General features: G+C 44.9%; 2 protein-coding genes across 2 annotated transcripts in view; both read left to right on the top strand.

Moving 5' to 3' along the window:
- Nucleotides 1–2,814, top strand: part of LOC132826873 (C-type lectin-like) — an 8,931-nt gene extending 6,117 nt beyond the window's left edge. Inside the window, exons 2-4 of the mRNA XM_060843136.1 lie at nt 1,277–1,417; nt 1,500–1,608; nt 2,624–2,814. Coding sequence (XP_060699119.1) covers nt 1,277–1,417; nt 1,500–1,608; nt 2,624–2,712 — 339 coding nt within the window. The 3' untranslated portion in view covers nt 2,713–2,814. The remainder of the gene's footprint in view (nt 1–1,276; nt 1,418–1,499; nt 1,609–2,623) is intronic.
- A 13,235-nt stretch (nt 2,815–16,049) lies between these two features.
- LOC132826585 (C-type lectin Cal-like) lies at nt 16,050–35,621 on the top strand. The gene is made up of 6 exons (XM_060842543.1): nt 16,050–16,058; nt 18,585–18,651; nt 20,411–20,526; nt 31,542–31,670; nt 31,754–31,859; nt 35,488–35,621. The coding sequence occupies exons 1-6, from the start codon at nt 16,050–16,052 to the stop codon at nt 35,619–35,621; spliced, it is 561 nt and encodes a 186-aa protein (XP_060698526.1).
- Nucleotides 35,622–72,089: the final 36,468 nt, after the last annotated feature.

The following is a 72,089-nucleotide window of genomic DNA, read 5'->3' on the forward strand; positions in this document are numbered from 1 at the left end:
CTGAGGATGGCTGGTGGGATGCTCAATCTCCAGCTCCTGAGCATCCTGACTCTGACTGCCCTGAGCAGCTAATTGGCCATGTCCCAGGCCCTGGGCTGGTATTGGAGGCTGCCCTTGCCTTACCGTGCTGGGACCCCCTGAGTGAAGGCTGTCTCCTTTGACTTGACTGAGAACTGATCACAACCAGGACAAGCTTCCCAGCTTTGAGTCTGTATTAAACAGCACGGCCATACTGTGGGACTGTGAGCCTGGGGTACCTGCCTGAGGGACAAGGCAGGAATGCTGTGCACATTGAGAGAACTGTTCTTAAGGCGAAGGGAATCAAAGGGAAAGTGTGAGAATGTAGGAACAGGTATTGAGTTTGATGATAAGCCATGATTATATTGAAGGGCAATGTAGACTCAAAGGGTCGAATGGCCTATTCCTGCCTCTACCATCTAGGTTTCTATGTTTCCATTCCAGTGAGTGAGCACTCAGACAGAGAGCCAACAGGTTGAAGATGTAGCTGGTGCAGTCCAGCAGTTGGTGTGTGTCCCTGAGCACACAATCTCTTTGCTGCAGCATTACAATGGTAGATGCTAGTGTGTTGCTTAGGTGCAGCATTGAAAGGCAGAAGCACAATGTCATGGGATTGGAGATGTACCATGACACTGGCACATGTGAAATGTGTGTACCTGTGGACATGGGCACACGTGGTGGTACCCATGGAGTGTACCAAGAGATATTTGAGCCTGGTGTCCAACATGAAGTTCTTAATGGAGCAAGTGTTGGGTTGAAATTATCAGGTACTCACTCTCCATGTTCTGAACTTTCAGCATCTTGTTTGATCCTGGCAGGTAGTAGGATGGGAAGCTGTATATTAATGATGCAAAATGTGCAGTTAACAAAGCTTATTCCTCCTTAATAAGCAACTTACCCCAACTCAGGGCGAATCTCCCCTTATTGCCAAGACCACAGTTTAAAGCTGCAGAGAGTTCTTCCTGATATTGAGATAGGCCTTGCTGGACCTCCCACATGTTTCTGCCACATTTCTCCACATTCTTAAGAAGGCACAATGAGATTGGTCCCAAATCCTCAGCCTCAGTGCGGCACCACTGACTGAAGTTTGGAGTCAGTCCATATCAGGTCCTTGTGGACATGTAACAGGCGGTTCTAGTTTCATTGTCTATATTCTCCAAAGTAAGAGCTTCTACTTTGAACCTGGTCAATTGTTTTGTTCCAATATTCATGTAACACTGCAACAAGTAACAAATTGTCTTTGTAATTTACTCTCAAGCTGCATTGCCAACACCTATCTCCAGGCGGCCATCTTGCTTCCCTGCACGGGATGGAGCAGAATAATGTTCTTGCAGAAATGATACGTAACTCCCAAAATAAATGTGCTCCAATTTGGATCGGTTTGAATGACGTTCACAAGGTAATGTTGCTTGTCTTATTGCATCACATTATTAGGGTGAGAAAGTTATATATTGTTAAATGATATGATTTTACTTCCACAGGAGGGGACTTTCCAATGGAGTGATGGATCTGCATCAGATTTTATGTATTGGATGAAAGGTGAACCCAATAATCTTGATGGAACAGAGCACTGTGGGCAGATTTTGTTCGGTAAGTCAATGCATTCCAGTGTGATAGAAATGGTGGCCTTTAGGAAAATATTTCCTGGCAATTAGTTGATTGGATTAGATTTGGACTCCATTTCCTGCTCCATTGGCAGGAACCAGGCGGGTAAAACTGTTCAAAGGAGGAGAGTAATGGATCCTGAGGTGTGGAGAGTAGAGCACCCTCTGGGAGTAATATTAAAGTTTTCTCCTTCTGGTCAATTGTCTGGAACCCACAGTGACATGGTTATACTAACACCAGCCTTGGAACTGGTGCACATTGAATGAGTTGATCCTGACACATACCAGGCTGCAGCCGTGCTCCCAGTGAGCAGGACACAACATTCTGAGGAACAGTGTCAACCATCCCAGATCCATGCCTCACTTTACTAATGTTCCACAAACCCCTCCCCCTCTCCACAGGATTTGACTCCCTGATTTAAAATATATAATCCAGATCGATTATTCTAAACTGAAATCCCACGGACTGTACCAATTATTTGAATTCTGTGCCATGGGGAAGGAGATTGTTTAACCCTGTGGAGAGTCTGTGCTGTCCACATACAAAACAGATTCTAATTCCAGTCCAGAGTAAACTCATGAAACCAGACAGGTTATTTCCAAACCACGCAGCTTGTTGGATTTTATTCCTACTTATCCAGGTCTGTCTGGTTTACTCTGGATATTAACAACGTGATGGACCCAATTATCCTTCCTTGAAGCAAGGGAGCACAAAACATTGCAGCAAAACTAGGATTACTTCAAGAGCTTATTGTTGCACTGACCTGGATACAAGTGACTCGGAGAACGTGGACCTGTCCAAGGATCAGACTGTAACATGTGATCAGCCTGCTCCATCTCAGCCCGATCCTGAGAGAGCTCGCTGTCGCCCTGGGGCTCATTCCCTTATATCTCATTTCCTTGTCAGCAGCCAGTGTGATCATTGATGGTCTCACAACAGAGAATGAACCTATCACATAGATATTTGTCTGGTTTACCAAACTTGTCTTCCTTCCATCCAGAGAATTCAGTTCAGTGGAACGATGCACGTTGCTCTTCGCCCCTCTGTTTCCTTTGCTCCTACAAACTGCCGTCTCCCTGCTGCGAGTGAAAGAATCTCTCAATGCTCCATGGATCCTGTCTGGGAGTGGATGCAGTGCCTCCGTCTGCTTGTAGTTGCAGTCACAGCCAATGATGACTGTACTGACTGAGTTTCACAGCCAAGAATAAAAATTGCATCATGAGTTGTGTGTTTGTTACTGTGAGTCTGGATTAGTGGTGCTGGAAGAGCACAGCAGTTCAGGCAGCATCCCACAAGCAGATTTTCCAGCATCTGCAGTCATTGTTTTACCTGTTTGTTACTGTGAGTCTAATTTATTGCAGCCTTCCTGTCCCACTGATGCTTTCCACCCATCTGTTTTTTCAATCCTATACTGGGGAGGAGACAGCAGAACGGGGACATGGATAGTTTTATAATCCATTTCCACAATGTATTACTGCAAGGTCCAACTCTATTCCTCTTTGGGAAGGTGCAGGCTGTGAACTTCCTTCTTGAATTAGTGCAGTGTGACTGGAACAGGTACACCCCGTCTTCACAGGGAGGGTGTTCTAGGATTTAGATACAGTGACAGTGAAGGAATAACATTCGTTCCAGGTCAGGATGGAGTGTGCCTTGGAGGGGGAACTGCAGTTTGTGGTGTTCTAATGCCCTTACAGGTCTGGTTCATACAGCTCACTGATTAGGAAAGTGTAGTCAAAGGAGCTGTGGCCAGGAGCTGAAGGCCATCTTGTAGATGGTACACACTGTTACCAGGGGGTGCTGTTGGTGGAGACAGTGCCAAGCAAGATGCATGTCTTGTCCTGGGTGGTGTTGAGATGATTGCCTTCACTAACCACAACCATTTCCCTTGGTGTCAGGGAGAGCAGTGGAGAGCATTCCCATTGACTTCAGTGCAGCTGCAGCAATATGGACCCAGACTGAATCTTGTATCCCTACAGTACGAAAGCAGGCCTTTCAGCCTATCGAGTCCACACTGACCCTCTGATTAACAGACCACTACCCTGCCCCATTATAACCCTCTATTCTTCAAGGCTGATCCCATAGCCTGCACATCCCTGGAAACTATGAGACAATTTAACATGTCCAATCCACCTAACCTGCACATCTTTCAACTGTGGGGGGGAAACTGGAGCACCCAGAGGAAACCAATGTAGACCCGGCAGAATATACAAACTCCACACAGAGAGTCACCTGAGACTGGAATGGAACCCGGGTCGCTGGCGCTGTGAGGTAGCTGTGCTAATCACTGAGCCACTGTGCCATCCCTTGTTAAAGTGCTGCCTTGTGGTCAGGGGCAGTTGCTGTCACCTCATTCCTGGAATTCAGCCTTTTTATCCAGGTTTGGAACACGGCTGGAATGAGGGGCTGGTGCTTCTGCCATTATCAGGTGGAAATATAGTTGGTATTATTTTTAATGATTTAAAAGAACATCACTTTAACATCAAGCATATGATGCATGTTGCTTATCTAATATACTAGGAGAATGTGAGGTCTGCAGATGCTGGAGATCAGAGCTGAAAGTGTGTTGCTGGAAAAGCGCAGCAGGTCAGGCAGCATCCAAGGAACAGGTGATTCGATGTTTCGGGCATAAGCCCTTCTTCAGGAATGATGAAAGTGTGTCCAGCAGGCTAAGATAAAAGGTAGGGAGGATGGACTTGGGGGAGGGGCGATGGAAATGCGATAGGTGGAAGGAGGTTAAGGTGAGGGTGACAGGCAGGAGTGGGGTGGGGGCGGAGAGGTCAGGAAGAAGATTGCAGGTTAGGAAGGCGGTGCTGAGTTCAAGGGATTTGACTGAGACAAGGTGGGGGTAGGGGAAATAAGGAAACTGGAGAAATCTGAGTTCGTCCCTTGTGGTTGGAGGGTTCCCAGGCGGAAGATAAGACCATAAGACCATAAGACATTGGAGTGGAAGTAAGGCCATTCGGCCCGAGTCCACTCCGCCATTCAATCATGGCTGATGGGCATTTCAACTCCACTTACCAGCGTTCTCCCCGTAGCCCTTAATTCCTCGAGACAACAAGAATCTATCAATCTCGGCCATGAAGACATTTAGCGTCCCAGCCTCCACTGCACTCCGTGGCAATGAATTCCACAGGCCCACCACTCTCTGACTGAAGAAATGTCTCCGCATTTCTGTTCTGAATTGACTCCCTCTAATTCTAAGGCTGTGTCCACTGGTCCTCGTCTCCTCGCCTAACGGAAACAATTTTCTAGCGTCCACCCTTTCCAAGCCATGTATTATCTTGTACGTCTCTACTAAGACTCCCCTCAGTCTTCTAAACTTCAATGAATACAATCCCAGGATCCTCAGCCGTTCCTCATATGTTAGACCTGCCATTCCAGGGATCATCCGTGTGAATCTCCGCTGGACACGTTCCAGTGCCAGTATGTCCTTCCTGAGGTGTGGGGACCAAAACTGGACACAGTACTCCAAATGGGGCCTAACCAGAGCTTTATAAAGTCTCAGTAGCACATCTCTGCTTTTATATTCCAACCCTCTTGAGATAAGAGACAACATTGCATTCGCTTTCTTAATCACGGACTCAACCTGCATGTTTACCTTTAGAGAATCCTCAACTAGCACTCCCAGATCCCTTTGTACTTTGGCTTTACTAATTTTCTCACCATTTAGAAAGTAGTCTATGCTTTTATTCTTTTTGCCAAAGTGCAAGACCTCGCACTTGCTCACGTTAAATTCCATCAGCCATTTCCTGGACCACTCTCCCAACCTGTCTAGATCCTTCTGTAGCCTCCCCACTTCCTCAGTACTACCTGCCTGTCCACCTAACTTCGTATCATCGGCAAACTTCGCTAGAATGCCCCCAGTCCCCTCATCCAAATCATTAATATATAAATGCGAATAGCTGTGGCCCCAACACTGAACCCTGCGGAACACCGCTCGTCACCGGCTGCCATTCTGAAAAAGAACCTTTTATCCCAACTCTCTGCCTTCTGTTAGACAGCCAATCCTCAATCCATCCCAGCAGCTCACCTCGAAGACCATGGGCCCTCACCTTGCTCAGCAGCCTCCCATGTGGCACCTTATCAAAGGTCTTTTGAAAGTCTAGATAGACCACATCCACTGGGTTTCCCTGGTCTAACCTACTTGTTACCTCTTCAAAAAATTCCAACAGGTTTGTCAGGCATGACCTCCCCTAACTAAATCTTATGTTGACTTGTTCTAATCAGACCCTGCTGTTCCAAGAATTTAGAAACCTTATCCTTAATGATGGATTCTAGAATTTTACCAACAACCGAGGTTAAGCTGATTGGCCTATAATTTTCCATCTTTTGTCTTGATCTTTTCTTGAACAAGGGGATTACAACAGCCATCTTCCAATCATCCGGGACCTTTCCTGACTCCAGTGACTCTTGAAAGATCTCAACCAATGCCTCTGCTATTTCCTCAGCCACCTCTCTCAGAACTCTAGGGTGTATCCCATCGGGGCCAGGAGATTTATCAATTTTAAGACTTTTTAACTTTTCTAGCACTATCTCTTTCGTAATGACAACCATACTCAACTCAGCCCCATGACTCCCTTTAATTGTTGGGATATTACTCATGTCTTCCACTGTGAAAACTGACGCAAAGTACTTGTTAAGTTCTCCTGCTATTTCCTTATCTCCCATCACAAGGCTTCCTGCATCAGTTTGAAGTGGCCCAATGTCTACTTTTGCCTGTCGTTTGTTTCTTATGTACTGAAAGAAACTTTTACTATCATTTCTAATATTACTGGCTAGCCTACCTTCATATTTGATCCTCTCATTTCTTATTACACTCTGTTATCCTCTGTTTGTTTTTGTATCCTTCCCAATCTTCTGATTTCCCACTGTTCTTAGCCACTTTATAGGATCTCTCTTTTTCTTTAATACATTTCCTGACTTCCTTTGTCAGCCATGGTTGTCTAATCCCTCCCCGGATAATCTTTCTTTTCTTGGGGATGAACCTCTGTACAGTGTCCTCAATTATACCCACAAACCCCTGCCATTTTTGCTCTACTGTCTTCCCGGTTAGCCTCTGCTTCCAGTCTATTTTTGTCAGTTCCTCTCTCATGCCCTCATAATTACCTTTATTTAACTGTAACACCATTACATCCGATTTTGCCTTCTCTCTTTCAAACTCCAGACTGAACTCTACCATATTATGATCGCTACTTCGTAAGGGTTCCTTTACTTTAAGATCTTTTATAGAGTCTGGTTCATTGCAAAGCACTAGGTCCAGAATAGCCTGCTCCTTTGTGGGCTCCATGACAAGCTGTTCCAAAAAGCCATCCTGTAAGCATTCCATGAATTCCCTTTCTTTGGATCCACTAGCAACATTATTTACCCAGTCCACCTGCATATTGAAGTCTCCCATGATCAATGTGACCTTGCCTTTCTGACATGCCTTCTCTATTTCCCGGTACATGTTGCGTCCCTTGTCCTGACCACTGTTAAGAGGTCTATACACAACTTCAATTATGGTTTTTTTGCCTTTGTGGTTCCTCAATTCCACCCACACAGACTCCACATCATCCGACGCTATGTCAGTCAATACCATTGATTTAATTTTGTTCTTAACTAACAAGGCAACCCCACCCACTCTGCCCACCTCTCTGTCTTTTCGATAAGTTGAAAAACCATGGAGGTTTAACTGCCAGTCCTGATCCCCCTGTAACCAAGTCTCTGTGATGCCTACCACATCATAATCATTCACTATTATCTGTGCTATTAGTTCATCGGCTTTGATATGAATGCTACTAGCATTCAGGTAAAGTGCCTTAATGCTAACTTCCTTATCATTAGAGATGTTGGAAGTCATATGATGTCCTAAGTTATCCTTGCTTTTTTCTGCGTTCTCAGTCTGCCTCAATTTTAAATCCACCTGAACACATGCTATCCTGCTGCTTATCTTTCCATTTAATGCCATACTCCCTGTCGCTTTCACTTTCCCTTCCCCCCAACTCAGAAGTTTAAAGTCCTACTGACCACCCTATTTATCCTCTTCGCTAGAACATTGGTACCTGATTGGTTCAGGTGGAGACCGTCCCAATGGTACAGATCCCCCCTGTTCCAAAACTGATGCCAATGCCCCATGAAGTGGAATCCCTCTTTCCCACACCAATCCCTTAGCCACGTGTTTACTTGCCTAATTTTCTTGTCCCTATGCCAATTGGCACGTGGCTCAGGCAGTAATCAGGAGATTATGACCCTTGAGGACCTGTGCTTCAATTTCCTGCCTAGTGTTTCGTAATGCCCAAACAGGTCCTCCACCCTAGTCTTGCCTATGTTGTTAGTACCAACGTGGACCACAACAACTGGATCCTCCCCCTCCCGCTCCTATATCCTTTCAAGCCGGTCGGAGATGTCCCACACCCTGGCACCGGGCAGGCAACACACCATGCGAGACTCCCGATCCGGCTTGCAAAGGATACTATCTGTCCCCCTAATTATAGAATCCCCTATAACCACTACTTGTCTATTAGCTCCCCCCTCTTGAATGGCCTTCTGCACCATGGTGCCTTGGTCAGTTGGCTCATCCTGTCCAGAGCCCTTTTCCTCATCCGAACAGGGAGCAAGAATCTCGTACCTGTTGGACAAGGTCAAAGGCTGAGGCTCCTCCACTCCTGAACTCAGGTTCCCCCTACCTGTCTCACTTACAGTCACACTCTGTTGTGCCTGATCACTAGCTGAATGTGAATTACTTAATCTCCCAGGTGTGACTGCCTCCTGAAACAAAGCGTCCAGGTAAGTCTCCCCCTCCCAGATGTACCGCAGTGTTTGAAGCTCAGATTCCAGATCATCAACTCTGATCCGGAGTTCTTCCAGCAACCAACACTTGCTGCAGATGTGGTCACTGCCGTTCACAATGGGATCAGCCAGCTCCCACATCATACAGCTACAGCACATCACCTGCCCAGCCATCTCTGCTTAGTTAGTTAATTACTTAGTTACTTTGTACAAGTTTGAGTTAGAATACTTTCTGATACCTCTCTGCTATAGTTTTTTCCCTAAAAAAGGAATTAATGTGTATATATATATATATATATATACACACACGCAAAAAAAGAAGTAAATTTTTAACTAGTCACTGGTAAAGAAATAAAAAATTCTTACCTTAAAAGGAAAAAACTAGAGTAGTTAAGAAGGTTAGAGGAGGAGGGTGGGTGGGAGATACTACAGGTGTAGAATCTCAGGTTTAGCCACCTTCCTGAATTATATACTCACTGTTTTCCTTCCCGGCTGCCCCTCTGCTCGCTGTCACTTCCTCTGCTGCTCCCGCTCTTTCTGTGAAGAGAGAGAAAAAAAAACACCGCTGCCCGCTACGGCAAGTAATTTTAAAACAAACTATCTTACCTTAGCTGTAGTCTCCCGGGTTCGCTTTTACTCAGTCGCTGCTCCCACTCAAAAAGATGAGGCGCTCTTCCTCCAACCGTTGTGTTGTTACGGTCTGGCGATGGAGGATTCCAAGGACCTGCATGTTCTTGATGGAGTGGGAGGGGGAGTTAAAGTGTTGAGCCACGGGGTGGTTGGGTTGGTTGGTTGAGCCACGGGGTGGTTGGGTTGGTTGATTGAGCCACAGGTTGGTTGATCCTTCCATATCCGCCACAAATTCACCTGCACCTTCACACACATCATCTATTGCATCCGCTGCACCCGATGTGGCCTCCTCTATATTGGGGAGACAGGCTGTCTACTTGCGGAACGTTTCAGAGAACACCTCTGGGACACCCGGACCAACCAACAACAATTAGAATGGGCACCATCATCTCTCCAGGTCTGGCATTAACCCTGACACTGAGTGTGAGTCAGTGGGCTTTAAGAATTCCAGAATTAAACACTCAGGTCTGATCACGGTTAGACTTTAACATTGTGAGTTTTAATGGGATTTTATGTCATTACGAGTTCAATTTGTTAAGCTTGAGAAATTGTTTCAAATTAATCTCTTCAAACAACACAACTGAAATATTTTAAATTTTTTAGCAAGACAGACATTGAGGAAATGATTAAAATCAGATTTTGTTAAACATCGTTAAATAAGACACACATCCAAAAGACAAAAACAATTTCAGTCACCACTCCAAGACCCAGACGTCATAATTGTATGAAACTCAAGATCAGCTTCAAATTGGGCCCAGACCCGGGCTCATGGACAGCTTTCTTCCTCAAACTGAAATGTCTCTGTGTAGGGTCAGGGTCAGAGATCACAGGGAACGGTGCTGACCCAACACCCCCACACCCTGTCCCACCCCCACAACCTGCTCCACCCCCACACCCTGCCCTGACCCCACACCCTACCTCGACTCCACACACTGCCCCACCCCCACACCCTGCCCCAACCTCCACACCCTGCTCCCTTACTCCCACACCCTGCCCTGACCCCCACACCCTACTCCCTGACCCCCCTGCATCATTTCCCCTGCACCCTGTCCCCCACCCTCACATCCTTCCCCAACACCCACACTCTGTCCTGACACGCGCACCCTGCTCCCTGACCCCTGCACCCTGCTCCCTGAGCCCCACACCCTGACCCTGACCCCCACATATTGCCCCTACTCCAACATCCTGCTCCCTGACTCCCACACCCTGCTCCCTGACCCCCACACGCTGCTGCAGCCCCCAGATCCCCAGACTCTAACCTTCACAGACTGCCCCAGCCCCCAGACCTTTCTCTGCTCCCTGCTCTGTGCCTTGCCAGCAGAATACCTGATCCAATCTCCAGCAGCATTGACTTGGCCATGTTCCTGCCTTGACCATAACTACCACAACCTGACCTGAGGAAAATGACTCCCCCCCTCAACTGTAGCCCCACACCCGAGCTGTGCACAATTGCCCCACAGGAACACAGGCCCCAACTACTGGGCTCGGACATAACCCCTGACCTGGGCGCTACCTCAGACAGACAACCCTGATGAAGTGGCTTGACCTTTACATTGACCTTATCTCTGGCTTTGTGCCTTCAATAACCTGGAGCACCTCTATGGAAGAGCAGCAATCAGGACGCCCTAAACCCTTATTATTCCTTTGGGATCTCACCCATCTCATTAACCATTTTCATTACAATCCAATTTGCTTATCGAGTGGTCATCTGTATTGAGTGGTTCCTTGTATATATACATGATTTCTCCCTTTAAGACAATGGAATGTCTCCTAATGTTCACCGAATGTTAAAATATACAGATTCCCATTCATTCCTTTAGCCCCTTGCAAGAACAGTCCTGGCTGATGTGATTTAATTGGAGACATCTTCCCTGTTACATTCCAGAGGCAGGTTATTGTAGTGTTAACAAAACTGCAGGTATCGGGATTATTAACAAATAATAACAATGATAGAACACACAGCCTTATTCATTCCTGATTATGACTCACTGTTTTACAATTGGTGTAATTAAGGTGTTTCTCCGACTGTTACTGGCTCTTACTCATAATCGGAATTGTCAGTGTTCTGGCAGTAAGTACGATTCCATCTGAGCTCAGTGATCCCTTATTCTGGAACTAGGTCCCCTGCTTCAAGGTATAGTGCTCCCAGTAAAAACACCGGAGACTTCCAAGTCAAACTATACTGGGCTTTGGTAGACTGGTAAAGTACATCTGTTTGTAGATAGTCACTAAAAACATCAGATTACACAAATATTCAACTTAAATTTAAATTTAAAATCCAAAATGTTTACAAAATGTATTCATGGACAATATCACGGCCTGGTTGCAGGCTGTAAATATTTAAAAACCAATGCAAATATGTTATCTTAACCAAGAGAACTACATGACAAGATTTCACTTGTTTTCACCAGACAAATATAATTCTATTTAAGTAAATTAAATTGTGAAAATGCTAAAGAAATAGAAACAGGAGTAGGCCATTCAGCCTCTCAAGACTTTCCCACCATTCAGCAACATCATGACTGATCTGCCCCAGGCCCTAACTCCTCACTTGTGACAGCTCATAAGACCATCAGACCATAAGACCGAGGAGTGGAAGCAAGGCCATTCAGCCTATCGAGTCCACTCCACCATTTAACTATGGCTGATGGGTGTTCCAATTCCACTTATCTGCTCTCTCCCCGTAGCCCTTAATTCCTTGTGAGATTAGAAACTTATCAATCTCTGCCTTGAAGACACACAACGTCCGGCCTCCACTGCGCTCCATGGCAATGAATTCCACAGGCCCACCACTCCCTGGCTGAAGAAATGTCTCCTCATTTCCATTCTAAATTGACCCCCTCTAATTTTAAGACTATACCCATAGGTCGTAGTGTCCCTACCAAATGGAAACAACTTCCCAGTTTCCACCCTTTCTAAGGCATGCATTATCTTGTAGATCCAGCTCTTGATTGTCCTCAACTCCCAGTCACTGCAAACATCTATCTCCCTCGTCTTGGAAAGCTTTCAGTGATGTCGCTTCTAAATGTCTTGGGTAGAGATCCCCAGACACTCACTGCCTCCTGGGAGAAGACATTCCTTTACATTTCAGTTATAAATGAAAGTCCCTTTTGTAACTGAGTTCCAATTGCTGATACCAGCACAGTCTCTGTACGTACCACTTCACATCACACACTGTGCATTTCATACATTTCAGAGAACATGTGGAACTGCTGGGAGATGGTGCTGGGGGAGGCATCGGGGTGGGAGAGATAAAAATAATGGTGGTGGAGACAGAGAAGGAGGGAAGGGAAAACGAGGGGAGGAATGGGGGACAGGATGGGGTCAGGGATAGAGAGTGAGGGTGGAGAGAGCTGGAGAGCACAGGAGGAGGGACAGAGAGAGTGAGGGAAGGCCAACCAACTGTCAGGCCTTCCTTGCCCAGTTACATTTAATTTGTAATAATTTCATCGCCCATCTCCCTGCAGTGAAGGTGTTTAGGGTCAGATAATGGTCACAGCCGACTTGCACAATGCCACTGGTCCTTGCAAGTTGAACTTGGACATTTCAATGATTCTGAACTCAGCAGCAATGATTTTACAAAAGGCCAGCACTGGCTAAAGGTGAAGCATTGTTTGTTCAATGTGTGAGGATAATGTGAGAGCCACACACCATCACTTCATCATCTCTCATGGAAGGTTGATGGTAGTCTGTCCTGAATGCACTGGGAAGTTATAGACAATAGACAATAGGTGCAGGAGTAGGCCATTGTGCCCTTCGCGCCAGCACCGCCATTCATTCTGATCATGGCTGATGAAGGGTTTATGCCCGAAACGTCGAATTTCCTGTTCCTTGGATGCTCCTGACCTGCTGCGCTTTTCCAGAAACCCATTTTTAGCTCTGATCTCCAGCATGTGCAGACCTCACTTTCTCCTCCATCCACAATCAGTATCCTGTTCCTGCCTTATCCCCATAACCCTTGATTCCACTCTCCATAGGTGCTCTATCCAATTCTTTCTTGAAAGTATCCAGAGACTTGGCCTCCACAGCTTTCTGGGACAGAGCGCTGCAAACGCTCACCACTCTCTGGGTGAAGAAGTTTCTCGCTGAAAATGTGTTGCTGGTTAAAGCACAGCACGTCAGGCAGCATCCAACGAACAGGAAATTCGACGTTTCGGGCCGGAGCCCTTCATCAGGAAGAAGTTTCTCCTCAACTCAACCTCTGTCCTCAGTGGCCTACCCCTTATTTTTAAACTGTGTCCTCTGGTTCAGGACTCACCCATCAGCGGAATCATGCTTCCTGCCTCCAGAGTGTCCAATCCTTTAATAATCTTATACAACTCAAGAGTATACAAGCCCAGTCGCTCCAATCTTTCAGTGGAAAATAGCCCCGCCATTCCGGGAATTGAGTTTGTGAACCTACGCTGCAATCCCTCAATAGCCAGAATGTCTTTCCTCAAATTTCCACAACCATCTTCCTATGGAGCAGGTATGACTCATAGAATCACTACAGTATGAAGCAGGCCATTCAGCCCATTGAGTCCACACCGTCCCTGCAAAAGGGCATTCATCCCAGATGTTCTCTGTCCCTGTAATTTTGCATGGCTGATCCCACATTCCTTACGTCCATGTTCCTGCCTTTCTCCATAATCCTTGGTTCCCCAACTGATCAAGAATCTCCCTCAGCCTTATATATACACAAGGCCTCCTCCTCCACAGCTCTTTGGGGCAGGGAGTTCGAAGAATCACAACCCTTAGAGGAAGAAATACATCCTCATCTCAGGCTTACAGTGGGGACTTTTATCCTGAGACTATGCCGTTTGTTCTTAGAGTCTCTCATGAGGAGAAACATTGTCTCAACAGTTACCCTGTCATGCCCCTGAACAATCCTTTATGCTTCAATGAGATCATCACTCATTCTTCTAAGCACCATTGAGTAGAATCCCAAACAGTTTCGGTTTTGATCATAAGACAATCCCTCCAGGGATCATCCGCATGAACTTTTCTCTGACCTGCCTTCACCAAAATGACATCTCTCCTTAAATAAGGCGACCAAACTGCTCACAGAACTCCAAATAGGATCTGACTAGTTGCAGTAAGGCGTCTCTACTCTTATTCTTTCAGCCCCTTGAAATAAAGGACAATATTCCATTAATATTCCTGATTATCTGCTGACACTGTGGGTGAGCTTTCTGTGTTTCATGCACAAGTATCCCCAAGACCCTTTGTGTTACAGCTTTCTGCAGTTTGTCTCCATTTAAATATTCTGTTCTTTTGTTCTCCCTTCTAAAATGAACAACTTCACATTTTCTCACGTTACTCACCATTCGACAACCTCTTACACAGTTACATAACCTATCAATGTCCGTCTGTAAAGCGTTTGTATCCCTCTCACATCCTGCCTTCCCACCTAATTGTAGGAGCGAGTTGATGGCGATAATTCATTTTCAGGAGACAGCAGAGTTCAAGGCATGTGGTCATTTCATCATGCAGTGACCAGGACAACGCAGGGAGAGGCCAAAGGCTACACTGAATCTGGCCTTAGCGTGAGGCCCAGTTGGCCTTTGAATTGTCAGCTCAGATCAGAAGAAAAGTCAATGTCGCTCTAATTTTAAATTGTCTCTTGAACACTTTTCTTGTCACATTAACTTGGCAGCACGTTCTCCCTCCCCCTGTATACTATTAATTAATGGGTGCTTCCTTCTCCAACTTTAATTGGATTTTTAGTATATCACTCTATGTTAATAATTACTCATTGCTGTGACCTGATCAGGCCATTTTAGTTTGTGAGAAATTGAACTCCTTATAGTTCTCTCAACTATGATGTTTATGTCTGCTCTGTTGGACAAGGCTGTAACAGGGTCTTCTTTGAGATTTCCCACAATTCAAATGCTCTTACCTATTGTCCTTATATGGGAGAAAATACAGGCCCTGGTCTCCCCTTGACATGGCCACAAAATGAGACAACACAAAATGTCTGCACTTAGCCACTAAGCCTACCCACAATGCCTCAAATTGGCCATACCAGCCGTCCCAGACATCACACATACCTCAGGACATGACTCATCCAGCCCCAGACCAAGAGAATATACTTTTTCAGATTAACTCATAATGAGCCTCCCATTCCACAATAGCCCAGCACCTCTGATGCCCTTAGGGCACAGCTGCCCTCACTAGGACTCAAGCCTTCATGATGGGTACCCAGACAAGGAGGCACCAAAGGTACTTCACTTGCCCCCTCAACAATACAAACACATTGATACCAGGATGAAACCCACTCACACCTACTCCAGCCAAGGATCGGAATCTCCTGAGTAAATTAAGAAACTCATTGTCAGGACACCAGACCCTTGAATCTCTTCAATGAATGAACTCTTTTTCTCTTTGTTGCACAACGCACCCCATTGCCTCATAACTCACTCTTCATTGTTGTAAGGGTATAAAACCCCACTGTATTCTCTGTTTGGGGAAGAAGCTGTGGTTCCTCCTGAGCAGCTGTCAGTGACTGTTTCAGTGGAGTCAAGTCTCTTCCATGATCTTGCTGTTTGTTAAATAAATCCTTGTCAGCTCTCAGTCCGATCTGTGTGTTTGTGATCTCTGATTAATTGGGCTGAATTCTCCGACACCTTATAAGGGTTAGAGGGAACTCTCTCCAATACTCACAATTAGCATTTAAAACTTTCTTTGTAATGCTTTCTTTCATGATTTTTTGTATGCATATGCATTTTATATATAATATATTTGGAAACTATATCTATGATTATCTTGAAGAATCTTAATCAAAACCTACTTGTATTATGATCAACAGAAACAAATCTTCAGAGAAATAACTAATTAGTTTGAAATGTTCTTATCTTTAGGATAGCAAGGAATGTTGCATATCCAGTCTGACAGATAAAACAAGCAGTCATTGTACTCTGTACTGAGACCACATGAAACAAATGTTTCCCACACGACACAATATCTGTTACTGCAAAGCTTATTGGGGTTTTCAGCCATTGTATGCTGTTCTGTCATGGGCAGCACTAACATTAATGTTAACTGTCAATATGGCTACAGTACGTTCACTTCCTTCCCCCAAGTCATTAATATATATTATAAACAGTTGTGTTCCCAGCACTGGTCCCTGTGGGACCTCACTGGTCACGGGTTGTTAACCTCAAAAATATCCCTGATCCTCACTTGCTGCTCTGTTGCGAGTGAGCCTTGCACTAGAGCATCCACATACAAGGCACTGTTCTTCGATAACAAGAAGGTTATTAAATGATAACAACAGTTTCATTTGGTCAGTGTTAGTTACTGGGACCTGAGGGAGATGTTACAGATATAGTTGCTCACTCCATAAGCTGGAGCAGAACTCCTTGTCTCCATCCACAGACAGTGTGTGACGTCATTAGAATGGGTGGAGCCAATCTAACATGAGTATTAACCCTTTCAGAACCATCACCTTTACAATGCATAAAACACATACAGAAAATGGATAAATACTGGAACATGATGTTGACTGATGGAATGACCATCAGCAGCGTGTATAACACTGTTGTGTCATGATGTAATGATGACACCAGTGTCACGTGATCACAGAGAGAGAGAACTGGAAAGGAACAGGCATCAATCAGGGTCTTGGGGAAATGTCTGGTCAGATCAAGCTGGAAGGAAAGAGTTCTTCCAGAAAATTCCACTGACACTGGGAGGTTACTAAGATCACACATTCATAGGTTCCATTATCTCTCTCATCCAATCTACTGTATTCACTGACACCAAACCTCCTTTACCGGGACATATCTAGTGGTTAGTCAGAGAGAATGACATCACCAGATAGGATTTTGAGTGAATGTCTGTACAGAAATAGTTGTAAATAAAGATTTCTTCTTGAAAGTTCTATTGACACTGAGAGGTAAATATGATGCAACATTCACAAGTTTCATTATCTCCCTGAACCTCAATGTCACTCCTGAACAAACCTCGATTGTGTTCCTTTCTGAAAGAGCCAGTGATTGTGTATGGACCCTGTTCTTTATAAACAGATTTAATCTCATTGCTGCTATTGCATGAAGAAAGCTTCCCAATGGGGAGAGAAATGGGGGACAGATGGAGTTCAGAGCTGGTATAACAATCTTATTCAAATGGTAAAATATTACTCACTTACTTTGGGGGTGTTTAATGCAGGAGAAAGTGAGGACTGCAGATGCTGGAGATCAGATTTGAAGCGCGTGATGCTGGAATAGTACAGCCGGTCAGGCAGCATCCGAGGAACAGGAGAGTTGATATTACCAGCCTAAGCTCTTCATCAGGAATGAGAGGATAGCGCAAGGGAGCTGAGAGATAAATGGGAGGGGGCATTGGGCTGAGGAGAAAGTAGTTGGGAATGCAATAGGTAGTTGGAAGTGAGAATGATTGTGACAAGTCAGAGATGAGGGTGGAGCAGAGAGGTGGGAAGGAAGATGGACAGGTAGGACTGTTCAAGACGGCAGTGCCGAGTTGGAACGTTGGATCTGGGATAAGGTGGGGGGGAGCAGAAATGAGGAAACTGGTGAAATCCACATTGCTCCTATATAGTTGGAGGTTCTCAAGACAGAAAATGAGGCTTTCTTTCTGCAGGCATCGGTGATGGAGGAGGCCCAGGACTTGCATGCCCTTGGTGGAGTGGGAGGGAGAATTAAAGTGTTCAGTCTTAGGGTTATGGGGTTACTTAGTTTGTGCGTCCCAGAGATGTTCCTTGAAATATTCTGCAAATTGGCATCCTGTCTCCCTAATGTAGAAGAGACCAGATTGAGAGCAACAGACGCAGTGGATGACGTGTGTGCAAGTACAGGTAAATCTCTGTCAGATGTGGAAGATCCTTTGGGGTCTTAGAAGGAGGTGAGGGGGAGGTGTGGGTGCGGGATTTACAACTCTTGCAGTGGCAAGGGCAGGTGCCGGGAATGGAGGGCGGGTTGGTGGAGGAAGTCACGGTGGGAATGGACTTTCTGGAATGCAGACAGGGATGGGGAGGGAAATATATTCCTGGTGGAGGAATCAGTTTGTAGGTGTCAGAAGTGGTGGAGGATGATATGATGTATCTGGAGGTTGGTGGGGTGAAAGATGAAATCCAGGGGGGTTTGGTGCAAGCTAAGTGTGATGACACTTGTAAATATTCTGATTGAAAACATCCATTAATTCCTGATCTTAGAAATGCATTCACTTCCAGCCTGATTACAGGGGTCAGGAACGATGAGTACAGTTTCCTTTCTCACTGAGCTGTTCCAGTGCCACGTTGTACAATTTAATGTGTAACTCCTGGAACATTCTCATGGTTTCCAATCCCTTCTGTGCTGAGCTGTCAGTTTCTGATTGGTCAGCAGGAATTTGGACATCAATTGATTCTCGAATCAATTGGATCTGATTTCAATGGTTCCTTCCTTCTTCACAGTCTGCTATATACATTGACAGTAAGACTTGACACCTCATCACTTCAGACAACTAGGGGAGAGAGAGAGAGAGAGAGATTGAGAGAGAGGGAGAGGTAAGAAGAGGAGCAGGAGAGCCCCATCTTAACTGTGAAACCTGGACACTGATGCTGAATCATTTTTGTTGTGTTTCAGGTGAGGGGAAAGGAACTTCACTGCAGACATGATGCTGCTGATGGGATTGGTGCTGAGTACGTTGATGGTCAGTGATGTTGCAGGTAGGGTCAACCTAACATAGTGTGTGAGGACAGGTTAATGCTGTGAGCTGAGGGGTTAATGGATGTCCTGTTGTGTGAATGAGAGAGAACAGACAGAGACGGTGCCTTGAGAGATCTCTGAAAGTGAGCAATAACCTAACCATTGACATGTGTTTGATATTCTACACATTCCATATTCACTGTCTGCCCACTCCCCATATGGGCACAGCATGCTTCACCATCCCACCTGATTTTACTGCCCCTCCCTCTCCTGCCTGTCTGTGCCCAGGGCACATGGCAATGCCCAGCCCAGCTTTCTCTCTTAGTTTGATCCCACATTCCTGCTCATTCCCACGCTCATTCCACTCACCTACTCCCTCTCCATGAATTCATTTTCCACTCAGTCCAAACCTACCCTCCTGCTCACCGCTCAAATGGTTTAATCGATTCCCACAGACTAATCCCTTTCTATTCTCACCCACAGAGACCCATTACTGACCCACTCAATCTGATCCTATTCTCACATTTCCTCCGCCAACATATCTCACTCAGTTATCTCCTGCTGCTCACTCTCCATGTTATTTAATATCCAAATCAATCAAATCCCACTGTCCTGCTCACTCCCCATAGTCATTAATATTCACCCAGTCCAATCCCATTCTCCCCCTCATTTCCAATACACTGCCATTTTTAAGAAGCGCCCTCATTCCCTTTTTTAAGAATTGAAGATCCCTGTGCTCAGTTTATGGCTCAGGACTGCACCGTCCCCCTCCCCCACCACAGTGGAGGAAGAGCACTGTCTGTGAGAAGGTGGAGAATGAAGCCTCATTAATACAGATGATGGCCAAGTGACAAGTGTTTGAAGAACTGACCAGGGTCTTGCAATGCTGAATGGGGATGGGAATGAATTAAGTGGCAGAAATATGAGGTGATAATGTGAACAATATGGAGGTCTGAGAGGATCAGGGAAAGGCAAACTCTAACATGATTCTTGGAAGGAACAGAAGGAATTGGGGAAGTGCAGGAAATGGGACAGTTGAAGGGACTCACTGTGGAGTGAGCTCTCATTTTGGGAAGAAACAGGAGAGATATCAGAAACACTGGCATTGACCGTGGCATCATCAGAACAGGACAGACAGAGAAACCGAATGGAACAGACTCCTTACAGAATGTGACATGGGAATAAGTGTAATGATGGCATCAGTGGGAGCTGGGGCATTTATCCCATTCTGCCATTGACCGTGTCACCTCAGAAACAGAAATGTTGAGTAAGGGGGCAGGCTGAGATTAACCATGAAGGCAATTGGTGGGTGAAAATTTGGAGTAAAGTTGATGATATTTTCAATGGGTTCATAAAATATATGCTCATCACCAAAACATTAACTAAGGAACTTATGAGAATGACCTCCTCCATTATAGGGTGTACCAGAGGCAGACTGTACAGCCCCATTGGGGGGAATGTAGACAAGCCGAAGGGAATGAAGTGATTTGGTGGTAGTGTTGGAGGAAGTGATCAGAATGGTAGGAGACCTCTGCAGGAAATAAACACTGTCTTTGACTAACTGGACCTAGCAGCTTGTTTCTGTGCTGCACTTTCTCTATAATTCCATGGAACGAAACAGTGTGCGCAAAGGTTATTGCAATCAAGTGGAAAGTCTCACTCTGAAGCAGGCCCCATTAACCACGTGCTCATCAGTTTCTTGTCTCATGAAAGGGAAGTGAACTGTGAATGATGTGATTATTGCAGTTTGTTTTAATCTGCAGCTGAGGACCTTGCGAAATGTACTCTCCTGGACGAACAGGATTGTCCTGGTGGCTTCATTTATTTTAGTCATTGCTACAAGTTTGTTCTTGAGAAAAGGACTTGGATTGATGCTGAGGTAAGTCCTTGGAAACTCCATTGTAAGATATTGGGTTTGTTCCTCAGTGTTTCTGAAATGACTGAACACAAAATGAAAGAGGCTTCTTGTATATTTGTGAACATTTCTGAAGCCATGTGTCACATTACCTGGGTAACATGAACGCCACAATCAACTATAACATTGAATCTGCTCGAAATGGAGGGTACCTCAATAAAATAATTTAGCAGTGAATGAAAAGTATGAGCCAAGTTTTAAAATTGTCCCAAAACAATTTTAATTTAAGAATTTTCTTCTTTGGATACTTAATATCAAAATGATTTTCTGTGCTCCAGTAGAACATTCTGTGACTTACACATGCATCGTTGTAATGGTGTTCACTAAAGTTCATTGTTCAAAATGTTTGCGATTATTCTGCTCAAGTTTGAAGTAGGTCCCCGACGTTAAAGATCATTGCATTGCAGAGACAGAAAAGTGGTTCAAGGAACTAAAAGTCTTTCAGTTGTGAAGGTAACTGAGAAAGGAAGTTCTTTTGCTATTAAAATGCTGAGAGGAATAGATATCGTTGGGGAGTATCCAAACCGCTCGACCACATTTCCTCAAAGCCTGGAGCCTCAGAGGGTGAGGGGTGAGCTTTCAGAAGTTTATAAAATCATGAGGGACACAGATAGAATGAATAACTAAGATCTTTTTGCAGGGTACAGGAACCAAAACTAGGAGGCAAAGGTTGAAGGTGAGTGGAGAAACATCTGGAAGGGACCTAAGGGGCACCTTTTCCACACAGAGGTTACTGTGTGTATGGAGTGAGCTACCAGATTGAATTGGTGGAGGCAGGTGCAATTACAACATTTAAAAGGCATTAGGATGTGAACATGAGCAGGAAGGGTTTCGAGGGATATGGGAAAATACTAGAAAATTGGACTAGATCAGTTTGGCTATCTGGTTGGTATGGACGAGTTAGATCAAAAGGTCTGTATAACTCTGACTCTTCATGAATGGACCCCAATGAGAATTTATTTATCCCTCATGGGATTGGAAGCATAGTCTAAAAGTTAGGGACAGATTATTCAGCAGAGAGTTTGACAGCACTTATTCAGTCATAGAGTCTTTAAAAAAAAAATGAGAGGCAATTTTGTTAGGCAGAGGTGGTTTGTGTGTGAAATGAACTTTCAGAGGAAGTGGTGGATGCGGGTCCAATTACAACATTTAAAAGATATTTGGATAGGTACAAAATAGGAAAGGTTGGAGGGATATGAGCCAGGAACAGGCAGGTAGGAGTAGTTTAGTTTGGAATTATATTCGGCATGAATTGGAATGTTTGGCATGGATTAGACCAAAGGGTCTGTTTCTATGCTGCCTGACTCTATGACTCTGTCATATCCCCTCTCTGCCTTCCTGATTCCTTTCTTAACAATGCCACAACACTCTTTACATTTATTAAGAGATTCAACTGAACCAAGTTGTCTATGCTTAAAAGTAAGATTTTCTTTTATCCTTGACTAGAACCTCTCTATCTTTATTCATCCATTATTCCTGAATCTTAGCAGCCTTAATGTGGATGTGCCAGTGTTGGAATGGGGTGGACAAGGTCAGAAGTCACATGACACTAGGTTATAGTCGTATGACTTCTGACCTTTACCAGCCTTACCCTTTCGTCAAATAGGAACAAAATGCCTCTGAACTCTCATCATCACACTCTTGAGCACTTCCCACGTTTCAGACATACTTTTACCTGCGAAGAGTTCACTCAAATCAACTTTTGAAATTTCTTGACTCGTATCATTAACATTTGTCTTTTTCCAATTTAAAAAAAAATCTAACTTTTATGGAAGATTTATTCTTTACCATAACTGTTTTAAAACTAATAGAATTATGTCATTTGACCCAAAGTGTTCCCGCTCTTTTTCTCCAGTCACCTGCCCTGCCTTATTTCCCAAAGAAAGGTCTAGTTTTGCTCTGCCTTGAGTTGGAGCATCCACACACTGACAAAGATAACTTTTTGAACAAAATTGACAAATTCTTGATCATCCAAACCATTGACACTATGCTATCCTCAGTTAATGTTTGGAAAATTAAAACTCCCCCATTATTACAACCTTCTTCTGCTTACATATATCTGAGATCCCTCTTCATAGTTGTTTCTCAGTTTCCCTCTTATTATTGTGGGGCGTTTAGCCCTTACTTATTTCTAGCTTCTACCCATATATTTTCACTGACCGATTTTTCAGAAATATCTTCTCTAGTTCCAGCAGTAATTTATTCCATAATCAAAAATGCCACTTCCCCTCCTTTCTTGCCTCCTTTCTGATCCTTCCAATAGCATCTAAAACTTAGATCATTGAGCTACCAGTCTTTCCCATCTCTCAGCCAAGTTTCTGTAATAGCTATGATGTTTCAATCTCCAGTTCCTAAACATGCCCTCAGTTCATCAGCCTTACCTGTAAGATCTCTTGCACTGCAATAGGAGCAATTTGCTCCTTCAGTGTTACTACAGACTCTGACTCTTTCCTGTCTTTCTTTTCTAATTGATGTTCTCACCACATTCTGAACCTTACCCCTCAATCCTTCTATTTAATTGCTGCTTAAACTTCCTCCACTCCCACTCTCTTTCATTACAACGTCTCTCTTAATGGAACGAGCAAATCTCCCTGCTTAGATAGTTGTCCCTTTCCAGTTCAGGTGCGACCCATCTTTTTTTGAACAGGTCTTAGCAATCCCAAAAGACATTCCAATTGTCCAAAAAGCTGAATCCCTGAACAAAACACCAGCTCTTCAGCCATTGATTTATGACCTTTAACCTTTTGTTTTTTCCCTTGTTTGAGTTTGGCATTGGAAATAATGATGGAGACTCCACTGTAACAATAATTCCATGAAATGTTGTTAAAAGTTGCCGAACATTAGAATTATTCCAAGTGTCCAATAACTGATTGGCCTTCCATTTAGGAATAGCCAGTGGAGGCTTATGAATATCTCATTATCTTTCCTGACAGTCACCCATCTGTCTGACCGATCCTGTTATGTAATCATTTTTCTCAATCTATTAGCCATCTCATATGTACCAATGACATTACACCTAAAAAAAGGAACTTCCAATAACACCTTTTATATCAAATCAGCTATCTCTAATTACCCACAGAAAATAATGTTAAAATGGGAAAGAACATTTTAGACTTAAATAAAATCAATCACCTAGCTGATTAATTGAATTTAAAAAATGACTTCTCCTCAATAAATTACTCAAAGAAAGAAATAATCGTTTCCAGAGATGAACATGTGTAGGACACCCAGAAACAAAAACACGGCACTTTATTTTAAAACAAACTGTTTGGCTTTTCAAAACAAAACCTAAAAGCGTGAATAGTTTTTTTTTAACTCCTGAAGTTAGAGTAAAAAACTCAGCCATTCACTATCGACCCTGAAAAACTTGTCTTAAAAAATGTCCATCTGAAAAAAATAATTTTGTTTGGTATTTTTGTTATTTTAAAATTTTATTAAAACAGAATGAATATAAGTCTTATATTAGCAACATATAATAACTAATAAAACTATAATAAATCTTTAATTAAGCCTGCAATCCCAGGAGCAGCTGCAAGATCCATGCTGCCTTCCAAAGAGGGAGAGCACCTAAAGGGTGCGAGATATGCTCCACACACAGCAGTGGATACAAGATCAATTATTAACTTTAGGAGAAAGTGAGAACTGCAGATGCTGGAGATCAGAGCTGAAAATGTGTTGCTGGAAAAGCGCAGCAGGTCAGGCAGCATCCAAGGAGCAGGAGAATCGATGTTTCGGGCATGAGCCCTTTTTCCTGATTCTCCTGCTCCTTGGATGCTGCCTGATCTGCTGCGCTTTTCCAGCAACACATTTTCAGCTCGATTATTAACGTTATACCAGCAATGAATAGGGTTTTGTTGAGCAAAGGGCAGAAATTACACAGTCAATGCTAGGGCCATGGGGAATGTAGTCAAATAGAGATACATGGGGGTGCAGTCCCATAGTTCCTTGAAAGAGGTGTCTCAGGTGGACATGGTGTTGAAGGCAACATTGGGCACACTTGTGCTCATCGCTCATTGAGGAAACTGGGGACATCAAGTTACACCAGTACAAGATATTGGTAAGGCCACATTTGGAGTACTGCGTACAATTCTAGTCAGCCTGCTACAGGTTGGATGTTATTAAATTGGAAAAAGTGCAAAAAAAATTTACAAGGATTTTAGACCAGATCTAAAAGTTCTAAATTGGAGAACGGCAAATTTTGATGGTATTAGGCAAGAACTTTCAAAAGCTGATTGGGTGCAGATGTTTGCAGGAAAAGGGATGGCTGGAAAATGGAAAGTCTTCAGAAATTAGATAAAAAGAGACCAGAGAAAGTATATTCCTGTTCGGGTGAAAGGAAAAGCTGGATAGATTTAGGGAATGCTAGATGACTAAGAAATTGAGGGGTTGGATAAGAAAAAGAAGGAAGCATATGTCAAGTATTGACAGGATAGATCAAGTGAATCCTTAGAAGAGTATAAAGGCAGTAGGAGTATACTTAAGAGATAGTCAGGAGGGCAAAAAGGGACATTAGATAGCTTTGGCAAATAGAGTTAAGGAGAATCCAAAGGGTTCTTACAAATGCATCGAGGACAAAAGGGTAACAGGAAGAGAATAGGGTGTCTCAAAGACCAGCAAGGCAGACTTTATGTGGAGCCGCAGGAAATGGGGCAGATACTAAACGAGTATTTTGCATCAGTATTTACTGTAGAAAAGAACATGAAAGATATAGAATATAGGGAAATAGATGGTGACATCTTGAAAAATGTCCATATTACAGAGGAGGAAGTGCTGGATGTCTTGAAATGCATAAAAGTGGATAAATCCCCAGGACCTGATCAGGTGTACCCTAGAAATCTGTGGGAAGCTAGGGAAGTGATTGCTGAGCCTCTTACTGAGATATTTGTATCATCGATAGTCACAGGTGAGGTGCCGGGAGACTGGAGGTTGGCTAACGGAGTGCCACTGTTTAAGAAAGGTGGTAAGGACAAGCCAGGGAACTATAGACAAGTGAGCCTGACGCTGGTGGTGGGCAAGTTATTGGAGGGAATCCTGAGGGACAGGATGTACATGTATTTGGAAAGGCAAGGACTGATTAGGAATAGTCAACATGGCTGTATGCGTAGGAAATCATGTCTCACAAACTTGATTAAGCTTTTTAAAGAAGTAACAAAGGGGATTGATGAGGGCAGAGCACTGGATGTGATCTATATGGACTTCAGTAAAGTGTTTGACAAGGTTCCCCATGTGAGATTGGTGAGCAAGGTTAGATACAATGGAATACAGGGAGAACTAACCATTTGGATACAGAGCTGGCTCAAAGGTAGAACACAGAGGGTGGTGGTGGAGGATTGTTTTTCAGACTGGAGGCCTGTGACCAGCGGAGTGCCACAAGGATCAGTGCTGGGCCCTCTACTTTTCATCATTTATATAAATGATTTGGATGTGAGCACAAGAGCTATAGTTAGTAAGTTTGCAGATGACAATGAAGAAGGTTACCTCAGATTACAACGGGATCTTGATCAGATGGGCCAATGGGCTGAAAAGTGGCAGATGGAGCTAAATGCAGATAAATGTGAGGCACTGTATTTTGGGTAAGTAAATCTTAGCAGGACTTATACACTTAATGGTAAAGTCCTAGGGAGTGTTGCTGAACAAAGAGACCTTAGAGTGCACGTTCATAGCTCTTGAAAGGGAGTCGCAGGTAGGTAGGATGGCGAAGAAGGCGTTTGGTATGCTTTCTTTTTAGGTAAGAATGTTGAGTGCAGGAGTTAGGAATTAGGAGGTCATGTTGCAGTTGTGCAGGACATTGGTTAGGCCACTTTTGGAATATTGCATACAATTCTGGTCTCCTTCCTATTGGAAGGATGTTGTGAAACTGGAAAGGGTTCAGAAAATATTTACAAGGATGTTGCCAGGGTTGGATGGTTTGAGCAATAGGGAGAGGTTGAGTTGGCTGGGGCTTTCTCTGGAGCGTCAGAGGGTAATGGGTGACCTGACAATGGGTTTGTTTATAAGGAGAGGCTGGATAGACTGGGACTTTTGTCCTTGCACTATAGGAGGCTGAGAGGTAACCGTACAGAACTTCATAAAATCAGGAGAGGTATAGATAAGGTAAATAACTAAGATCTTTTCCTGAGGATATGGGAGTCCAAGACTAGAGGGCATTGGTTTAAGGTGCGAGGGGAAAGATGGAAAAAAGACCTGAAGGATAACCTTTACATGCAGAGGGTGATTCGTGTATTGAACAAGCTGCCAGAGAAAGTGGGTGCAATTACAACATTTAAAAGGCATCTGGATGGGTGTATGAATAGTAAGGGTTCAGAGGGATGTGGGCCAAATGCTGGCAAATGGGACAATGTCAGATTGGGATGTCTGGTTGGACCAAAGGATCTGTTCCCATGCTGTATGACTAGGACAAGTGGATAAGGCAGTAAAGAAGGTGAACAGCATGCTTACCCTCATCAGTGAGGGCACAGAGGATAAAAGTTGGCAAGTCATGTTGTAACTGAATAAAACTTTAGTTTGGTCACATTTAAAATAGTATGTGCAGTTCTGTTTGTCACATTATAGGAAGGATGTTGAAGCTCTGGAGAGAGTGCAGAAGATGTTTACCAAGGTGCTGCTGCATTGGAGTGTATTAGCTCTCTAGGGGAGATGAGGTAAACTTGGATTGCTTTCACTAGAGCAGCAGAGGCTGAGAGGTGACCTGAGGAATATATAAGAGATGCACAGATCGGGTGGATAGTCGGAATCTTTTTCTCAGAGTGAAAATGTCAAATACTAGGTGGCATAGGTTTGATGTGAAAGGGGAAAGTTGAAAGGATGTGTATGAGGCACATATTTTATCCAGAGGGCAGTCAGCATCTGGAATATATGGCTGGGGCAAGTGGCAGATGCAGATATGTTTGAAGATGTCTTTAGACAGACACAAGAACAGGCTGGGCATAGAGGGAAGACAGATCACATACAGGAAGGTCGGATCCATTTAGAATGACATCACGGTGATCACAAATGGTCGGCTGAAGGGCCTGTCTGTCCTGTTCCACGTTATATTTTACATTCAAATGTTGTACCTTCCACTTGGAGCTTCAGCGGGTGGGATAGCTTATTTAGAGCCTTTGGTGGATTTCCATAATATTTTGATATTAGCAGTGTTTTTGCAAATGTTGTGAATATGCCATATATAATCATGATCTGAATTACAGTACAGACAGGTGTCAGGTTGAATTTGTCAGACAACTATTAAGGGTTCAATTTAGAGGGTGGACGAAGACACAGATGCTCGTTTTGAGAAGCTGAAATTCATGCTGCAGTTCAAAATACTATATTATTAGCAGAAGTCGATTTGATCGCACAACTAATCCCAGGTAAAGAAGAAAAACACAATGAACTACAGTAAAGGTAATTACCAGATAAAAGCAAGAGATCATTATGAAAATTTTATATGTTAAAGATTCATAAAATCCTTCGAAATCACACTGTTCAACATCATCATGGCCTGGTATAATTGCACTCGGAAAATGAAACATTTATTACATTCTGAATGTGGAAGCATCTTGAACTTTCCCGCCAAATTCTTCCATTTTCCTCCCATTTACTTTTGTATGTTCTGAACCTCAACAACATTAACAAACCTGTCAAAGAACTAAAGATAAACCGACATTTGACTAATACATCTCACTTTCATTCAGATATAATGGCACAATTAAAATGATTAATTTTTTAATGATATTAACTTTTGGATGTGTAGTGAATAAAGTGCAATAAGTATTGATAGACTTAGTACCAGTCTGAATTAATGAATGAATCAAAACGTGCTGTAATAAACCAAGTGCAGTAAGTAGAATTATGAATGGATGAATAAACGAATGAGTGAATGAATGAATTAAGACACAATATAGTAAACAAAGAGCAATGAATAGACTTCCCAGTACGAATGAATGAATGTGATTTTGTCTAAGTGGATTAATGGGATCAAGCAGTTTCCTTTGTAAGAGGTTTATAACACAGGGTCAACTAATGCACAAGATATATGGAAAATACATGATTTTTTGGCCAAAGTAAGGAATCTACTTATATAAACAATTGACCTGTACATGGGTATATACGATAGTAAATCGCTGTACATGCATTGAATTTCCTGTCTACATTTTAAGTCCAATTTTATAATGGAAAAACACTGAAGTGCAGATATGGAAATATTAATGACTATATTTTGGTTTCACAGTATAATTAACAAATTCCAGTTGAGCAATCAATAGCAATGGTATAGGATATGTTTGGATTCAATTTTAAATTCTCATGCATCATTTTTCATTGTAATAACGGGGAGGGGATGCAGCCTTATTTTCTTCTCTCTCGTCTCAGACCTGGAATGCACCCGTTCTGGTTGATTCTCCCCTCCTTTCCTGGGGGGTAGTTCCCTGAGACTCCCAACCTGCACTCCAGTCCTCAGTTTCAGTATAACCCCAGCTCTCAGTGATACCCAAGATCACCAAGCTAGTCTTACCCTGGGGTTCCACACACCCCACCCCAAGAACCAATCTTCCTCAGCTCCACCCAGTAAACACTGCTTGTGAGCTTTTCAATTCCCCTCGCTCTCAGCTGGACTGAAGTATTCATGCTCATGGGCTTGTTCTGAGGCCGGACCCCAGCCCCTAACACAGAATCAGCAACTTTCTCATTCCCCAGGATTTCTCCTGAATCAAACACTGAGCTGCCTGTTAATTCCTGAACTTCTCCCTGAGTTTGGTGGAATAGCACAGAGTGATCCAACTCGTATGGAGTCCCTGACACAGATTCTGTGTATTCAGCTGCCTTCCTGCAGTGCACACAGTTGCAGCATTGCTAAAACAGAGTAGGCTTCAGTTACTGGCTGTCTCCCATGTTCCCCATCTTTTCTAACCAACCTTCAAACTCCTTCAGTGACACTCACATTAATGATTGACCGAAAATCTAGCAATGTGCCCTTTTCATATTATTGGACAGAATTAAATATTCTAAATATCAGTTTCAGTTTTCTTAAAACTGAGTGTATCCTGAAGCTTCATTCTCCAAATATCTGGGCACTCGGACAAATTAAATGCAAGAATGAGCAAAGGATTCCAGCGCAGAGTCCTCATTCTAGAGAATGAATTTCCTTCTAATTTCCACATTCATTTTCAAGCTGCAATCACCCCCCACAGGCTGAATCTTATGTTTGTTGGCTAAGGGTCAGTCCCATTGAGTCTCATGGAGGGTTTCTCTCATTGAAGCTCAGTGAGATCTCTTGTCCTGGGGTGGGGCAGAAAAGGGAAATCTGGCACCTCCCCTTTGCAGACAGGGACCTGGAGTTCCTGGTGGTGGGAAGGTGCAGAGTTGGGATGTTTACCGCCCCCAGCACTGGCAGTGGAAATTATGATACCAGACCCTGCCATCCCACTCCAATGTTGCCAGCCAGGTCAGTGGGCTCTCTGCCATCTGTTACCCACCCTGTCCCCTGACACCACTGGCCCTGCAAACCTTCAGTGCTACCAACTCACTCGCTCAGGGAACCTCTGCACCTGCACCAAAAGTAGCAGCTGAGTCACTCACTTCCATCTCCCACAATTCCTGATGCTCTCTCATAACAGACAGCAACAGCTCACAGTAGGGCAGGGAGAGTGAGGACGGCTGGTGGGATGCTCAATCTCCAGCTCCTGAGCATCCTGACTCTGACCGCCCTGAGCAGCTAATTGGCCATGTCCCAGGCCCTGGGCTGGTATTAGAGGCTGTCCTTGTCTTACCGTGCTGGGACCCCCTGGGTGAAGGCTGTCTCCTTTGACCTGACTGAGAACTGATCACAACCAGGACAAGCTTCCCAGCTTTGAGTCTGTATTAAACAGCACGACAATACTGTGGGACTGTGAGCCTGGGATCTCTGCATATCTCTTGCTCAATGCTGAGGTGCAGCATTGAAAGGCAGAAGCACTATGTAAGGGGATTGGAGATGTACCATGAAGGATTTTAGACGCTGGCACATGTCAGATGTCTGTATCTGTGGACATGGGGCACATATGGTGGTGTCCATGGAGCGTGTCAAGAGATAATTGAGCGTGATGTCCAATGTGAAGGTCCTAATGAAGCCAGCAGTGAGTTGACGTCACCAGGTACTCACTGTCCATGGTCCAAATTTTTAGCATTTGTTTGCTCCTGGCAGGTAGTAGGATGGGAAGCTGCATATTAACAAAGTGCAGTTAACAAAGATTATTCCTCCTTAATAAGCAACTTACCACAACCCAGGGAGAATCTCCCCTTATTGCCCAGAACGTAGTTTAACGTTGCAGAGAGTTGTTCCTGATATCGATATAGTCCTTGCTGGACCTCCCACATGTTTTTGCCACATTTCTCACCATATCCCATGTGGATCAGGCCCTGACAAGATTCTGCTCTTCTCCATCATCCATTGTCTGTACATTTCAGCTTGAACCAGAATCAGTCATTGTGTAACTTTACAATCCCTACAGCAACAACCTGTTAAATTCCTAAGGACCTATCACTGAGTCACATGATCGCCAGTCAATGTGCTGTGGTCTGTCATTGTGAGAAGTTTGTTGCTGTCAATGTGGTCACTACACAGTGACATGGACTGCAGTGACTGTCCACATCTGGATTGACAGCTGTGTGTGGATAAAACTTGGGGAGAACAGGAAACCCAATGTCACCCACAGAGCGTTCGAGCACAAGCCCAGCCCAATATCAGCTGTTACACAGAAGCTGCTGACATTTCTATCTGATGGGTTGAAGCCACAATGAGATTGGTCCCAAATCCTCAGCCTCAGTGTAGCACCATTCACTGAAGATTGGAGTCAGCCCATATCAGGTCCTTGTGGACACACAATCATGGGGCTGTAGTTATATTGTTCATATTCTCCAACGCAGCAAATTTTCAAAATTAAACCTGGTGGAGAAACATAATTGAATGTGTTTAATATAAAAATATAACCAGGAGTAAATTGTCTTTTTAAAATCATTTCAAGTTGTACTGCCGAACGCTGGCTCCTGGTGGTCATCTTGCTTCCATACACTCGGAGGAACAGAATGAAATTATTATTAAGAATTCATCTCCATCTACAAATTTTTGGATTGGCTTGAATGATATCTACAAGGTAACGTTACTGGCATTGCTACTTTACATTATTTAGAGGAAACAAAATATATTTTTAAATAGCATGAGTTTATATCTCCACAGGATGGGACGTTCCTCTGGACTGATGGATCTTCAACAGATTTTATAAATTGGAAGATGAATCAACCCGATAACTATCAGGGGAAAGAACATTGTGTGCAGACCACCGGTAAGTCAATGCTGCCGAATGTCTCAGGGAAAGGCAAATAGATCCCTGGGTGAGATTCCAACTGGACTCCATGTGGTTGAGTTACTCCGATCGATGCTCCTATCATTCGAGTCTCACAATTCCACCGTCCACAACACAACTGAAAGAATTATATAGATTTATCAAGATAGTCAGTTGAAAAGCCTTACATAAAGCAGGTTCTAAACAGCAAGGTCAATCCATCAGGTTTCTTCACAATCCATTACTTTATTTCCAGTAGAAATTATTGAATGGAGTATGAATTGATTTAATATAGTGAATGACAGACAGACAGACACACACACACACACACACACACACACACACACATAGACAGACACACATAGACAGACACACACACACACACACATACACACACACACAGACACACACAGACAGACACACACACAGACACACACATAGACAGACAGACAGACAGACACACACACACACACACACATAGACACACAGACACACACACACAGACACTTCACTGTAATACTTGGCTTTCAGAAAATGTTTCTTTCTTCTTCTTGAACTCTGTTGCTCTGATGTCCTGGCACCTGTCAAGTCACGAACCACTTACAGATGTCTCTGTCGTCAAATAATTCTACAGAGGCTGGTATCCCATCACTAAGTCACACTTTTGTTACACATGAACACTCCTTCACTGCAGTACAGCCTCATAAAGAGGCACATACCAAAGTGACAGCTTCTCTGATACTCCCCTTTAAATCTGTCAGCCAGGGCTCCCTGACTGGAACAGAGTTACAGACCCAATCAGGGAACTCATATTCTATGAGATCTACACAGCTGACCTTGTTACAATCACTGCATCCCTGACCCACTGAATCTGAGGACATAGGCTGCACCTTTTCCTTGGAAAGCTTCCTGGGGGTGTTTTAGCACCAGGTCAGGTTCTTCTGACTTGGAACCCAACACGGAAAGCGTGTAAAGCACAGGAGCTCTCCCTTTGCTCCAGGAGCAGCTCGGTAGAATTTCACTCCCTGCTTTCAGTGGCAAAGACAGCGAGGCAGCTACTTCAGTTATGTCCATCTCTGAGTCAGGGGACTCGAGAATGCTTGAAGGAGAGGGTGGATCCACAGCATTTCCCAAAGGTTCCCAGGGGCAGGGCACGGTTTGCTCCTGCACTGTTTGTGAAATTGCAGCTTTCACTTGGTCCAAGTGTTTATTGAGGAATGACACACGTAGATGAATGTTGCACATTACTGACCCTGATTTCACATCGACCATGCCTCTTACTGATGCACGGCCATGTACATGATTTCAGTTTCTTCAATCCAGTCTTCAAAGTTTGGAAAGCCCTTTCTGCCAGGCCATTGAGTGAGGGGTGGTATTGAGCTGTCCGCAAATGTTGAATCACATTTGACTTGAAGAAACAACTAAATTCCCTGTAAGTAAATGATGGCTGTTACCTGTGACTAACACTTCCAAGACTCCGTATATTGTAAACGATGTGCACAATTTTTCTATTGTTGTCCCCATGTTTGACAAATAGACCCTTTGCACGTCCAGTCACTTTGAGTGGACATCTGCATTGACGAAGAACATTGAACCCATGAGAGGACCTGTGTAGTTGAGGTGAAACCGAGTCCAAGCTTTACCTGGCCATTCCCACGGATGTGTGGCAGCTGCTGGCAGTACTTGGCCACGGGGCACTCTGGGCACTGCCCCCAATGCAGCTGTGTCTGCACCCAATCCTGGTCATCAGACACAACCTCTCACCAAAATCTTTATTTTGGAGACCCCTCGATGGTACTGGTGATGTTGAACCAGTATTTGATAGCGACCTTTGCTCAGGACAGTCACTCTTGCTGTATGTAATAATGTGCCGTACTCTACCGTGAGCTGGGCTCTCCAGGTTCAAAAAGCTTTCAGCTCTAGTTGTGGTGGCCCTTAATACCAGCTGTTTCAGTTTGGAAAGGACTGGATCTTTCTGTGTCCAAAGTCTGATACAGTCCATAACGTGGAAAAATGGTGGCAATTCAGTTTGTCAGGAAGCCAACAGGAGATGAATATGATTTCAGTGGGTTCAGTCTGCAGACCAGTGCAGCACAGTGGAATGTTTAGAGTCCTCAGGCAAAAATCTCAAAAGGCCAGCATACAAACTCCACAGATAATCACAAAGGCAGGTGGAATGCTGGCCTTTCCTTTAAAGGGAATGGAGGATTGGACTGAGATGGCTTTTAAATCAGGAAAGGAATCAAGGTTATGGGGAATAGGCAGGAAAGTGAAGTTGTGGATGATCAGGTCAGCTGTGATCTCATTGAATGGCAGGGAGGCCTTGATGGGCTGAATGGCCCACTTCTCCTTTGGCAGCTGCCTGTCCCACCCTGAACGTGGTTTTCTTTAGAAATTGCAGAGATCAGCTGGACAGCTGGTCCAGAGCAGCCTTCACTCTAACTGAAACAGAGCAACAAGGATTCACTGAAGCCAGGCATTGTTTAAACACAGCCCGAGCAGGGGCCGACAGCAAAGGAACACTCATCACCAATCATGTGACTTACAACAAACCTTGTTCTTAATAACCTCCAATACCCGCGGTGAGCTTTCACAATCCTCTTTGAAGAAACCACTCCAGATCAGACTGTAACATGTGATCAGCCTGTTCCATCTCAGCCTGCTCCAGCCAGTGATCAGACAACTCCTGTTCCTAAGAGAGCTCGCTACCGCCCTGGGGCTCATTTCCTTATACTCCATTTCCTTGTCAGCAGCCAGTGAGATCAAACCTTGACACTGCCCTGTCTTCAGTGATTGGCCAGTTTGACCACGGGCAAACATCACAACAGTGTCATCTGATACAGTCTGTTCATCTTCCACTCAGTAAGATAATTGCTTGTTTTCTCTGGAAAGAGGCTTATTTCCCAGCTTTAATGAACCTTGACCTCAGGCCAGTCTGTTCAGGTTGTTCATTGAAACTATTTCCTAGCAGCAGAAGTTTGTGTTGTTTAATGAACCATCAGATATTTATACAGCATCACCCTGTGGCTATTGACAAATAATTATCACACATCTCGTAGACAGTGTCTGTTTTAAATCAGAACTCAGAACTTCAGCCAGATAGTGACAACACCTACATTATTAAATGTAAACGCACATCCCTTCAGACAACACTGAAAAGAGTAATGAAGACATCGTCCAACCAATTGATCTTTCAACAGAGAAGCTTCAAATGATTCTCTTTTCCCCATCATGGCTGACCCAGTAAATATAAGGTTGTGACCAATATCCTACATCAAGCAATGGGATAATGACAAGATGGGATCGAGTTAACTCAGCTGGATGGATGGTTGGTTTGCAGAGCAGTGTGATGCCAACAGTGTGGGTTCAATTCCCATCATCAGTTTGAGGGTACCATGAAGGACTCTTCTTCTCAACCTCTTCCCTTGACTGAGGTCTGGTGACCCTCAGGTTAAATCACCACCAGTCACTTCTCTCTAATGAGAGAGCAGCCCCTATGGTCTGGTCAGACTATGACAATGCAACAACAACAAATGATGAGATTATTGATGCTCCCAAAAACAGAGGATGAACCAATTACACACACATAGTTGTCTAATTCACTGACCTCATTCTCTCTTTCCTCCAGGGAAGTTACTTTACTGGAACGATTTGATCTGCAATGTCAAATTACATTCCCTTTGCTCCTACAAACTGCCAGGTCTCTGCTCCACTAAAAGAATCCAAAAATGCTCCATGGATCCTGTCTGGAAGTGGATGTAGTGCCTCCATCTGCTTGTAGTTGCGGTCACAGCCAATGAGGACTGTACTGACTTAGTTTCTCAGCCAAGAATAAAAATTACATGATGAGTTGTGTGTTTGTAACTGTGAGTCTAGTTTATAGCAGCCTTCCTGTCCCACTGATGCTTCCGACCCATCTGTTCTGTCAATGCTATACTGGGGAGGAGACAGCAGAACGGGAACATGGATAGTTTTATAATCCATTTCCACAATGTGAGTATTACTGCAAGGTCTAATTCTATTCCTCTTTGGGAAGGTGTTGGCTGTGAGCTTCCTTCTTGAATTAGTGCAGTGTGACTGGAACAGGTACACCCCGTCTTCACAGGGAGGGTGTTCTAGCATTCAGATACAGTTGGGATGTGGGTTAGTCACTGCAGAATTCACAGCCTCTGACCTGTATTTTAAACAGCTGGTCCTGCAAATATTCTAGTTAATAATATTCAACTATTTTTGTGGGCATTTGAAAAGCAAAGGCAATTGGTTGGATTATCTCTTGCTGACAATAACATTTGTGCATTATAAATGGTAAATCACAGAGTCAAAGATAAAGCAGCTGAAGATACTTGGCCAAAGGGATTATCCTGAGGAAGTGGTGGCACTGTGGCTCCATTGGTTAAAGCATCTGGCTCATTAAATATATTTGCACAGAGACACAAATAGGAAAGGTTGAGAGAGACATGGGTCATAAACAGGCAAGTGGGACTAGATTAGTTTGGGTGGTTTGATTACAAGGATGAGTTAGACCAAAGTGCCTGTTTCTGTGCTTTTTGACTCAATAACTCCGTGAGTCGGTGATTGTTGTTACTCGCGCAGTCTCTGCACACCACCTCAAATCACACATTGTGCAGTTAATGAGCTCCAGGAAGCAGGGAGCACGCTGGGCAATGGTTCCAGTGAAAGGCATCAAGGTGGGAGAGATGGAGAGGATGGTGGGGGTGTCAGAGATGGGAGTGAACTGGAGATGGGAGTGGGGAAGGGAGATAGGGTTGTGAGGGGTTGTGGGAACTGAGAGCTGGAGAACACAGGAGGAGGGGCAGAGAGAGTGAGGGAAGGCCCACCAACTGTCAGGCCCTCCTTGCCCAGTTACATTTAATTTGTAATAATTTCATCGCTCATCTCCCTGCAGTGAAGGTGTTTAGGGTCAGATAATGGTCACAGCCGACTTGCACAATGCCACTGGTCCTTGCAAGTTGAACTTGGACATTTCAATGATTCTGAACCCAGCAGCAATGATTTTACAAAAGGCCAGCACTGGCTAAAGGTGAAGCATTGTTTGTTCAATGTGTGAGGATGATGTGAGAGCCACGCACCATCACTTCATCATCTCTCATGGAAGGTTGATAGTAGTCTGTACTGAACGCACTGGGAAGTTGAAAGATTGATGTTGATCTGGGATGGGAAAGGGTTCAGAGTGCAGTAAGTACTCCATTTTGATGTGACATACTGCTCACTGAGCTGATGTGGTATATTCACTAAGGAGCTGAGGCTGAAGCTGAATGTACGATGGAGACAAGGCCCTCATTACTGGTGTGCATGCAGCATGTCCCACTGTCTGGGGGAGTGTGTTGTGTCCTCACCTGCAGGTGTGTGTCACCAATGACTCTCCTCAGACTGAAGAACCTCCTTCACTCCTTGGGTTTCCCAATTTTCACTGAGATTCCTGCATCCTGCCTCTGGTGGGATATTGGTCACTGGGACTGCCTTCTGAAGAAGGTGAATGATGGTATAGGAGGACCAGAGCTGACAGCATTCACAGGAGCAGCAGTGGTCTGGCACAGAGGATTGGGAACACCCAGCCCAGAGAAAGGTTGTAGCTGCAGGGCCCCTCAGGATGCATGGGGTGTGCAGGGGGAGGCCCAGAGTTTCCCAGCTGCCAGTCCGTTTCCTGGGGATTAGCACGGTGCAGTGACCTCACCGGCTCCACATGGCCCGGGACACAGCAGGAGTATGGCCCTGCTCCTGTTGTTGGAGATTGATTCCATCATTCAGACTGCACCGCCCCACTGAGCCCCCCTACCGCCCCACTGAGCCCCCTACCGCCCCACTGAGCCCCACTACTGCCCCACTGAGCCCCCTGCCACCCCACCGAGCCCCCTGCCACCCCACTGAGCCCCCTACCGCCCCACTGAGCCCCCCTGCACCCCACTGAGCCCCCCGCCGCCCCACTGAGCCCCCCTGCCACCCCACTGAGCCCCCTGCCGCCCCACTGAGCCCCCCCTGCCGCCCCACTGAGCCCCCTGCCACCCCACTGAGCCCCCCTGCCGCCCCACTGAGCCCCCTGCCGCCCCACTGAGCCCCCCTGCTGCCCCACTGAGACCCCCTGCCACCCCACTGAGCTCCCCCTGCCACCCCACTGAGCTCCCCCTGCCACCCCACTGAACCCCCCTACCGCCCCACTGAGCCCCCCCTGCCGCCCCACTGAGCCCCCTGCCACCCCACTGAGCCCCCCTGCTGCCCCACTGAGCCCCCGCCACCCCACTGAGCCCGTCCTGCCGCCCCACTGAGCCCCCCTGCCGCCCCACTGAGCCCCCTGCTGCCCCACTGAGCCCCCCTACCGCCCCACTGAGCCCCCCCTGCCGCCCCACTGAGCTCCCCCGCCACCCCACTGAGCCCCCCGTCTCCCCACTGACACCCCCTGCCACCCCACTGAGCCCCCCTACCACCCCACTGAACCCCCCTACCACCCCACTGAGCCCCTGTGCTGTCTCTATGTAAGCTGTCATTGTCCTTCGAATGTTGATTTCTTGTATGTTAGTCCTGGTGAAAGCAAGAAGATAAACACTGACCTGGTGTTTGTTTTTAGCAATGTTTAACTCATGTATAACCAAGCAATGAATTGCTACTGCTTCCTTCACAATGGATCAAGTGTTTCGTAATGCCAGGTACCAGATTAATTATTCTATAATGCCCTGTCTCCTATCTCCCACATTTCCCAAATAGTGATGTTAGATCTGGGATTTCCAATCGATAATTGAAAGGCGGATTGTCTTTGGGGTCCCTGCTCGATTGCACCAGTTGACAGTGTGAATGGTTACACTCATGTGGGCATTTAGTGTCCCATAGACCCAGCCAGAGGCCGACATCAACAGGAAGGGTTACCATCCCATCAATGTCTGATGGGTTTACACCCACCGTAGATGGATCCTTCAGGTGGAAGTGTGGCTCCAGGAAGTAGTATAGAGAGGAACCTTGAGATCTGAAGGACAGAAGCAGAGAGTATTTCATTTGGTTAATCAAATTACACATGACATAGTTTAGCTAAGCATTGGGACCTTGTGATTTTGTCTGGATTGTTATGAAGATGTGGGTGTACCTTTAACCGAGTTAAAAGCAGCAGAACGACCAGACACAGCACCAAGTGTTCTCTACAATGGATGTAACGCTGGGTTGAACAACTCGAGTAGTTTGTTGACAGGAGACAAAAACAAATTCGAATTTGGCCAATCAGTTTAAATTATACCCCCAAAAAAATACCAATTTGCAATTGAGTTTGAATTGAGTATATTAACAATCTTAAAAGCCAATGACAGAATCTGACGCTCTGGGGTATAACACCGGGGGGCAAATTGAACAGTTAAGAGGAGAACCGGCAAGCCTAACATACACCAGATTACTTGAGAAAACATCCCTCTTAAAAGTACCTTTTCAAACAGTAACCTGTGATAGAGAAATTCCTAACAAGGAGAGAAGAAGACGCAGGAAGATCCAAAGGCAAGAATCTATTGCTTCCTGGATTTGAGATAAGAAGTGTTGCTTTGTAATTCTTAATTGGGAGTTTTATTGGACTAGTATTATAAAAGGGAGAGTAAAAGATACGTTAGAAAAGAAATTGTAAATCGTGGTCAGTTAATTATTCTCTATTATACTTTAAGAAATAAAGTTGCTAATTTTTACCTTACCTAGTTCTTGGCCACTTGAAGTTTTACAGATTACTGCACGGGATAAATCTTTCTGTGTTTCTGGTTTTAAATCAGGCTGGAGAGCTTACCTCGTGTCGGAACAGGATAATCCAAAATTCAGATAATTGAATGCCAGATAATTGAGGTTCCTCTGTATATGCTTTAGATGGTCACAGTATTTCCAGTTCCAGGTACCTTCAGGCTGGATATGAGGAGACCAGGAATACCCACTGAGGAAATGGCTGCTCACTCTTGTGACATAAATAAACAGATGCGGATGTCAGCTCCAAGATATTCCACAGGGCAATCCGAGTGATCATTGAGCAGGTCATGGTCTCTTGATGATGTGATTCAGACGCTGAGATTGATTGGGAAATGCCCTTCAATATCCCCTCACAAGGGTCTGGTGTATTGTGGGGATGGGATGTGCTCTACACTGTCTGGTACCCCAGGCTGGCCGGGGTCGGGGGAGGATGGTGAAGCTGTGAACAGTGGGGTTACTGTGCAGCACATGGCCCTGTTCCATGGTGAGGACATGGAGGGAGATGCTGATCTGATGATCCCTGCGTGACGGCAGCAGAATGAGATGCTGCAATCAGAGCTCCACTGATCTGCCAGCTCTTTTTCATTCCGTTCTTTTTTCTCTTACTTTTTGGCTGGACCTGAAGCAGCCAGAGGGGAAATAAGCCCCAGTGCGGTGTGAGGGGAAATGAGTCCCCGTGCAGTGTGAGGGGAAACGAGTCCCGGTGCAGGGTGAGGGAAATGAGTCCCGGTGCAGGGTGAGGGGAAACGGGTCCCGATGTAGGGTGAGGGGAAATGAGTCCTGGTGCAGGGTGAGGGAAACGAGTCCTGGTGCAGTGTGAGGGGAAACAAGTTCTGGTTCAGTGCAACATACTTCCACTGACTGGAGGATTGTGGTGGAATGGGACAGTTGTTGGACTGGGTCCTGCCACGTGGGGGTCACACAACGTGCTGAGCTGCTGCTGTTGGCAATTCTTTCCTGGACTAGAATTTAAATCCTCGCATTATGCTCTTATTATCTCTTATCTAACTTATTTCTTGGATCCTGTAAGTAATGCTCATTTCCTTTTATTCCTTTTCCATGTACCTTGGTACTTGTACCTAAGATAACTCCATTACAGGCAGCCATTGTAAATACCTTTCACTCTGCTTCTGTACTGGAGTCCATGTGATAATAAATTATATTCTATTCCTAAAGATCACAGTGAGAATACTTGCAAAGGGCGCTTAGGATGTACTACTGGAGGACCATTTCTGATGATCCTCACCAACAGATCCATTAACCCAACAAAACTCCTGAGATTCTGTTGTTGATTCCTTCATCATTTGAACCAGTTCCCTGCACTCATTGGACTGTGTCATTGGAAGGTCTTTGAGCTCACATTGTGGAGTCCTTCACATTGTTTCCTCTGAGGGAGCTAATTCCTGACTGAGAAAGTGGAAGGATTCCTCTTGCTTTACAACATTGCACATTTATTGTAGAACAGAAAGATTGCAAAGCAACAACCCCTTCTGCTCCAATTACTCTCTGAAAAAAACAATCTGATGGTGGGAATAGACTCTCACAAATTCATATTTTCCAAGTTGTTCTCTGCAAAACAATTTCCATAGAACTGGCAAAATTGAGTGTTCTTTCTGAGAACTGTCACAGTTAGAACGAGCAGAATGATTTACTTTGGCGCTGTCACCTTCAATGGTGACAATTCAGGGCACGTGCAGTACCGGTATAGGCCAGCAGGTGGCGGTGTTGGGCTATAGGAACATTGGTCTCAACATTGCCACCAGGTGTTTTATACTGGAACCGCAGCATCTCCAGCTGCAACAATGGGAACAATGGGAATTCATGGGACTGTTGCATTATTACGGCTGGGAGTCACCTCCCCATCCAATAAACACAGGCATTTATATAATACCTTTAATCTTATAAAAGCTTCTCAGCGACCTGACATGAACGTTAATGCTCTGAGGACCCTCTGTCTGGGTTCCTTTATATTCTCACTCTGTTCCCTTGGAGCTGCTCGGTTTGTGCTCCTTTACTCTGACATTGGAATCATTTGTTTTAATGAAGACAGATACAAAGTCATGTCCTTGAACTCCACAAGAAGATTTCCTTGTTGTTCTGTAATCAGCCTCTGTCTAACTTTGCCTCTCCTTTCAGAAATTAATTTTCATTTTTTCAAACATTGGTTCCGAAAAGCATGATGAGCCATTAAACTATTTTCATTGTTTTCTGTTTGACCCTCGATATTTTGCAGTTCTCTCCTGTACTCTTTGTAGTCATCGTGCCTCTCTATTGAAATATTGATCATGCAGTTCCTTTTAATTTTTGATTTTTATCTGTGTCTTCAATTCCTCCTGGAGGTTCAGTATTAGAGTCTCCTCCTCTCTCCCCTTGTAGCTCTGAGCCTAGTCTTGACCTAATTATTTCCACTTTAGTACCTCTCACTGATTATTCACTGTTTTCCCAGGTAACTGACTGGGTCAGATTACGTTCTGACTCACTGCAATTACAGTCTTCTTGGTAAGCATCACTGGACACAGATTGAGGATTATTGATGTGTTGGAGAGGATGAGTCAGATGGAAAAATAATTCACTGCCAGCCTACCTCATTGGCAGAGGTTGATTAAAACCAGAGGAGAGGACAGTACATCTGCTGAGGGGTTAGCGCGGTGTTGGAGCTTTGTGGGTGTTGCTGCTGTGGGCAGTGTTAGGACAAGTGGCTGATGAGACTCGTTCAAACCCTCAATAACATCTGCATCGAGTGACACCATGATTCATGGCTGGAATGGAGCTGACATGGAAGATCTCTACATCAATCACAGCTGAAGGCTGCTCTCCTGTTGGAGCTGGGGTTTATTTCACACACACCATTCATCTGTAACTATCCTCCACTCCCTCTGTTTAGAGTTTAAACCAGTCTTTATTGGGTCATGTAATTACAGGCTGACTCAGTTTCCCAAGAGGTTTTAAGGTGATTCTGCTGACTGTGCTATGCAGGAAGCTGTTTAAATAGACTCAGTGTTTGCTGAGCAATGTTATGAAAGACACAGTTTACTGAAGATCCTGCTGTCACTCCCATCCCCAGCACCAATTCATTGGCAGAGACCATGCTGTCAATACTATGCTCCCCAATAATTGAACAATTGGAGAATTACCAATGTGACCAGTGCCCTCCAGCCCTGGATGGATGTCGGGACAGGTCTCTGAAAGTGAGATTATATTCTGACTTTAAATTGCCCTGAAACCCTCTGAAGTTCCTGCTCACTGCAGCATTGGGTAGAAGAGCAGGTTGGAGAGCCTGTTGACAGGATAGTCTCCTGGGTGCAGTTGATAGTGTAATGTGGGTCCAACAGGACTCCCAGCGTTCTTTCTGTGGTCATTGCCTGGGATTGTGTGATGCAAATGTCATTTGACACTTGTCAGCCCAAGTCTGGATGTTGTCCAGGTCTTGCTGCTCCATGGACATGGTCTGTCTCAGTACCTGAGGAGCCGTGAATGGAGCTGAATATTGTGCAATCAGCTACAGTCATTCCCACCTCTAACCTCATGATGGAAGGCAAGTCATTAATGAAACAGGGTCAAAGTGGAACCTAAGACACGACCTTGGGGAACTCCTGCAGAGATGTCCTGGAAATGAGGTGACTGATCTCTGATAAACACAACCATCTTCCTGTGGAGCAGGTATGACTCATAGAGTCCCAACACCATGGAAGCAGGCCATTCAGACCATTGAGCCCACACTGTCCCTGCAAAGGACATTCATCCCAGACGCACCCTGTCCCTGTAATCCTGCATTTCCCATGGCTAATACACCAAGCCTGCACAACTTTCGACACCAGCTGGCAGAGAGTCTTCTCCCTTATTCCCATTGATTCCAATTTTTTTCAGGCTCCTTGATACCACACTTGGTCAAACATGGCCTTGATATCAAGGGCAGTCACTCTCACCTCACCTCCTGAACCCAGCTGTTTTGTCCATGGTTGACCCAAGGCTGGAATGAAGTCAGGAGCTGTATGACCCTGGCAGAATCCAAACTGAGTATCAGTGAGCAGAGTATTGCTAACCAAGTGCTGCATTGATAGTACCATTGATGACACCTCCCATCACCTGACTGAGGATCAGGAGTAGACTGCTGGGGTGGGTATTATCAGGTGGGATTTGTTTGAATTTCTCATTTACACTGTAGGAAATAGGAACAGGAGTATGCTGTTCAGGCCCTCCAGCATGCTTTGCCATTGAATAGGATCATGGCTGATCCCACATTCCTTACATCCATGTTCCTGCCTTTCTCCATAATCCTTGATTCCCTGACTGATCAAAAATCTCCCTCAGCCTTATATATACACAAGGCCCCCTCCCCCACAGCTCTTCAGGGCAGGGAATTCTGAAGTATCACGACCCTTAGAGGAAGAAATACATCCTCATCTCAGGCTTACAGTGGGGGCCTTTTATTCTGAGACTATACCGTCTGGTCCTGGAGTCTCTCATGAAGAGGAACATCATTCAACAGTTACCCTGTCACACCCCTGAACAACCCTTTATGGTTCAATGAGATCATCACTCATTCTTCTAAGCACCATTGAGTAGATTCCCAAAAAGTTTCGGTTTTGTTCATAAGACAATCCCTCCAGGGATCATCCTCATGAACCTTTCTCTGAACTGCCTTCACCAAAATGACATCTCTCCTTAAATAAGGCGACCAAACTGCTCACAGAACTCCAAATATGATCTGACTAGTTGCAGTAAGGCGTCTCTACTCTTATTCTTCCAGCCCCTTGAAATAAAGGACAATATTCCATTAATATTCCTGATTATCTGCTGACACTGTGGGTGAGCTTTCTGTGTTTCATGAAAAAATATACCCAAGACCCTTTGTGTTACAGCTTTCTGCAGTTTGTCTCCATTTAAATATTCTGTTCTTTTGTTCTCCCTTCCAAAATGAACAACTTCACATTTTCTCACGTTACTCACCATTCGACAACCTCTTACACAGTTACATAACCTATCAACGTCCGTCTGTAAAGTGTTTGTATCCCTCTCACATCCTGCCTTCCCACCTAATTGTAGGAGCGAGTTGATGGCGATAATACATTTTCAGGAGACAGCAGAGTTCAAGGCATGTGGTCATTTCATCATGCAGTGACCAGGACAACGCAGGGAGAGGCCAAAGGCTACCCTGAATCTAAAACACAAAATGTCTGCACTTAGCCACTAAGCCTACCCACAATGCCTCAAATTGGCCATACCAGCCACCCCAGACATCACACATACCTCAGGACATGACTCATCCAGCCCCAGACCAAGAGAATATGCTTCTTCAGATTAACTCATAATGAGCCTCCCATTCCACAATAGCCCAGCACCTCTGATGCCCTTAGGGCACAGCTGCCCTCACTAGGACTCAAGCCTTCATGAAGGGTACCCAGACAAGGAGGCACCAAAGGTACTTCACTTGCCCCCTCAACAATACAAACACATTGATACCAGGATGAAACCCACTCACACCTACTCCAGCCAAGGATCGGAATCTCCTGAGTAAATTAAGAAACTCATTGTCAGGACATCAGACCCTTGAATCTCTTCAATGAATGAACTCTTTTTCTCTTTGTTGTACAACGCACCCCATTGCCTCATAACTCACCCTTCATTGTTGTAAGGGTATAAAACTCCACTGTATTCTCTGTTTGGGGAAGAAGCTGTCCGATCGGTGTGTTTGTGATCTCTGATTAATTGGGCTGAATTCTCCGACACCTTATAAGAGTTAGAGGGGACTCTCTCCAATACTCATAATTAGTATTTAAAACTTTCTTTGTAATGCTTTCTTTCATGATTTTTTTGTATGAATATGCGTTATATTTATAATTTATTTGGAAACTATATCTATGATTATCTTGAAGAATCTTAATCAAAACCTACTTGTATTATGATCAACAGAAAAAAATCTCCAGAGAAATAACTAATTAGTGTGAAATGTTCTTATCTTTATGCAAGGAATGTTGCATATCCAGGAGGTAAAAACAATGACTGCAGATTATCTCGTTGATTTTAACCCGACTGCAAATCCTCTTGCAAGGATGCCTGCCTTGAAGAAGTCCTCCTCCTCTCTCTACAAGAATATCAGGGAGTCCCTCTCCCACTGCAACTCCCAGGTCATTTCCTCTGCCCTGAAGCTGTGACCTGCCTAGCTCCTTTTCCATCTATCCACTCCACCCTCTCCTCCCTGACCTCTCACCTTCATCTCCTCCCCCATTCACCCATTGTACTCTATGCTACTCTCTCCCAACCCCCACCCTCCCCTAGCTTATCTCTCCACACTTCAGGCTCACTGCCTTTATTCCTGACGAAGGGCTTTTGCCCGAAACGTTGATTTCGCTGCTCGTTGGATGCTGCCTGAACTGCTGTGCTCTTCCAGCACCACTGATCCAGAATGTTGCATATCCAATCTGACAGACAAAACAAGCTGTCATTGTACTCTGTACTGAGACCACATGAAACAAATGTTTCCCACACTATACAATATCTGTTACTGCAAAGCTTATTGGGGTTTTCAGCCATTTTATGCTGTTCTGTCATGGGCAGCCCTAACATTAATGTTAACTGTCAATATGGCTACAGTACGTTCACTTCCTTCCCCCAAGTCATTAATATATATTATAAACAGTTGTGTTCCCAGCACTGATCCCTGTGGGACCTCACTGGTCATGGGTTGTTAACCTCAAAAATATCCCTCATCCTCACTTGCTGCTCTGTTGCTAATGAGCCTTGCACTACAGCATCCACAGACAAGGCACTGTTCTTTGATAACGAGAAGGTTATTAAATGATAACAACAATTTCATTTGGTCAGGGTTAGTTACTGGGACCTGAGGGAGATGTTACAGATATAGTTGCTCACTCCATAAGCTGGAGCAGAACTCCTTGTCTCCATCCACAGACAGTGTGTGACGTCATTAGAATGGGTGGAGCCAGTCTAACATGAGTATTAACCCTTTCAGAACCATCACCTTTACAATGCATAAAACACATAGAGAAAATGGATAAATACTGGAACGTGATGTTGACTGATGGAATGACCATCAGCAGCGTGTATAACACTGTTGTGTCATGATGTAATGATGACACCAGTGTCACGTGATCACAGAGAGAGAGAACTGGAAAGGAACAGGCATCAATCAGGGTCTTGGGGAAATGTCTGGTCAGATCAAGCTGGAAGGAAAGAGTTCTTCCAGAAAATTCCACTGACACTGGGAGGTTACTAAGATCACACATTCACAGGGTCCATTAGATCACTCATCCAATCTACTGTATTCACTGACACCAAACCTCCTTTACCGGGACATATCTAGTGGTTAGTCAGAGAGAATACATCACCAGATAGGATTTTGAGTGAATGTCTGTACAGAAATAGTTGTAAATAAAGACTTCTTCCAGAAAGTTCTATTGACACTGAGGAGTGAATATGATCCAACATTCACAAGTTTCATTATCTCCCTGTCCCTCAATGTCACTCCTGAACAAACCTCTATTGTGTTCCTTTCTGAAATCTGCCAGTGATTTGAATGGACCCTGTTCTTTATAAACAGATTTAATCTCACTGCTGCTATTGCATGAAGGAAGCTTCCCAACAGGGAGAGAAATAGGGGACAGATGGAGTTCAGATTTGGTATGACAATCTTGTTCGAATGGTAAAATATTATTCACTTATTCTGAGGGTGTTTAATGCAGGAGAAAGTGAGGACTGCAGATTTTGGAGATCAGATTTGAAGAGTTTGATGCTGGAATAGTACAGCCGGTCAGGCAACATCCGAGGAACAGGAGAGTCGACATTACCAGCTCTTCATCAGGAATGAGGGGATAGCCCAAGGGAGCTGAGAGATAAATGGGAGGGCGGATTGGGCTGAGAAGAAAGTAGTTAGGAATGCAATAGGTAGATGGAGGTGAGAATGATTGTGATAAGTCAGAGAGGAGGGTGGAGCAGATAGGTGGGAAGGAAGATGGACAGGTAGGACAGTTCAAGAAGGCAGTGCCGAGTTGGAACGTTGGATCTGGGATAAGGTGGGGGGAGCAGAAATGAGGAAACTTGTGAAATCCACATCACTCCTGTATAGTTGGAGGGTCTCAAGACAGAAAATGAGGCTTTCTTTCTCCAGGCATCGGGTGCCAGACTTTGGTGATGGAGAAGGGCCAGGACTTGCATGTCCTTAGTGGAGTGGGAGGGAGGATTAAAGTGTTCGGCCTTAGGGTGGTGGGGTTACTAAGTTTGTGTGTCCCAGAGATGTTCCCTGAAACATTCTGCAAGTTGCCATCCTGTCTCCCTAATGTAGAAGAGACCAGATTGAGAGCAACAGACGCAGTAGATGACATGTGTGGAAGTACAGGTTAATGTCTGTCAGCTGTGGAAGATCCTTTGGGGTCTTGGAAGGAGGTGAGGGGGGAGGTGTGGGTGCAGGATTTATACCTCCTGTGGTGGCAAGGGCAGGTGCCGGGAATGGAGGGCGGGTTGGTAGATGGCGTGGAACTCACAAGGAAGTCGTGGGGGGAATGGCCTTTCTGGAATGCAGACAGGGATGGGGAGGGAAATATATTCCTGGTGGAGGGGTCTGTTTGTAGGTGTCAGAAGTGGTGGAGGATAATGCGATGTATCTGGAGGTTGGTGGGGTGGAAGATGAGATCCAGGGGGGTCTCTGTCCTTATTGAGATGGGAGGGGTGGGGTTCAAGGGCAGAGGTGTGGGAAGTGGACGAGATGCACTGGAGGGTATTGTTGCCCTCATGGGAGGGGAAATCATGGTCTTTGAAGAAGGAGGCCATCTGTGATGTACTATGGTGGAATTGGTCCTCCTGGGAATAGATGCAGCGGAGACGCAGGAATTGGGAATAAGGGATAGGGCTCTCAGTATCCTTGTGCCATCCCCTCATTTCTGATGAAGAGTTTATGCTCGAAACATCGACTCTCCTGCTCCTCGGATGTTGCCTGCCCGGCTGTGCTTTTCCAGCAGCACATTCCCCGAGTCGGCGGTTTGGTGCAAGCTCAATGTGATGACACTGAAAATATTCTGATTGATAACATTCATTAATTCCTGATCTTAGAAATGCATTCACTTCCAGCCTGATTACAGGGGTCAGGAACAATGAGTACAGTTTCCTTTCTCACTGAGCTGTTCCAGTGCCACGTTGTACAATTTAATGTGTAACTCCAGGAACATTCTCATGGTTTCCAATCCCTTCTGTGCTGAGCCGTCAGTCTCTGATTGGTCATCAGGAATTTGGACATCATTGATTCTGGAGGCAATTAGATCTGATTTCAATGGTTCCTTCCCTCTTCACGGTCTGCTATATATATTGACAGTAAGGCTTGACACCTCATCACTTCAGACAATGGGGAGAGAGAGCGAAAGAGAGAGAGAGAGAGAGAGAGAGAGAGAGAGATGTAGACGGAGAGGGAGAGGAAGAGGTAAGAAGAGGAGCAGGAGAGCCCCATGTTAACTGTGAAACCTGGACACTGATGCTGAATCATTTTTGTTGTGTTTCAGGTGAGGGGAAAGGAACTTCACTGCAGACATGATGCTGCTGATGGGATTGGTGCTGAGTACATTAATGGTCAATGATGTTGCAGGTAGGGTCAAACTAACATCGTGTGTGAGGACAGGTTAATGCTGTGAGCTGAGGAGTTAATGGATGTCCTGTAGTGTGAATGAGAGAGAACAGACAGAGACGGTACCTGAGGAATCTCTGAAAGTGAGCAATGACCTAACTATTGACAAGTGTTTGATCTTCAACACATTCCACATTCACTGTCTGCCCACTCCCCATATGGGCACAGCATGCTTCACCATCCCACCTGATTTTACTGCCCCTCCCCCTCCCCCTTCTGTGCCCAGGCACATGGCAATGCCCAGCCCAGCTTTCCCTCTTATTCTGATCCCACATTCCTGCTCATTCCCACTCTCATCCCACTCTCCTGCTCCCTCTCCATGAATTCATTTTCCACTCAGTCCAAACCTACCCTCCTGCTCACCGCTCAAATGTTTTAATAGACTCCCACAGACTAATCCCTTTCTATTCTCATCCACAGAGACCCATTACTGACCCACTCAATCTGATCCTATTCTCACATTTCCTCCGCAAACATATCTCACTCAGTTATCTCCTGCTGCTCACTCTCCATGTTATTTAATATCCAAATCAATCAAATCCCACTATCCTGCTCACTCCCCATAGTCATTAATATTCACCCAGTCCAATCCCATTCTCCCCCTCATTTCCAATACACTGCCATTTTTAAGAAGCGCCCTCATTCCCTTTTTTAAGAATTGAAGATCCCTGTGCTCAGTTTATGGCTCAGGATTGCACCGTCCCCCTCCCCCACCACAGTGGAGGAAGAGCACTGTCTGTGAGAAGGTGGAGAATGAAGCCTCATAAATACTGACGATGGCCAAGTGACAAGTGTTTGAAGAACTGACCAGGGTCTTGCAATTCTGAATGGGGATGGGAATGAATGAAGTGACAGAAATATGAGGTGATAATGTGAACAATATGGAGGTCTGAGAGGATCAGGGAAAGGCAAACTCTAACATGATTCTTGGAAGGAACAGAAGGAATTGGGGAAGTGTGGGAAATGGGACAGTTGAAGGGACTCACTGTGGAGTGAGCTCTCATTTTGGGAAGAAACAGGAGAGATATCAGAAACACTGGCATTGACCGTGGCATCATCAGAACAGGACAGACAGAGAAACCGAATGGAACAGACTCCGTACAGAATGTGACATGGGAGTAAGTGTAATGATGGCATCAGTGGGAGCTGGGGCATTTATCCCATTCTGTCATTGACCGTGTCACCTCAGAAACAGAAATGTTGAGGAAGGGGGCAGGCTGAGATTAACCATGAAGGCAAACGATGGGTGAAAATTTGGAATAAAGTTGATGCTATTTTAAGTGGATTTATAAAATAGAAGCTCGTCACTAACAAATCAATTAAGGATTTCATGAGAATGGCCTCCTTCAGTGTGTTGAGAATGTGAACCTTGCCATTAGACGGTGTACCAGAGGCAGACTGTACAGCCCCATTGGGGGGAATGTAGACAAGCCGAAGGGAATGAAGTGATTGGGTGGTAGTGTTGGAGGAAGTGATCAGAATGGTAGGAGACCTCTGTAGGAAATAATCACTGTCTTTGACTAACTGGACTGAGCAGCTTGTTTCTGTGCTGCACTTTCTCTGTATTTCCACATCAACAAACATAGTGTGTGTGAAGGTTATTGCAGCCAGGTGGGAAGTCTCACTCTGAGGCAGGCCCCATTGACAGTGTGCTCACTAGGTTCTAACCTCATGAAGGGGAAATGAACTGTGAATGATGCTATTATTGTGGCTTATTGTAATTTGCTGCTGATGAACTAACTACGCAGAAATCAAAACCTTTGGATCAGAAAGTTGAAGAAAGTAGTCAAATGGCCAGACGGTATTGTCCTAGTGGCTTCATTTATTTTGGTTATTGCTACAAGTTTGTTCCTGAGAAAAAGACTTGGATTGATGCTGAGGTAAGTCCTTGGAATCTCCATTGTAAGGTATTGGGTTTGGAGATGTGACATTGAATCTGCCGGAAATGAAGGGTCCCTTAACAAAATAATTCTGCCAAAGATGAAAAATGCATTATATGACCAAGTTTTAAGATTGTTGAGTAAAAATTTGAAGTTAAGAATTTCCTTCTTTGGATACTTCATGTCAAAATAATTTTCTGTATTCCAATTGAATATACTGTGATTTTACACATGTATTGTTGTAACGATGCTCATTAAAGTTCATTGTTCAGAATGCTTGTGATTACAGTGTGTTTTGCTAAAACATGGGTTTCTTCAATGTGAATTAGCTTTAGTGTGATTGAAGAATTTAGGCCGTTATTTGTAGAATGTGAACTTCCCTTCCCTGTATTGGCTATAACGCGATTCCAGCCCCATTAGTTTAAATATTGCGGCTGTTGCACGATTTTCTTACAACGTGAGAATGGAACCAACGTGTTACATCAGAACCAATGTGTAATATACTCAACTTTGAAGTCGGTCCTATACTTTATAGGTCATTGCATTACAGAGATAGAAAGATGATTCAAAGAACTAAAGGCCTTTCAGTTATGAAGGTAACTCTCAGAAAGGAAGTTCATTTGCTATTAAAATGCTGAGAGGAAGAGGTATTGCTGGGGAGTCTCCAAATTGCTCGATGGGATTTCCTCAAAACCCTGAGCATCAGAACATGAGGGGTGACATTATAGAGGTTTAAAAAGTCATGAGGGACATGGATCGGGTAAATAGACAAGGTCTTTTTCCTTGGGTTGAGAAGTCCAAAAGGAGAGGGCAGAGGATTAATGTGGGAGGGAAAGATTTAAAAACAACCCAAAGGGGAACATGTTTTACACAGAGCATTGTGCGTGTATGGAACAAGCTGCCATAGGAAATAGTGGAAACATGGACAATTAGAAGATTTTTAAAGCATGTGCACAGGCAGATAAATAGGAGGGGTTCAGAGGGATATGGACCAAATGCTGACAAATGGGACTTGGTCAGATGGGGATGTCTGGTCAGCACAGATGAGTTGAACTGAATGCTCTGTTCCTGTGCTGTACCACTTTATGACAAGTGGGTAAGGCAGTTAAGAAGGGTTACAGTCTGCTTACCTTCATCAGTGGGGGCACTGGGGATAAAACTGAGCAAGTCACTTTGCAGCTGAATAAAACTTCAGTTCGGACGCATTTGGACTATTGTGTGCAGTTCTGGTTGCCACACGATAGGAACGATGTGGAGGATTTGGAAAGAGTGCAAAACAAGTTTATCAGGATGTTGCTGCATTGGAATGTAATAGCTGTAAGGAGATATAAGACAAACTTGGACTGTTTTCAGGAGAGCATCAGAGGCTGAGTGGTGACCTGATAGAAGGATCTAAAATTATGAGAGACATGGATATGGAGGATAGTTGGAAGCTATCTCTCAGTGCGAAAATGTCAAATATTGGGTGGCAGAGAGTTCAGGTGAAACGGTAAAGTTTAAAGGATATGTGCAAGGCAAGTTTTTTTGTACAGAGGGCAGTTGGCGCCTGGAACACACTGTCAAGGGAAGTCATAGATGCTGACACATCTTCAAGCTATTTAGACAGACACATGACCAGGCAGAGAATAGAGGAAACCTCCTAAACGCAGGCAGATGGGAGGAGTCTAGAATGACATCATGGTCATCACAGAGATGGTGGGCTGAAGGGCCATTTCCTGGGTTATATTGTTCTGTTCTATGTTTGGATTTGTATTTAAATGTTGTACCTTCCACTGGAGCTGTAGCAGGTAAATGAAGTGGGAGAATATATTTAGAGCTTTTAGTGGTTCGGATTTCCATGCTATTTTACTTTTAGCATTATTTTTGAAATTATTATAATTATGATAGATTGAATAACAATCTCAGATAATAAATCTGTGCATATGCATTGCATTTCCTGCCCACACTTTGAGTCAAATTTTATAACGAGAACATACTTAGGCATAGGTAATAGAAAGATTAGTGCCTGTACTTATCTCTCCCAGGGTAATTAACAAATTCCAGTAAACCAATCCACAGCAATGAAATAGGATATCATATGACTCAATTTTAAACTCTCATTTCCACATTCATTTTCAATCTGCAATCTCCCCCCACAGGCTGAATCTTATGTTTGTTGGCTAAGGGTCAGTTCCATTGAGTCTCATGGAGGGTTTCTCTCATTGAAGCTCAGTGAGATCTCTTGTCCTGGGGCGGGACAGAAAAGGGAAATCTGGCACCTCCCCTTTGCAGACAGGAACCTGGAGTTCCTGGTGGTGGGAAGGTGCAGAGTTGGAATGTTAACCACCTCCAGCACTGGCAGTGGAAACTATGATCCCGGACCCTTCCAGCCCACTCCAATGTTGCCGACCAGGTCAATGGACACTCTGCCATCTGGAGGAATGCCCAGCAGTGTAGGAGAGAGGGTTCTGTCTCCTCCACCCTGCCAGGGTAAGTGCCACCATCTTCTCTCATGTACCTCACACATTCTCAACCCATGTATCCACCTCCCACCAAGGCTCATACTCTCACTGAACAACAAAGACCAAAGAACAGTACAGCACAGGAACATGTCCTTCGGCCCTTCAAGCCTGTGCCAGCACATATTGCCCTTCCGTACTAAAACTGCCCTCACTAACAGGATCCGTAACCCTCTATTCCCTTCCTGTTCATGGATTCATCCAGGTGTTTCTTGAATACAGCTATTCTGTCTGCTTCCACCACCTCCTCTGGCAATGTAAGCCATGCACTCACCACCCTTGGTGTGAAAAACCTGCCTCACACATCTCTTTTAAATTTCCCTCCCCCCGCACCTTGAACCTGTGTCATCCAGTAACTGACCCCTTCACCCTGGGAAAAAGCTTCATACCTTCCACTCTATCCATGTCGTTAACAATCTTATAAACTTTTATCAGGTCACCCCTCAACCTCCTGTGTTCGAATGAAAACAAATCCAGTCTATCCAACTTTTGTTCAAAGCTAAAATCCCCCAAACCAGGCAACATCCTGGTAAACCTTTTCTGTACCCTCTCCAAAGTATCCACTTCCTTCTGGTAGTGTTGTGACCAGGACTGTCCCCAATATTCCAAGTGTGGCCGAAGTAAAGTTCTATAAAGCTGCAGTATAACTCCTCTATCCTTATACCCAATGCCCCTTCCAATGAAGGCATGCAGGCCATAAGCCTTTCTTACTACATTATCCGCCTACACTGCCACCTTCAGTGATTTGTGGACCTGCACATCCAGATCCATCTGCATATTAATATTCCCAAAGGTTCTGCCAGTCACTGTTTAATTTCCACCTGTACTTAGCTTTCCAAAATGCATCATCTCACATTTTTCTCGATTAAACTCCAGCTGCCATTTTTCTGACCCTGCCTCCAATTGATCGAGACCCTGCTATATCCACTGACAGTCCTCCCCACGATCCGCAACTCCACCAATCTTTGTATAACCTGCAAACCTACCCGTTAGACCAGCTATGTTTTCCAACAAATAATTTGTGCATATCAGAAACAGCAGAGGTCCCAACAATGATCCCTGTGGAGCACCACTATCACAGCCCTCCATTCCGAAAAAGCACCTTCCCAACCCGACCGTCCGTCTCCTATGATTAAGCTAGTTCTGTACCTATTTTTCCAGGTCACCCCTGATACCATGTGACTTCATCTTTTGTACCAGTCTGCCATGTGGGACCTTGTCAAAGGCTTTACTGAAGTCCAGGTAGACAGCATCAACCACGGTTCCATCATCAATCATCTATGTCACCACCTCAAAAACATGATCAAGTTAGTGAGGCATGATTTCCCATGCACAAAATATATTCTCATTGAATATTTTTCATACTGAGGTAAACAGATGTTCCTGTATGAAGTGGATTCAGGGTTACAGGGAGAAAGCGGGAGAATGGGGTTGAGAAACTTATCAGTCATGATTGAATGGCAGAGCAGAGTTGATGGGCTGAATGGTCTAAAATCTGCTCCTTATATTTAATGGTCCTATGGTCTTAAAACTATGCTGTCTACAACTAATAAATCCAATTGCTTCTGCATACATAACAAACTTGTCCCTGAGAAACTCTTCCAATAATTTCCCTACCACAGGCAACAGTCACAGGACAGTAATTTCCTGGATTTGTTCTTTTGCCTCCCTCAACATTCTGGGATAGATTCTATCAGGACTCAGGGACTCATTTACATAATACTTTTTAAGAAACATAATACCTCTTCCTTTTTAACAGTAACTTGGCTGAGAAACTCAACACCTCCTTCCCCGATATCATCCTCCACCAATTCCATCTCTTTGGTGAATACTGACACAAAATATTCATTTTGGAACTGACCTACCACTTCTGACTCCACACATAGATTCCCTCCTATATCCGTGATTGGGCCAACCCTTTCCCTGGCTACTACCCTCTTGCTTTTTATATATGTACAAAAAGCCGTATCTTCTCCTTAATCCTGTTTGTGAATGCCTTTTCATGACTCCTTTTAGCCCTTCTAATTCCTGGCTGAAAGTCTTTCCTATTTTCCTGCTATACTTCAAGGACTTCCTCAGTTCCCATGCGTGCACTTCCTTTTACTTTTTGACCAAGGTCATCATGTCTCTGGTCATCCAAGGTTCATGTAACGTGCCGTATTTATCCTTTATTCTGCCAGGAATGTGCTACTCCTGAACTTTTATCAATTGACATTTAATATACTCCCACACGTCTGATGTACTTTTACCATCAAACAGTTCGATCCATGAGTATCTTTAAACACATAGTATTATGGTCATTGCTCCCGAAATGCACTCCCGTGAAACCTTGCTCACCTGGCTGGACACATTTCCCAAAACCAGATCCAGTATCATCCCTATCCTGGTTGGACTGATCACATGGTGTCAAGAAACCATCCTGAATGGTCCCGACAAATTCTGCCCCATCCAAGTCCCTAGCATGGAGATAGTCTCAGTCTGTATCAGGGAAGTTAAAATCACTCGCTGCGACGTAACATCTTGCCTCAATCATCATCACCCACCCTGTCCCCTGACACACTGGCCCTGCAAACCCTCAGTGCTACCAACTCACTCGCTCAGGGAACCTCTGCACCTGCACCAAAAGTAGAAGCTGAGTCACTCACTTCCATCTCCCATAATTCCTGATGCTCTCTCATAACAGACAGCAACAGCTCACAGTAGGGCAGGGAGAGTGAGGACGGCTGGTGGGATGCTCAATCTCCAGCTCCTGAGCATCCTGACTCTGACCGCCCTGAGCAGCTAATTGGCCATGTCCCAGGCCCTGGGCTGGTATGAGAGGCTGCCCTTGTCTTACCGTGCTGGGATCCCCTGAGTGAAGGCTGTCTCCTTTGACTTGACTGAGAACTGATCACAACCAGGACAAGCTTCCCAGCTTTGAGTCTGTATTAAACAGCACGGCCATACTTTGGGACTGTGAGCCTGGGGTACCTGCCTGAGGGACAAGGCAGGAATGCTGTGCACATTGAGAGAACTGTTCTTAAGGCGAAGAGAATCAAAGGGAGAGTGTGAGAATGTAGGAACAGGTATTGAGTTGGATGATAAGCCATGATTATATTGAAGGGCAATGTAGACTCAAAGGGTCGAATAGCCTATTCCTGCCTCTACCATCTAGGTTTCTATGTTTCCATTCCACTGAGTGAGCACTCAGACAGACAGCCAACAGGTTGAAGATGCAGCTGGTGCAGTCCAGCAGCTGGTGTCTGTCCCTGAGCACACAATGTCCCTGCTGCAGCATTAGAATGGTAGATGCCAGTGTGTTGCTGAGGTGCAGCATTGAAAGGCAGAAGCACAATGTAAGGGGATTGGAGATGTACCATGAAGGATTTTAGACACTGGCACATGTGAAATGTATGTACCTGTGGACATGGGGCACATGTGGTTCTACCCATGGAGTGTGCCAAGAGATATTTGAGCCTGGAGTCCAACATGAAGGTCTTAATGGAGAAAGTGTTGGGTTGAAATTATCAGGTACTCACTCTCCATGTTCTGAATTTTCAGCATCTTGTTTGATCCTGGCAGGTAGTAGGATGGGAAGCTGTATATTAATGATGCAAAATGTGCAGTTAACAAAGCTTATTCCTCCTTAATAAGCAACTTACCTCAACCCAGGGCAAATCTCCCCATATTGCCCAGAACACAGTTTAAAGTTGCAGAGAGTTCTTCCTGATATTGAGATAGGCCTTGCTGGACCTCCCACATGTTTCTGCCACATTTCTCCACATTCTTAAGAAGGCACAATGAGATTGGTCCCAAATCCTCAGCCTCAGTTTGGCACCACTCACTGAAGGTTGGAGTCAGTCCATATTAGGTGCTTGTGGACATGTAACAGGCGGTTCTAGTTTCATAGTCTATATTCTCCAAAATAAGAGTTTCTACTTTGAACCTGGTCAATTGTTTTGTTCCAATATTCATGTAACACTGCAACAAGTAACAAATTGTCTTTGTAATTTACTTCCAAGCTGCATTGCCAACACCTATCTCCAGGCGGCCATCTTGCTTCCCTGCACGGGACGGAGCAGAATAATGTTCTTGCAGAAATGATACGTAACTCCCAAAATAAATGTGCCCCAATTTGGATCGGTTGAGTGACATCCACAAGGTAATGTTGCTTGTCTTATTGCATCACATTATTACGATGAGAAAGTTATATATTGTTAAATGATATGATTTTACTTCCACAGGAGGGGACTTTCCAATGGATTGATGGATCTGTATCAAATTTTATGTTTTGGATGAATGGTGAACCCAGTAATCATGGTGGAACAGAGCACTGTGGGCAGATTTTGTTCGGTAAGTCAATGCATTCCAGTGTGATAGAAATGGTGGCCTTTAGGAAAATATTTCCTGGCAAATGGTTGATTGGATTAGATTTGGACAGGACTCCATTTCCTGCTCCATTGGCAGGAACCAGGTGGGTAAAACTGTTCAAAGGAGGAGAGTAATGGGTTCTGAGATGTGGAGAGTAGAGCACCCTCTGGGAGTAATATTAAAGTTTTCTCCTTCTGGTCAATTGTCTGGAACCCACAGAGACATGGTTATACTAACACCAGCCTTGGAACTGGTGCACATTGAATGAGCTGATCCTGACACATACCAGGCTGCAGCCGTGCTCCCAGTGAGCAGGACACAACATTCTGAGGAACAGTGTCAACCATCCCAGATCCATGCCTCACTTTACTAATGTTCCACATACCCCTCCCCCTCTCCACAGGATTTGACTCCCTGATTTAAAATATATAATCCAGATCGATTATTCTAAACTGAAATCCCACGGACTGTACCAATTATTTGAAGTCTGTGCCGTGGGGAAGGAGATTGTTTAACCCTGTGGAGAGTCTGTGCTGTCCACATACAACTGCAAATGTGTTGCTGGTCAAAGCACAGCAGGTTAGGCAGCATCTCAGGAATAGAGAATTCGACGTTTCGAGCATAAGCCCTTCACATACAAAACAGATTCTAATTCTAGTCCAGAGTAAACTCATGAAACCAGACAGGTTATTTCCAAACCACGCAGCTTGTTGGATTTTATTCCTACTTATCCAGGTCTGTCTGGTTTACTCTGGATATTAACAACGTGATGGACCCAATTATCCTTCCTTGAAGCAAGGGAGCACAAAACATTGCAGCAAAACTAGGATTACTTCACAAGCTTATTGTTGCACTGACCCGGATACAAGTGACTCGGAGAACATGGACCTGTCCAAGGATCAGACTGTAACATGTGATCGCCTGCTCCATCTCAGCCCGATCCTGAGAGAGCTCACTGTCGCCCTGGGGCTCATTCCCTTATACCTCATTTCTTTGTCAGCAGCCAGTGTGATCATTGATGGTCTCACAACAGAGAATGAACCTATCACACAGATATTTGTCTGGTTTACCAAACTTGTCTTCCTTCCATCCAGAGAATTCAGTTCAGTGGAACGATGCACGTTGCTCTTTGCCACTCTGTTTCCTTTGCTCCTACAAACTGCCGTCTCCCTGCTGCGAGTGAAAGTATCTATCGATGCTCCATGGATCCTGTCTGGGAGAGGATGCAGTGCCTCCATCTGCTTGTAGTTGCAGTCACAGCCAATGATGACTGTACTGACTGAGTTTCTCAGCCAGGAATAAAAATTGCATCATGAGTTGTGTGTTTGTTACTGTGAGTCTGGATTAGTGGTGCTGGAAGAGCACAGCAGTTCAGGCAGCATCCCACAAGCAGATTTTCCAGCATCTGCAGTCATTGTTTTACCTGTTTGTTACTGTGAGTCTAGTTTATAGCAGCCTTCCTGTCTCACTGATGCTTTCCACCCATCTGTCCTTTCAATCCTATACTGGGGAGGAGACAGCAGAACAGGGACATGGATAGTTTTATAATCCATTTCGACAATGTGAGTATTACTGCAAGGTCCAACTCTATTCCTCTTTGGGAAGGTGCTGGCTGTGAGCTTCCTTCTTGAATTAGTGCTGTGTGACTGGAACAGGTACACCCCGTCTTCACAGGGAGGGTGTTCTAGGATTTAGATACAGTGACAGTGAAGGAATAACATTCGTTCCAGGTCAGGATGGAGTGTGCCTTGGAGGGGGAACTGCAGTTTGTGGTGTTCTAATGCCCTTGCAGGTCTGGTTCATACAGCTCACTGATTAGGAAAGTGTAGTCAAAGGAGCTGTGGCCAGGAGCTGAAGGCCATCTTGTAGATGGTACACCCAGGGGGTGCTGTTGGTGGAGACAGTGCCAAACAAGACACATGTCTTGTCCTGGGAGGTGTTGAGATGATTGCCTTCACTAACCACAACCACTTCCCTTGGTGTCAGGGAGAGCAGTGGAGAGCATTCCCATTGACTTCAGTGCAGCTGCAGCAATATGGACCCAGACTGAATCTCGAATCCCTACAGTACGAAAGCAGGCCTTTCAGCCTATCGAGTCCACACTGACCCTCTGATTAACAGACCATTACCCTGCCCCATTATAACCCTCTATTCTTCAAGGCTGATCCCATAGCCTAAACATCCCTGGAAGCTATGAGACAACTTAACATGTCCAATCCACCTAACCTGCACATATTTCAACTGTGGGGGGGATACTGGAGCACCCAGAGGAAACCAATGTAGACCCGGCAGAATATACAAACTCCACACAGAGAGTCACCTGAGATTGGAATGGAACCCGGGTCGCTGGCGCTGTGAGGTAGCTGTGCTAATCACTGAGCCACTGTGCCATCCCTTGTTAAAGTGCTGCCTTGTGGTCAGGGGCAGTTGCTGTCACCTCATTCCTGGAATTCAGCCTTTTTATCCGGGTTAGGAACACGGCTGGAATGAGGGGCTGGTGCTTCTGCCATCATCAGGTGGTAATATAGTTGGTATTATTTTTAATGATTTAAAAGAACATCAATTTAACATCAAGCATGTTGCTTATCTAATATACTAGGAGAATGTGAGGTCTGCAGATGCTGGAGATCAGAGCTGAAAGTGTCTTGCTGGAAAAGCGCAGCAGGTCAGGCAGCATCCAAGGAACAGGAGATTTGATGTTTCGGGCATAAGCCCTTCTTCAGGAATGAGGAAAGTGTGTCCAGCAGGCTAAGATAAAAGGTAGGGAGGATGGACTTGGGGGAGGGGCGATGGAAATGCGATAGGTGGAAGGAGGTTAAGGTGAGGGTAACAGGCAGGAGTTGGGTGGGGGTGGAGAGGTCAGGAAGAAGATTGCAGGTTAGGAAGGCTGTGCTGAGTTCAAGGGAATTTACTGAGACAAGATGGGGGGAGGGGAAATAAGGAAACTGGAGAAATCTGAGTTCGTCCCTTGTGGTTGGAGGGTTCCCAGGCGGAAGATAAGACCATAAGACCATAAGACCATAAGACCATAAGACATTGGAGTGGAAGTAAGGCCATTCGGCCCATCGAGTCCACTCCGCCATTCATTCATGGCTGATGGGCATTTCAACTCCACTTACCAGCGTTCTCCCCGTAGCCCTTAATTCCTTGAGACAACAAGAATCTATCAATCTCGGCCTTGAAGACATTTAGCGTCCCGGCCTCCACTGCACTCCGTGGCAATGAATTCCACAGGCCCACCACTCTCTGGCTGAAGAAATGTCTCCGCATTTCTGTTCTGAATTGACCCCCTCTAATTCAAAGGCTGTGTCCACTGGTCCTAGTCTCCTCGCCTAACGGAAACAATTTCCTAGCGTCCATCCTTTTCCAAGCCATGTATTATCTTGTACTTCTCTATTAAGTCTCCCCTCAATCTTCTAAACTTCAATGAATACAATCCCAGGATCCTCAGCCGTTCCTCATATGTTAGACCTGCCATTCCAGGGATCATCCGTGTGAATCTCCGCTGGACATGTTCCAGTGCTAGTATGTCCTTCCTGAGGTGTGGGGACCAAAACTGGACACAGTACTCCAAATGGGGCCTAACCAGAGCTTTATAAAGTCTCAGTAGCACATCTCTGCTTTTATATTCCAACCCTCTTGAGATAAGAGACAACATTGCATTCGCTTTCTTAATCACGGACTCAACCTGCATGTTTACCTTTAGAGAATCCTCGACTAGCACTCCCAGATCCCTTTGTACTTTGGCTTTACTAATTTTCTCACCATTTAGAAAGTAGTCTATGCTTTTATTCTTTTTGCCAAAGTGTAAGACCTCGCACTTGCTCACGTTAAATTCCATCAGCCATTTCCTGGACAACTCTCCCAACCTGTCTAGATCCTTCTGTAGCCTCCCCACTTCCTCAGTACTACCTGCCTGTCCACCTAACTTCGAATCATCGGCAAACTTCGCTAGAATGCCCCCAGTCCCCTCATCCAAATCATTAATATATAAATGCGAATAGCTGTGGCCCCAACACTGAACCCTGCGGGACACCGCTCGTCAACGGCTGCCAATCTGAAAAAGAACCTTTTATCCCAACTCTCTGCCGTCTGTTAGACAGCCAATCCTCAATCCATCCCAGCAGCTCACCTCAAATACCATGGGCCCTCACCTTGCTCAGCAGCCTCCCATGTGGCACCTTATCAAAGGTCTTTTGAAAGTCTAGATAGACCACATCCACTGGGTTTCCCTGGTCTAACCTACTTGTTACCTCTTCAAAACATTCCAACAGGTTTGTCAGGCATGACCTCCCCTAACTAAATCTATGTTGACTTGTTCTAATCAGACCCTGCTGTTCCAAGAATTTAGAAACCTCATCCTTAATGATGGATTCTAGAATTTTACCAACAACCGAGGTTAAGCTGATTGGCCTATAATTTTCCATCTTTTGTCTTGATCTTTTCTTGAACAAAGGGATTACAACAGCCATCTTCCAATCATCCGGGACCTTTCCTGACTCCAGTGACTCTTGAAAGATCTCAACCAATGCCTCTGCTATTTCCTCAGCCACCTCTCTCAGAACTCTAGGGTGTATCCCATCGGGGCCAGGAGATTTATCAATTTTAAGACTTTTTAACTTTTCTAGCACTATCTCTTTCGTAATGGCAACCATACTCAACTCAGCCCCGTGACTCCCTTTAATTGTTGGGATATTACTCATGTCTTCCACTGTGAAAACTGACGCAAAGTACTTGTTAAGTTCTCCTGCTATTTCCTTATCTCCCATCACTAGGCTTCCTGCATCAGTTTGAAGTGGCCCAATGTCTACTTTTGCCTGTCGTTTGTTTCTTATGTACTGAAAGAAACTTTTACTATCATTTCTAATATTACTGGCTAGCCTACCTTCATATTTGATCCTCTCATTTCCTATTACACTCTGTTATCCTCTGTTTGTTTTTGTATCCTTCCCAATCTTCTGATTTCCCACTGTTCTTAGCCACTTTATAGGATCTCTCTTTTTCTTTAATACATTTCCTGACTTCCTTTGTCAGCCATGGTTGTCTAATCCCTCCCCGGATAATCTTTCTTTTCTTGGGGATGAACCTCTGTACAGTGTCCTCAATTATACCCACAAACCCCTGCCATTTTTGCTCTACTGTCTTCCCGGTTAGCCTCTGCTTCCAGTCTATTTTTGTCAGTTCCTCTCTCATGCCCTCATAATTACCTTTATTTAACTGTAACACCATTACATCCAATTTTGCCTTCTCTCTTTCAAACTCCAGACTGAACTCTACCATATTATGATTGCTACTTCGTAAGGGTTCCCTTACTTTAAGATCTTTTATAGAGTCTGGTTCATTGCAAAGCACTAGGTCCAGAATAGCCTGCTCCCTTGTGGGCTCCATGACAAGCTGTTCCAAAAAGCCATCCTGTAAGCATTCCATGAATTCCCTTTCTTTGGATCCACTAGCAACATTATTTACCCAGTCCACCTGCATATTGAAGTCTCCCATGATCAATGTGACCTTGCCTTTCTGACATGCCTTCTCTATATCCCGGTACATGTTGCGTCCCTGGTCCTGACCACTGTTAGGAGGTCTGTACATAACTCCCATTATGGTTTTTTTTGCCTTTGTGGTTCCTCAATTCCATCCACACAGACTCCACATCATCCGATGCTATGTCAATCAATACCATTGATTTAATTTTGTTCTTAACTAACAAGGCAACCCCACCCCCTCTGCCCACCTCTCTGTCTTTTCGATAAGTTGAAAAACCATGGAGGTTTAACTGCCAGTCCTGATCCCCCTGTAACCAAGTCTCTGTGATGCCTACCACATCATAATCATTCACTAATATCTGTGCCATTAGTTCATCGGCTTTGTTATGAATGCTACGAGCATTCATGTAAAGTGCCTTAATGCTAACTTCCTTATCATTAGAGATGTTGGAAGTCATATGATGTCCTAAGTTATCCTTCCTTTTTCTGCGTTCTCAGCCTGCCTCAATTTTAAATCCACCTGAACACATGCTATCCTGCTGCTTATCTTTCCATTTAACGCCATACTCCCTGTCGCTTTCACTTTCCCTTCCCCCCAACTCAGAAGTTTAAAGTCCTACTGACCACCCTATTTATCCTCTTCGCTAGAACATTGGTACCTGATTGGTTCAGGTGGAGACCGTCCCAATGGTACAGATCCCCCCTGTTCCAAAACTGATGCCAATGCCCCATGAAGTGGAAACCCTTTTTCCCACACCAATCCCTTAGCCACGTGTTTACTTCCATAATTTTCTTGTCCCTATGCCAATTGGCACGTGGCTCAGGCAGTAATCAGGAGATTATGACCCTTGAGGACCTGTGCTTCAATTTCCTGCCTAGTGCTTCGTAATGCCCAAACAGGTCCTCCACCCTAGCCTTGCCTATGTTGTTAGTACCAACGTGGACCACAACAACTGGATCCTCCCCCTCCCGCTCCAATATCCTTTCAAGTCGGTCGGAGATGTCCCGCACCCTGGCACCGGGCAGGCAACACACCATGCGAGACTCCTGATCCGGCTTGCAAAGGATACTATCTGTCCCCCTAATTATAGAATCCCCTATAACCACTACTTGTCTATTAGCTCCCCCGTCTTGAATAGCCTTCTGCACTATGGTGCCTTGGTCAGTTGGCTCATCCTGTCCAGAGCCCTTTTCCTCATCCGAACAGGGAGCAAGAATCTCGTACCTGTTGGACAAGGTCAAGGGCTGAGGCTCCTCCACTCCTGAACTCTGGTTCCCCCTACCTGCCTCACTTACAGTCACACTCTGTTGTGCCTGATCACTAGCTAAATGTGAATTACTTAATCTCCCAGGTGTGACTGCCTCCTGAAACAAAGCGTCCAGGTAACTCTCCCCCTCCCGAATGTGCCGCAGTGTTTGAAGCTCAGATTCCAGATCATCAACTCTGATCCGGAGTTCTTCCAGCAACCAACACTTGCTGCAGATGTGGTCACTGCCATTCACAATGGGATCAGCCAGCTCCCACATCATACAGCTACAGCACATCACCTGCCCAGCCATCTCTGCTTAGTTCGTTAATGACTTAGTTACTTTGTACAAGTTTGAGTTTGAATACTTTCTGATACCTCTCTGCTATAGTTTTTTCCCTAAAAAAAGGAATTAATATATAAAAACATATATATATATACACACAAAAAAAGAAGTAAATTTTTAACTAGTCACTGGTAAAGAAATAAAAAATCCTTACCTTTAAAGAAAAAACTAGAGTAGTTAAGAAGGTTAGAGGAGGAGGGTGGGTGGGAGATGCTACAGGTGTAGAATCTCAGGTTTAGCCGCCTTCCTGGGTTGTATACTCACTGTTTTCCTTCCCGGCTGCCCCTCTGCTCGCTGTCACTTCCTCTGCTGCTCCCGCTCTTTCTGTGAAGAGAGAGAAAAAAAAACACCGCTGCCCGCTACAGGTAAGTAATTTTAAAACAAACTATCTTACCTTAGCTGTAGTCTCCCGGGTTCGCTTTTACTCAGCCGCTGCTCCCACACAAAAAGATGAGGCGCTCTTCCTCCAACCGTCGTGTTGTTACGGTCTGGCGATGGAGGATTCCAAGGACCGGCATGTTCTTGATGGAGTGGGAGGGGGAGTTAAAGTGTTAAGCCATGGGTTGGTTGGGTTGGTTGGTTGAGCCACGGGGTGGTTGGGTTGGTTGGTTGAGCCACGGGTTGGTTGATCCTTCCATATCCGCCACAAATTCACCTGCACCTTCACACACATCATCTATTGCATCCGCTGCACCCGATGTGGCCTCCTCTATATTGGGGAGACAGGCCGTCTACTTGCGGAACGTTTCAGAGAACACCTCTGGGACACCCGGACCAACCAACAACAATTAGAATGGGCACCATCATCTCTCCAGGTCTGGCATTAACCCTGACACTGAGTGTGAGTCAGTGGGCTTTAAGAATTCCAGAATTAAACACTCAGGTCTGATCACAGTTAGACTTTAACATTGTGAGTTTTAATGGGATTTTATGTCATTACATGAGTTCAATTTGTTTAGCTTGACGAATTGTTTCAAAGTAATCTCTTCAAACAACACAATTGAAATATTTTAAATTTTTCAGCAAGACAGACATTGAGGAAATGATTAAAATCAGATTTTGTTAAACATCGTTAAATAAGACACACATCCAAAAGCCAAAAACAATTTCAGTCACCACTCCAAGACCCAGACGTCATAATTGTATGAAACTCAAGATCAGCTTCAAACTGGGCCCAGACCCGGGCTCATGGACAGCTTTCTTCCTCAAACTGAAATGTCTCTGTGTAGGGTCAGGGTCAGAGATCACAGAGAACGGTGCTGACCCAACACCCCCACACCCTGCCCCCCCCCCACACCCTGCCTCACCTCCGCACACTGACCCACCCCCACACCCTGCCCCAACCCCCACACCCTGCTCCCTGACTCCCACACCCTGTCCCACCCCCACACCCTGCTCCACCCCCACACCCTGCCCTGACCCAACACCCTGCCTCAACTGCACACCCTGCCCCACCCTCATACCCTGCCCCAACCGCCACACCCTGCTACCTGACCCCCACACACTACTCCCTGACCCCCTTGCATCATTTCCCCTGCACCCTGTCCCCCACCCCCACATCCTTCCCCAACACCCACACTCTGTCCTGACACCCGCACCCTGCTCCCTGGCCCCTGCACCCTGCTCCCTGAGCCCCACACCCTGACCCTGACCCCCACATATTGCCCCTACTCCAACATCCTGCTCCCTGACCCCCATACCCTGCTCCCTGACCACCACACACTGCTGCAGCCCCCAGACCCCCAGACTCTAACCTTCACAGACTGCCCCAGCCCCCAGACCTTTCTCTGCCCCCTGCTCCGTGCCTTGCCAGCAGAATACCTGATCCCATCTCCAGCAGCATTGACTTGGCCGTGTTCCTGCCTTGACCATAACTACCACAACCTGACCTGATGAAAATGACTACCCCCGTCAACTGTCGCCCCACACTCGAGCTGTGCACAATTGCCCCACTGAAACCCAGGCCCCAACTATTGGGCTCGGATATAATCCCTGACCTGGCTGCTACCTCAGACAGACAACCCTGATGAAGTGGCCTGACCTTTACATTGACCTTATCTCTGGCTTTGTGCCTTCAATAATCTGGAGCACCTCTATAGAAGAGCAGCAATCAGGACGCCCTAAACCCTTATTATTCCTTTGGGATCTCACCCATCTCATTAACCATTTTCATTACAATCCAATTTGCTTATCGAGTGGTCATCTGTATTGAGTGGTTCCTTGTATATATACATGATTTCTCCCTTTAAGACAATGGAATGTCTCCTAATGTTCACCGAATGTTAAAATGTACAGATTCCCATTCATTCCTTTGGCCCCTTGCAAGAACAGTCCTGGCTGATGTGATTTAATTGGAGACATCTTCCCTGTTACATTCCATAGGCAGGTTATTGTAGTGTTAACAAAACTGCAGGTATCGGGATTATTAACAAATAATAACAATGATAGAACACACAGCCTTATTCAATCCTGATTATGACTCACTGTTTTACAATTGGTGTAATTAAGGTGTTTCTCCGACTGTTACTGGCTCTTACTCATAATCGGAATTGTCAGTGTTCTGGCAGTAAGTACGATTCCATCTGAGCTCAGTGATCCCTTATTCTGGAACTAGGTCCCATGCTTCAAGGTACAGTGCTCCCAGTAAAAACACAGGAGACTTCCGAGTCAAACTGTACTGGGCTTTGGTAGACTGGTAAAGTATATCTGTTTATAGATAGTCACTAAAAACATCACATTACACAAATATTCAACTTAATTTGAAATTTAAAATCCAAAATGTTTACAAAATGTATTCATGGACAATATCACGGCCTGGTTGCAGGCTCCAAATATTTAAAAACCAATGCAAATATGTTATTTTAACCAAGAGAACTACATGACAAGATTTCACTTGTTTTCACCAGACAAATATAATTCTATGCAAGTAAACTAAATTATGAAAATGGTAAAGAAATAGAAACAGGAGTAGGCCATTCAGCCTCTCAAGACTTTCCCACCATTCAGCAACATCATGACTGATCTGCCCCAGGCCCTAACTCCTCACTTGTGACAGCTCATAAGACCATCAGACCATAAGACCAAGGAGTGGAAGCAAGGCCATTCAGCCCATCGAGTCCACTTCACCATTTAATTATGGCTGATGGGTGTTCCAATTCCACTTATCCGCTCTCTCCCCGTAGCCCTTAATTCCTTGTGAGGCTAAAAACGTATCAATTTCTGCCTTGAAGACACACAACGTCCCGGCCTCCACCGCGCTCCATGGCAATGAATTCCACAGGCCCACCACTCCCTGGCTGAAGAAATGTCTCCTCATTTCCATTCTAAATTGACTCCTTCTAATTATAAGGCTATACCCATGTGTCCCCACCTAATGGAAATAACTTCCCAGTGTCCACCCTTTCTAAGGCATGCATTATCTTGTAGATCCAGCTTATGATTGTCCTCAACTCCCAGTCACTGCAAACATCTATCTCCCTCGTCTTGGAGAGCTTTCAGTGATGTCGCTTCTAAAAGTCTGTGGGTAGAGATCCCCAGACACTCACTGCCTCCTGGGAGAAGACATTCCTTTACATTTCAGTTGTAAATGAATGTCCCTTTTGTAACTGAGCTCTGATTGCAGATACCAGCACAGTCTCTGTACGTACCACTTCACATCACACACTGTGCATTCCATACATTTCAGAGAGCACGGAGAACTACTGGGAGATGGTGCTGGGGGAGGCATCGGGGTGGGAGAGATAGAAACAATGGAGGTGGTGACAGAGAGGGAGGGAAGTGAAAATGAGGGGAGGGATGGGGGATAGGATGGGGTCAGGGATAGAGAGTGTGGGTAGAGAGAGTTGGAGAGCACAGGAGGAGGGGCAGAGAGAGTGAGGGAAGTCCAACCAACTGTCAGGCCCTCCTTTCCCAGTTACATTTAATTTGTAATAATTTCATCGTCCCTCTCCCAACAGTGAAGGTGTTTAGGGTCAGATAATGGTCACAGCCGACTTGCACAATGCCACTGATCCTTGCAAGTTGAACTTGGACATTTCAATGATTCTGAACTCAGCAGCAATGATTTTACAAAAGGCCAGCACTGGCTAAAGGTGAAGCATTGTTTGTTCAATGTGTGAGGATGATGTGAGAGCCACACACCATCACTTCATCATCTCTCATGGAAGGTTGATGGTAGTCTGTCCTGAATGCACTGGGAAGTTATAGACAATAGACAATAGGTGCAGGAGTCGGCCGTTCTGCTCTTCGAGCCAGCACCACCATTTATTATGATCATGGCTGATCATCCACAATCAGTATCCTGTTCCTGCCTTATCCCCATAACCCTTGATTCCACTATCCTTAGGTGCTCTATCCAACTCTTTCTTGAAAGTATCCAGAGACTTGGCCTCCACAGCCTTCTGGGACAGAGCATTCCATACACTCACCACTCTCTGGGTGAAGAAGTTTCTCCTCAACTCAACCTCTGTCGTCAGTGGCCTACCCCTTATTTTTAAAATGTGTTCTCTGGTTCAGGACTCACCCATCAGTGGAAACATGCTTCCTGCCTCCAGAGTCTTCAATCCTTTAATAATCTTATACTTCTCAATCAAATCCACTCTCAGCCTTCTAAACTCAAGGGTATACAAGCCCAGTCGCCCCAATCTTTCAGTGTAAGATAGTCCCGCCATACCGGGAATTGAGTTTGTGAACCTACGCTGCAATCCCTCAATAGCCAGAATGTCTTTCCTCAAATTTCCACAACCATCTTCCTATGGAGCAGGTATGACTCATAGAATCACTACAGTATGAAGCAGGCCATTCAGCCCATTGAGTCCACACTGTCCCTGCAAAAGGGCATTCATCCCAGATGCTCCCCGTCCCTGTAATTCTGCCTGTCCGATCCCACATTCCTTACGTCCATGTTCCTGCCTTCCTCCATAATCCTTGATTCCCCGACTGATCAAGAATCTCCCTCAGCCTTATATATCCACAAGGCCTCCTCCCCCACAGCTCTTTGGGGCAGGGAGTTCTAAAGAATCATAACCCTTAGAGGAAGAAATACATCCTCATCTCAGACTTACAGGGAGGAGCTTTTATTCTGAGAATGTGCCGTTTGGTCTTAGAGTCTCTCATGAGGAGAAACATTGTCTCAACAGTTACCCTGTCACACCCCTGAACAATCCTTTATGGTTCAATGAGATCATCACTCATTCTTCTAAGCACCATTGAGTAGAACCCCAAACAGTTTCTGTTTTGTTCATAAGACAATCCCTCCAGGGATCATCCTCACGAACCTTTCTCTGAACTGCCTTGACCAAAATGACATCTCTGCTTAAATAAGGCGACCAAACTGCTCACAGAACTCCAAATAGGATCTGACTAGTTGCAGTAAGGCGTCTCTACTCTTATTCTTCCAGCCCCTTGAATTAAGGGACATTATTCCATTAATATTCCTGATTACCTGCTGACCCTGTGGGTGAGCTTTCTGTGTTTCATGCACAAGTGTTCCCAAGACCCTTTGTGTTACAGCTTTCTGCAGTTTGTCTCCATTTAAATATTCTGTTCTTTTGTTCTTCCTTCCAAAATGAACAACTTCACATTTTCTCACGTTACTCACCATTTGACAACCTCTTACACAGTTACATAACCTATCAATGTCCGTCTGTAAAGTGTTTGTATCCCTCTCACATCCTGCCTTCCCACCTAATTGTAGGAGCGAGTTGATGGCGATAATTCATTTTCAGGAGACAGCAGAGTTCAAGGCATGTGGTCATTTCATCATGCAGTGACCAGGACAACGCAGGGAGAGGCCAAAGGCTACCCTGAATCTGGCCTTAGCCTAAGGCCCAGTTGGCCTTTGAATTGTCAGCTCAGATCAGAAGAAAAGTCAATGTCGCTCTAATTTTAAATTGTCTCTTGAACACTTTTCTTGTCACATTAACTTGGCAGCACGTTCTCCCTCCCCCTGTATACTATTAATTAATGGGTGCTTCCTTCTCCAACTTTAATTGGATTTTTAGTATATCACTCTATGTTAATAATTACTCATTGCTGTGACCTGATCAGGCCATTTTAGTTTGTGAGAAATTGAACTCCTTATAGTTCTCTCAACTATGATGTCTATGTCTGCTCTGTTGGACAAGGCTGTAACAGGGTCTTCTTTGTGATTTCTCACAATTCAAATGCTCTTACCTACTGTCCTTATATGGGAGAAAATACGGGCCCCGGTCTCCCCTCGACATGGCCACAAAATGAGACAACACAAAATGTCTGCACTTAGCCACTAAGCCTACCCACAATGCCTCAAATTGGCCATACCAGCCACCCTAGACATCACACATACCTCAGGACATGACTCATCCAGCCCCAGACCAAGAGAATATACTTCTTCAGATTAACTCATAATGAGCCTCCCATTCCACAATAGCTCAGCACCTCTGAAGCCCTTAGGGCACAGTTGCCCTCACTAGGACTCAAGCCTTCATGAAGGGTACCCAGACAAGGAGGCACCAAAGGTACTTCACTTGCCCCTTCAACAATACAAACACATTGATACCAGGATGAAACCCACTCACACCTACTCCAGCCAAGGATCGGAATCTCCTGAGTAAATTAAGAAACTCATTGTCAGGACACCAGACCCTTGAATCTCTTCAATGAATGGACTCTTTTTCTCTTTGTTGTACAATGCACCCCATTGCCTCATAACTCACCCTTCATTGTGGTATAAGGGTATAAAACTCCACTGTATTCTCTGTTCGGGGAAGAAGCTGTGGTTCCTCCTGAGCAGCTGTCAGTGACTGTTTCAGTGGAGTCAAGTCTCTTCCATGATCTTGCTGTTTGTTAAATAATCCTTCTCAGCTCTCAGTCCGATCTGTGTGTTTGTGATCTCTGATTAATTGGGCTGAATTCTCCGACACCTTATAAGGGTTAGAGGGGACTCTCTCCAATACTCACAATTAGTATTTAAAACTTACTTTGTAATGCTTTCTTTCATGATTTTTTTGTATGTATATGCGTTATATCTATAATTTATTTGGAAACTATATCAAAGATTATCTTGAAGAATCTTAATCAAAACCTACTTGTAT

This window comes from Hemiscyllium ocellatum, chromosome 23 (assembly GCF_020745735.1).
Source record: "Hemiscyllium ocellatum isolate sHemOce1 chromosome 23, sHemOce1.pat.X.cur, whole genome shotgun sequence".
NCBI lineage: Eukaryota > Metazoa > Chordata > Chondrichthyes > Orectolobiformes > Hemiscylliidae > Hemiscyllium > Hemiscyllium ocellatum.

Excerpts from the sequence above, each read along its gene's own strand:
- LOC132826585 (XM_060842543.1), top strand. Across the intron at positions 20,527-31,541 it reads GGACTTGGATTGATGCTGAG|TTGTACTGCCGAACGCTGGC; the intron begins GTAAGTCCTTGG and ends AATCATTTCAAG. Across the intron at positions 31,860-35,487 it reads ACATTGTGTGCAGACCACCG|GGAAGTTACTTTACTGGAAC; the intron begins GTAAGTCAATGC and ends TCTTTCCTCCAG.